A 72,089-nucleotide genomic window follows, 5' to 3' on the forward strand; every position below is an offset into this window, starting at 1 on the left:
GCCTCTTGCTCACCTGTGTCACCACGCACCTCCCGCTCTTTATGAGGGCAGGAAGAGCGTTTATGGCCAACATCACCACACTCAAAGCACTTCATGCTACCTGCACTTGCGTAAACAGTATATAAACCATTTTCATATCTCACTTTAAAGGACACCTCCAGTGTCTGCGAAGGATCGTTCAGGTACATTAAGGCCTGCCTTCGCAGTGACTGAACATGCTGCAGTCTGGCGTCTTTGCAGCCAAGACGAACAACCCTGAACCCGCTAGCAAACTTGCCAAAGCGGGTCAGTTCCTTTTCAAGCAGTTCATTCGGGATGAACGGCGGGACACCGGACACGGTGACCCGCGTAGATGGCACAAACAGTGGCGAAACAGCCACAAACAAATCATCCAGAATGATCCCCCTTTCAACCAACAGGTGAACCAAGCGCTCCTCACGGAGAAAAGCCACCACAGCCTTGTTCATCCGAGAGCCATAAGTTATGTTCTCGTGGCCCACCTGTTCACCAACAGCTAGCAGAACCTGCTCCACGGTGTACTGTTGGGGCGCTACCACCCTGGCCCCATGTCTGATAGACAGGGGAGGCGAACCCTCCCTGGGGAGGGACGCCATAACTCAAGGAAAAAAACGGCCAATTAGCTAAAATTCTTCACTCCACACAACACAATGAAATAAACGTGCCTTACCTGTTAACCACCCATAAAGCCCAAAGTTTCCCGGAAAAAAGAAACAGTCCAAACGTCCCAAACTCACTCAGCAGCTCCACGCACTCACCACACACATTCACACACCCATTCACTCACACTCCCAGCATGCAGTGCAGGAAGGAGAGGAACAGAGAGGGAGAGAGGAACAGAGAGAGGGAGAGAGAGGGAGAGAGAGAGAGGAACAGAGAGAGAGAGAGGGAGAGAGAGAGAGGAACAGAGAGGGAGAGAGGAACAGAGAGGGGGAGAGAGGGAGAGAGAGAGAGGAACAGAGAGGGAGAGAGGAACAGAGAGGGAGAGAGAGGGAGAGAGATAGGAACAGAGAGGGAGAGAGGAACAGAGAGAGAGAGAGAGGGAGAGAGAGAGAGGAACAGAGAGGGAGAGAGGAACAGAGAGGGAGAGAGAGGAGCAGAGAGGGAGAGAAAGGAGCAGAGAGAGAGAGAGGAACAGAGAGAGAGAGAGGAACAGAGAGAGAGAGGAACAGAGAGAGAGCGGAACAGAGAGAGAGAGAGGAGCAGAGAGGGAGAGAGAGGAGCAGAGAGAGAGAGAGAGGAGCAGAGAGGGAGAGAGAGGAACAGAGAGAGAGCGGAACAGAGAGAGAGAGGAACAGAGGGAGAGAGAGGAGCAGAGAGAGAGAGAGGAACAGAGGGAGAGAGAGGATGAGGACAGAACAGAGATGGAACAAGAGCAGGTGAGACACACATGTTAGTCACATGGTTGTTTGCCTAAACTCATCAGAACATGTATCTCGTACCTAGTGTTTCTTTTTAGGTTTGTTATTTTTCAAATTCTATATTTATTAAGTTATGCAGGCTTGTTTGCACAACAAGGCTAAATAATTATATAAACTTTTCTGAATCTAAATAGTGGACTTTGGTAGAATTAAAATAAAGTGTAGTGCAGGTCTATGATGATTTTTAGTGCTACTATCATCTAGTTCTGATTCTGGTTCTGTCTTGGTTAAATCCTAAGTAATCCTGATTTTGAACTGTTGTAGTCCTGTTTTAATTCCGGATCAGTTCTGGGTCTGGTTGATTTGGGGTTTAGTCCTCGTGTCTTGATACAGCCCCGACTTTGTTCTGCCTTGCTGCTTAATTAAAAAACTAGTTTAAGGTGTCCTGCATATGTGATATATAATCTTCCCTATGTGAAGTCATTCTGTTTTGAACAAAACTCAAAACAGAGCCTATTAATCTTTCAGTCATTTCAACCCCCCCCCCCCCCCCCCCCCCAATCCCACATGCATACTACCCTTTAGGGCTAAGCCCCGGGTGTATCAAGTGTCTGCCTCCGCCTCTGTCAGAAACAAAGGTGAGCAACAATACTTAATATTTGCTTTTAAGATAACTGTCATTTATAGAGCCATCTTGTATTTGTTAAACAAAATCAACTGTTTGTTCGTTTGTTCTGCCACTTAAAGGACATTTCAGAAGTAACTGACTAGTTGAATGTTATTCTAGTGACTCCTGGTCATTTGCAATGATGGACATATTTTTCATGTTCTTCCATCTATTGAGTAAATTCAGTATCTGTCAGTCCTGCTATTTATAGTTTAATGATGTAAGATCAGATGTCGGTTATGGTATTACATAAGCATTCATCACATATCAGTCATATGCTGAACAGTACAATGTTACTGACACAAGAGAGGGACAGCTATGGCTATTCAACGTCATTACACGACACATTCAAGCTCCATAAAGTAAATAAAATGACTAAATTGTCTTTTTTGTGGCTTATTGTCTTCAAACCAGCAGACAAAGCCGATGGAATTCAGAAGAAGTCAGGGAAGAAATCTTTGGGGCCGTGTACTGAAAAGGTTTTGTTTTCTTGTTATCATAAGACATTTGGAGTGACGGCTTCTACAACTGCTGAAGTAAAGTACAGTCTGAGAAATCACAGTGTTGATATTCAACACAAAGAGAAAAGCTCACCTGTTTGAATCTATTTACAATTACAAGTTTGATATTCTGTGACACTAGACGTCCAGTGAGGAGATTTAATAAAAGTAAAAAGAGCAAAGAAACTGTCAGCCTGCAAAGCCACAGGTGTGCTTCCAAGCTAGAAGCTCTACTCACATTCACTGCCAGCTAAACACCTTGAAGAAACTTGCTAACAGGGGACAGGTACACCTGCCCAAACTGACATGACCCCACAACACAAAGTGAACCAACTCATTTAGTTAGACAACAGGGGGCCAAATGCACCTAGTGTCTAAACAACCTCACATTTCGTCACCTGATGTTAAAAGAATGGACGGAAGTGTTATGGTCCTGGGTCGGTGACCCAGTGTTTTTGGTTTTTGTACTTTTACTTTTGATTTCAGCATGGTTTGTGACCGTTTGTGTTTTGGTTTCTATCCTAGTGTTTCTAGCTCCCTAGTTTCATGGTACTTCCTGAGTTCTGAAGTTTAGGTTTTGTTATTTGGCTTCCCGGTGTTAATTCTGTGCTCCCTCTGTTCTGTGTCTTCGCATATGTTTTGAGTTTCCTGTTTTATTGTGAAAGTCTGTCTTATGCCAGTGTGTCCAGTTTGTGTTTCCCCTGTCTCGTCTTGTCAATCAGAATCAGCTGTGTCTCCCTGCTGTGTGTCGTTTCCTCATTCCCTTCTGTGTATTTATAGTGTGTGTTCCCTCATGTTTGTTGCTAGTCCGTCTGTGTTTCTTCCCTGCGTTTTCTCCCAGAGTCGTCTGTTCAGGTTCGTTTTGTTAGTCACTCCCAGTCTAGGTCAGCTTTAGGTTTTGTTTTTGTTCGCCATGTTTCTGTTTGTGCACCAGTGTGTTAATAAAAGCTCGCTCACATCCAAGCCAGTGCCAGCATCTGGGTCCTCTCTCAACCCTCCACACGTCTGCCCCCGCAGCCGTGACAGGAAGTTAAATGACTACATACATAAAAACCTAAAAACCACTTATTCCCAGATACTGAGTATTAATTGTACTGAGCTTATACCAACAGTTGTAGATGACTAAGCTACCTGAGACATTGCATTCAGTTATTGTTTACATCCTAATTATTTCACCTGGCTGGTTTCACCTCAGATATTCTACTTTTGCTTTTGGTCGATCAAAGCGTCTCCGCTGTTTCTGCTTCTATTTGGATGCCAAGAAGAAGAAGAATGCTTCAAAGAAGTGGCATTCATGGTCTCAGTGAACAGTGTGCCAATCATGGTCACACACTGCGTGTGGTTTTAAAAGCAACGATCAAAATACTGATCAAAAACTCTGAAATATGTATTGTTGTTTGGACATGTCTGTTCTGTTACCTATTGATGGGCTGCTTGACTGTGATTTGGAAGTGGATGCAAAAATCACATGGAGCGTGCTGTAGTTTCTTTTTTAATATGATGGACTGAACACAGGAGGTGTCTGCTTTTGACTATGCAAAGATTAATCTGATCCCATTTTTACCTGATTTAACTGAAGTTTGTTCAACTGTAATTGTCAGGATAGGTTTATTCCAACTGTCATAGAGCAAATGAATGAAACAGTCAAATGTTCTTTGATTAGATACACAATGTGAAGTTCATAATTCTCTTACAAATAACACTGTAAAACAGAGCAGCTGTGCTTATTTATGAGGCATGAATGTTTGTAAACAACTTTATTTTTTGAATGTGTTCATATTTAGACAGTTTTTTTGTAGGCTGAAACTGTAACGGTGAACCTGAGGTGATGGTCAACAGAAAGTAAATATATATAAATATAATACAATTCTGAAGTAATGTCTTCACCCTGTGCAGTGTGTGGATGCTGTGCACACAATCATCTGTAATAAACGTTCACCGCTAGCTAACATGGCTGACTCTGTCTCCATGGTTACATCAAATCGTACATTATTAGCTATGTAAACAGCTTCCAAAGATACCGCCATAGCTCTCTGCAGCTGCAACACTTTCACTGTTTGCAAACATTTCATATTCTTGATATGAAGAAAAAATATGTTTTTAAGGACATACTAGGCGTTTGCTATGGTGGTATGGTGATTCAAACCTCACTTTGTCCTTTAAGAAGAGGAAGCTGCTCATGACGCACGCACACACACGTGCACGCACACACACGCACACGCACGCACACACACACACGCACTTTGCCTCACCCTGACAATGCAGTGTCTGATATAAAGTGGAAAATGAAGCATTAAGACTCGGGGTCTGCAGTTCACAGTATACGGTCCTGAATGACTCCTTCCACATTCATATAATTCATTCAGACTGTTACTGTTTAATTTTTTACCTTGTTACCTCGTTATGTCATGAAGGTTCACCTGCTGGAGGTTTGATGGATCAGTTGTGCTGTGAACATAAGTAGCTTTGTTCACAGTTTCAATTATAAAAGAAAAAGCAAAATAGAAAAAACCTGTGACATTGTGATGTCATTTCTTTCCAACTCACAAGAAATTCTTCAGGCTCACTGTTTATGACGGGTTGGGCCAGGTTAGGGTCACCATCTCTGTTTGAGGATAATTAATAAGCAAAAAACACTAAACATTATACATTAATTATTAATAAGTTATACATGATTAACAGCATTATTAATAGCATATTTTTCTTCAGATTTTCTAACAATTAGAAAAATTAGACTCTCATATTGTTACAGTCCTAGTGCCAGTATGATTCTTCGTAGCTCCTGCTTTGAAATACTGAACTTTAAAATTGACCTCATGAAAGATAATAAGTATATAATCTGAATCTCCTTTCTCAAATGTGCTGTGAATAAATGCTGCAGGTAACTCACTGTGGGGAAGCTGTTATTAAAGTGAAAACATGTGACACATGTAACACTGAGGATGAGGACACAAAGGGAGGACACACAGAGGCTGTGTTAAAGTCAAAAATCCAAATCTTTAGTCAAAGACAGGCAGCAGTTACAAACATGAAGGCTCAGTCTGTTAAACAGTGTACTGGGGCACACGTAAAGAGAATTCAAAGAGTAATACAATAACGATGTGGGCGAGTATGTTCAAGGAATTCTCATCAATTACAAAAGAAGACAAAACTGCATGCAAAGTGAGCAGATAACACAAAGAGCAGAGGTTACAAAAATAATCAGAAATAACTTCAAACTTACTGAGAGCAAGGCCTCTTTCAAATATCAGTCTCATACATGATCAGTGTTAATGGTAATTGAAAAGCTGCCTCTACCCAAACCATTTACATATTTCATAGAGTCAACAATTCCTAACATTTGTTTTCTTAGAGTGTGGCAGGTAAAGATGAAAACACATGCAGAATAAGAAGTGAGTTTGGTTTGTTAGCAACAAATGATGAGAAAAAACAAGAAACACAATCATGCTCATGATATTCATGAATAATGAGGAGGCAGCAACATGGTCGTGGGTTTTTTCAGTCTGGTCCTGAGGAAGGCGGGGCCATCTCTGGTGATGTTACCATGAATGGCAGGACCAGCGTCTGCCACGTGTTGGTGAAACATCACAGTACACTGGTGTAGTTTCCTTTCCAGGAAGAAACAGAGTCTAAGGTGACTGGCAGGAAGTAACCAGGTCGTTAGAAAGTGGATGGTATGTGTTTAGAGTGACTGTGTTATGGTTACTACAGTTAGGCAGCTATACTTACCAAAAGCAGAAGCAGACACACCAACAGGGGTGATCATTGAATGCTGCTCTGTTCTTTTGTCGCATGTCTCAGTCTTTTGTTGAAGTTGGCTGGTTGGACACTCTAACAGCGATGTCACATGCAGAGGTTAAGAACATTACTACTTTTAAACATTAGAGCTCAAGTCTACATACTTTAGATCTAAATAGTTCTTAATTTCAGCAATCCACTGACAGACAGGAGATCAGAGGACAGATTGGTGTTTTAGTCAGCCAGTGAGATGTTGCATGGTGAAGCATCTCCTGATTCTGAATGAATACAGTATGATGTCATTTTAAATTAATGTGTCAAAGTAATTTATCAAATGTATGTTGTTTTTTAATTAAAGAAAAGCAACTCTGAATGAACTAAACATTGAACAAAAAATAAAATATATAGTAACATTCTACATTTTCAAATACAAATTTCATGAAGTTAATTTTTGATGAACAGAAAAAAATATTCATTATAAAAAATAATATATATTATTAATAGTCATAGTGGTTTATATTCTGGAACAATGACCAAATTCATAATCATCATGCCAGTATTGTGGATGGTATTACTGCTTGGCTCATACTGACAAACTTCAGGAGAGCTGATGATGACAAACAGCTCCAAACACTACAGTAAAGTCAGGTTTCTTTTCTTGTTTGTGTGACCTCAGCATGCTGGCAGACTGCTAAAGATTTTTAAAAGTGATAACTATAGGGAAGAAATTTCTCTTTTGCATCCTTTTCACCAAACATTTTATATCACAGCTGTCTCCGTCCTATAGTGTTCTGTAACTACAACTAAGCTTGGATTTGGCTGCAGGCATCCCTGTACAGCCTTCTCAGCAGCACACATGTGGGTATACTGGCTCAGTCATACTTCGTCCTGAGCTTTGCTTCCTCACAAGACCAAAGGTGTCACAGTCCTAAGGACCCCACAGTTGTATAATTTTTCAGACAGTCCTTTTCCTTTGCAAGGAGAGAAAAAGTAGACACAGTTCTTCTGACTGTTAATGTTTTGTTATAATGGTATTTTCTCTTATCCGGTGAAAATGATAATATTATACTGCATAATATTACACGAGGCATGCAGTGAGGGCAACTCAGATTGATAATTAGGCTGCTCCGATTCAGTCTCAAAAGTGTCTGATGCTTGCTGCAGGCCTGGCTGCTTTTCCTATGGATCACCCCCAGACACAGTCCTGCATTTACTCTTCAGTTTACAGCCACTGCATGCACATACACAAAGATGGAGAGAGAGAGAGAGAGACAGGCCAGCAGGACTGCAGTTGGTAAAGGTCAAATTTCCTGGTCAATATAAGGAAAGTTTAGACACAAATAAGCACAGAACAATCCCCAACTGTCCGCCCACTCTCTGAAGCTCATATAACTTCAAGCTGTAAATATCGACAATCCCAACTCTTTAACTCTTTTCAGGATGGATTGGCAGAGAAGGGAGGGCAGGGGGATTCACGTACTTGTGCTCTGAAAGTCAGAAAACAGTTTTCCTACATATTCCCTCCCACCCACCACTGAATTGTCATACATTTTGATTCTTTTTTGGGCAAAGAAAACTTTAAACAATAAAAAAATCCCACAATCTGGGTCCCGTGTATGTTCTGAGCTTTTATTTCTGTTTAAAGAGTTTTTTCTCCCCACTTCCATTAAGCATCAAGAACCTTGAGATGATTTGTGTCTGACCTGCTGCTACAGATAAAAAAAATCAACTGACCATTTCAACTTTATGACCTAAACTCTGATGTCAGACTTTGAATGGTAATGGGCATCATTCCATGGACCCTGATCAACGTAAGCCAGGCTTCGATGAGCCCTATAGGCAAGCCTGGCTATTGTAGCAGCACAATGTTGTGTCACACAAATGTTCCTTCCGTCAACGTTCCAAAAAAGCTTGGGTGCCAGCTACCCTAGCACTTCTTTTTTAAAGAAGGAAAGTAACAGAAAAGTAACAGAAAAATCAAAGAAAATACTCAAAGTATTACAGAAAGAAATACTATGATAACCAAAGATCAGTTTATTTACAGTCAGTGTCAACAGGGAACCATTTACTTGAGGCAGGGAAAGTCCAATAGTGACAGTTTGGGCTCCAATTAGTGAAGGGACGTACTGTACAGAGGCTTCGGGGCACGTGTCGAGAAATCCAGGAAGGCTTTTGTGAAGCACGTGCTGGGCTCACTTTATTAAGGGCGAGTGATGTCACTGATGACGTCTGAAGCCTCGCTGTTTCAGAAAGTCGTTCAACTGTTCTCATGGCCTATTAGGTTTAAGCACTGAGTGAAATATAGTTTCATTTCTTTAATCAGTCAATCCACACTTCCTGTTGGAGAGCCACACTCCCTCTGTAGAGAGAGAGAAGGCAAATGCAGTACTGCTGAATTAGAAAGTTGGATATAACTACAGTTTTACACAATACTTGTGCAAACTGAACGAAGAGTTTCACAAATGTAGCTGTGTTTGAACTGTTTCCTGGTGAGATGAGTTAGGGCAGCTAACTAGTCTTGCAGCCATGTTGGATGTTATTGTGTTTGCACGGTGACCTCGATTTCCCATGCTGGCAGGTGAGCATTACATTTATGCTGTTGTTTTTAACCAAGTTGCCTTAATGAACTAAAATTAAACTTTTAAATATAAATGGTAGCCTCGCTTTGATGCTCAGTGCATTGCACCCTGTGATAACAATAATATGTAGTACGTAGTTTAATGCATTGCATTATGATGTTGTTTACTTCAGTGTGTAAAACTAAGCACAGGTAAAATATATGTTAAAAGTGTATATTGTTGATGTTTTATGTTAATAATTGATGGTTAAATAAAAGCTAAAGAGACAGCATGAGCCGTGTTCTCCCTCTGGTACTTTGGGAGGTGTTGAGCCAGCTCTGAACCTGATCACCTCCTTCAAGGTGATCTGAATGAAAGCACAGGTCAGCTTGTCTGTTAGCTACAGCTGTCTACAAACCAGAGGAAAGTTCAACTGGGGGAACAAACTAAAGACATTTTAAATTATTTACTTAGACTTTCTGAATAACACCATAAACCAATAACATTTCCTAAAACTCTTGTTTGCACTGTAGTACTTTTAGAAATGGTTAGTCCATTATTTATAAAGTATAAAAATGCTTGTTATGTTATGTTATGCGTTATGAGCTTATTAACCAAGACTGAACATTTACATCTATGTTAATAAATAATATACTGTGGACAAATAATGCTTTATAAATGACAAATTAAATATTAACCACTACTATAACGATGCTTATTAGTGTGCAGTTCTTATGAAATTTATTCAAAGCTTGTTTTGATTTCTGAAAGAGGCAAAAAGGCATGACAACCCTTTATCATTAAATAAGCATCAAATAGCATTAAATATGGATCTTTTGTTAAAAACACATGAACTGTGTTCTTGGCATGGTGATACTGGTTGTGATAACCTGTAGCACACATTACATTGTTTCCATGTTGACTCTGTTTGATCCAATTCAGGCACCAAAACGTATTATTATAATAACCCATCCACCCATCTGTTTTCTCCTGCTAATCCATAGTTCGGCCATGGTAGCAGTGGGTCAACCAGAGTAACTCTTCAGGAGGATTCCCAGGTGCTCCCATTCCAGATCACAAGTTTTGGCTGTACCTCAGGTATTTTTCCTACATGAGTGTGTTCACAAAAGGGAGGAACCAAGAAGGTATGCATAATGGATGCCAGACTATCTAAGCCGGCTCTTTTGGACACAAAGAAACAGCAGCGTGGGCTCCCTTGTCTATTTCTAAGGCTGAGCCCAGTCACCCTATGCGGAGAAGTCATTTTGGGTTTCTACTCAGAGCTCAGGACCACAGGTAAGATGCTGAGACATAAAGTGAATGGCAAACTGAAAGCTTTGGTTTTTGATTAGCACTCTATTAAACCTGCATGCTAGAAGTAGAGCTAAATAGTATGTAAGATGTTAAAATACAACAACGAATTGTTCTGGCCAACAAAACACTCAGTACTTGATATTCAGACCCTGAATCCATAAAAAGCTGATGTTTTTTGCAGCAGCACAAATAAGTGCATGTGTGCAAACAGCTCCTGCTTTATCCTACCAAGCTCTAAAGCCCCAAGCAGCATCAGAAGCCCAGGTGGATGTATTCGTTATGCGAAGCTCTTCAAATCAAGGCCACAGGTCACCTACTAACAAAGAGCACTAGAGTTGCTCTGCCTCACTTGGAAGCTGCTGGTTGTTAGTGTCATAAGGCAGAATGTGCATGTTGTGATTGCCACGTTTTAACTAGGTGTGTTTTTAATTATTTTGCATGAGTTGCTGTGTTTTATCTTTTTTTTAATAGTAAGTGTTTTATTCTTCCAGTTTTATCTCATGCTTTTATTGTGACATTTGTTTGACTTGTTCCTGGGAGGCACTCCATCTTAGACACTAAATAGTCTCGCAGTCATGAGGTGGTGAATAGCAGCATGGCGACTGTGATGCAGAGCAGCACATAATGGACAAAAGAACTCGGTGATGATGATGATGACCGTGATGACCACCAAGAGCACCACGGCTGTAAGAGCTTTGGGCGGCGTAGCCGGAGACGAAAAAAGAAAGGACACTGTCGGCGGAGTGTGAAGAGGTGACAGGAGAGCATCAAGAAGAGAACAGAGAACGGTGGCGGGCGAGTTAGGAGCTCTGCCCATTCAGTTCCAAGTTCCAAGTTCGGAGCCAGTCCTCGGATGAACGAACATTGGTAAATACAAGGAAGTGACTGCCGCTGTCCTCCTTTCATGGGCAGCAGAGTGAAGAAGTGGAGAGAACATGTGAGGACGCTGCTGGACTTTGTATTTTAATGGACTTTAATTGGACTTTCAGCAGTTTTAACTGATCGGCTGTCACTATTGTACGGAGCCCTGCAAGGGACATTGGAGAAAAAACATTGAAGATGTCCTTTTGCAAGATCCTGCAAATGTTTTAAGTCCATGCCCCTCCAGGTCAGTACTGAAACCTTAGAAACAACCACAGCGATGGAGGACACACAGCCATGTGAGAGATTCATAGATTTTTACTTTGAGCTTGGCCTAAACTATAAAGATATTAAAACAGTGCTAGACACAGTTTTCAAATAAGAGAGAGACATCTCAAGAGAGTTCTTAGCACAAGGGGACACGCTCGTCACAAAACGTACTCTGACCTGCAGTCTTTGACCTGCAATTCATTGACCACCAATTGCAGTTCTCTGGGCATCTTCACGGGTACCGAAGGATGTTTGCTGAATGCAGGGAACATGGACTACAAGTGAGGAAAGAGGATGTGCGCTTGGTGTTGAAGGAGCTGGATAACTGAGGAGTGGCACTGAGGAAAGCAACACGTCTCAGGCGAAGGAACGAGTTTTCAAAAGGGTCGAATTTCATCTGGCACCTGAACTCCATATGGCATCTGTTTCAATGGGAGTATTGATGGTTTCTCAAGAAAAATAATCTGGCTTTATGCCTACACAACAAATAGTAATAGTAAAATGGCCATGGTAGAGGCTTTCAGCGTTTCCTTGTGCCCGTGGCTCCAAACGGCACCCTTGAGAGTTACTTGGAGTGAGCAAGTACCACCAACCAAAGAACTGAACACTGGTGGCAGTTTCTGGACAAAAACCTCCTTCAGTTTTGTTGCATGGGACTTATCCAGGTGAGTTAATAAATTGTGTTTTCTTGCGTGTGTGGATGCATTCGTGTGTGAGTGAGAGATAAAGGGAATGGAGGAGGTGACAGAGTGGGAGTAGACAAAGTATAGTGAGAGATAAGAGCAGGGCCAGGTTGAGGAACGGAGAGACCTGCAGGAAGAAAGAGACAAGAGCAGAGGTGGATCAGGGAGTGTATGAAATGAAAATTGTGTAAATACTATAATTTAGCCTACTACTTTTTTAGGCAGGCATGTATGCACATTTCTTAAATTTGTGTTCTTTTTAACAGGATGAGTTGGATGACACTGCACAGGTTTGGAATACACCATCAGGCCATCAAAAAACATCAATATCCCCAGTGGAACTGTTTAAAAACAAGTGTGTTTTTCAACTGACCACACCATGTGATCCAGATGTAGGGATGGGTATTGATAAGATTTTCACGATTCCGATTCCATTTTCGATTCTTTATCGATTCTCTTATCGATTCTTATTTTTTAAAAAGGAGAACACTAAGGTCGATTAGCTTAGAACTTTGTTTTATATCTTCTCTTTGAACAAGATAGAAATTTAGGAGTAACATGGCCTTACAAACCCAACAGTGAGATCTTAAGAGATCCACAGCCTACGGCTCTTCAATGGGGTGTCATAGGGTCCCCGGGGAAAAAAATGTAAATGTAAAATAATAAAATAAATATTCTTCTGTAGCAATAACAAAGTATAACATAAATTATTCTGTAGCAATTACACAAGAATATCCAGTAATGTCCCTGCCTACAATTAAACACATTCACTTACCGAAAATCGGGGGCATCTGCTGTGGCAAATGGGTGCAAGCCTTTGACCACAAACTTAGTCACTGCTCGGTGACATTCGTCTATCCTGACCTGAAAGGAGACGCTACCGGTAGACTGCAGCGACAACTGCCAGCATCTGAGCCAGCCAGACTCTGTCTCTCTCATCATGGTCACCTAAATGCACAGTAATGGCAGGTTTTGTAATAAGGCAGATCGCGCTAACATAATATGCACTGTTAGTTGATTATTTACCTGCCGCATTAACGGGAGAGGACGTGCAAACGTTACCGCTGCTGCTGGGTTGAGATTCACGAGTCCGGAGAATTAAAAACACGACATTCATTTAAGGTCATCGCGTGTTTTGTGAGCAAATGCTTTTGCATATTCGTAGTGTTTCCTCCCTTAAATGAAATATCTACTTTGCAAGTATTGCAAGTTGCCCTGTTGTCATCCGTTCTCGTAAAGTATAACCAAACTTTTGAGCGTTTGAGCCACTTAGGCGCCATGTTTCCTGCCAGGTAAATGACGCTCCACAACGTGGTGACGTCATTCGGGGCGACTGGAATCGATAAGGGAATCGTTTGCAAAAATGGCAAACAATTCCAAGGAATTGAAACAGTGGGAACCGGTTCTCAACAAGAACTGGGTTTCGATACCCATCCCTAGCCAGATGTATATGAATCCTTACAATATCCTTATGAGCCCCATCTGACTCCACCAACAGACCCATATCAGGCTGTGAGCTGTGTACATGCATCTAAGAGAGACCATCATGCATTCAGTGTAAAACACATGCACTGCAGCAGAGATCATTTCTCAAAATTGACTTGTGCTATATGTGAGAAAGCAAATATTTATTTATTTATTTATGAGAATAAATATATCTTAATTACATTATATCTTAATATCTTAATCCCCTTTGGGGATAAATAATAAAGTCTTTCTGATTCTGATTCTGATTCTGATTATACATAAAATATTGAATATTGTGTTCCAGGAGGGTCAGTGAACTAAAGTATGAAGGGAGTCTCTGCTTTTTAATGATATTCTGAGTGTTCTTTAGCACAAAAACACTGTGATGTTCTGTCAAATGTTATCATGTCTTATGTCTATTACTTTGAATTACTCTCTCTGGCTTGATACATGGATCAAACCATAAGACAAAAGTCTGAATTATGTTTTTTTTGATTGAGGAAATCTCACAGGAAAAATGCTCACACCAAAACATTTAATTAGGAGTTTTAATGTACAGTATTTACTCAGATAATGATGATAATCAACATTTTTGAACAGTGAGTTGGCATTTATTGACACCAGCTGACTGGAATATTTAGTTTTCTATGGTGGCCAGGGGCATTTTTAGCCCATTTTGGGGGTGCTTTAGCACTCCCAAAATGACTCAAAAAACCCCCGAAGATTTCTTACTTTTTTTGACAATATTTGCTGTTTGTGTGACAGACTACTAAAAATATAAAAACCATACAGTACTTGGTTGAGACGTAATATTTTAACAACGAAAGTATAGATATCCCCCCCCAAAATGGTTTGTTCCAGCTCGCCTCTCCCCTACTCTGGCTCTAGCGCCCTTTCTGCCAGAGCGATGGTGGCTGAAACGCAGCCGAGCGGAGGTGTGAGTGCCTGGCTTCAAACAGGACATGTTAGCTGCATTTAACCTTCAGTTACTCTTTATATAGTTAGGTAGGAGTCAGACCATGTTTCTTTTTAGCTGAAGAACATTACACCCAGGTAACCTGCAGTGTTGAAAACGTTAGTGACATCTGACCGTCCTGTTGCGGCCATTGAAATGTATACAGCCTATTTAAAATCTAAAACTTAAAATTGTCCATAGCCTACTGTTGTTACCACTGTCCTGTTTGAAATGGAATGAGAGAAGCTGCTTATTTTGTTATATGTGCCGATATTAAACCCAAGGTACTAACTAGCTAACTGACTGGATGCCCATTAACCTTATAACTCCTGTTGTGTGTGTGTGTGTGTGTGTGTGTGTGTGTGTGTGTGTGTGTGTGTACAGAGAGACAGTCAGGTTCATAATGGATATAAGGAAGTTTTTTCAAAAGAAGGAGCCACATTCAGGTAAAAGTGTAAGATCAAATGATCCGTCAATAAAGGATAATGTTGGATCAGTGTTTCATTATTTATATCTTTTATTAGATGTACATGTGGTTTGGTTATTTGCCTTTTGGTTGAAAGTACACTGAGAGAGGATTTTTTTATTAGTGATCTTAATAGTATTTTTTTTCATATTAATGTAATTTTTTCATCTAGTTGAATACAATCTATTTGTGTATGATTGTAACTCCAAAGAGGGAGCGAGGAAAGAGAGAACGTGAGAAGGAAGTACAAGGTCAGGAAGAACCAGGTAAGAAAACAGACAGGGAACAGTGACAGGCAAAACAGAAACTGTTAAACTGACAAAGAGAAAAAACCTGATTTTACTCATACAATCTGGAAGTTGTGTCCTCCCTATATTAAAGCTGCTATACAGAATCTGCTAAACAAACTGGGTTGAAACATTTTTGACAACATTCCAACATAACATTATAATTGATTGGGGAGATTAAAATTAATGATATATTTTTGTTGTTCAGCCACAACTCTACTAAAACCTCAGCCAGTAATAGGTAGGCCAACTTTTGGGCCATCTAGTTGTCTGTATGACTGCTGCAGTACATGCGTCACATTTGCGCACTATCAGAAAGTGCCAAACGGTGCCCTGGTGGAGTGAGGAGCTGTAAAGAGAAGCAGATGCTCTGTTTATACTCTAAAAATGTTTTAAGCTAGTTTGTTTCAAAAGATTCTGTACTGCAGCTTTAAATGTTTTCCAAAAGCACACATACACTTAATTATCAGTGTTTCTCAAACTTTTTACAGTGTGTAACACCTGAGAAAATGTCAAGCTCTCCCAAGTACCACTATGAAAGCATGAAACTCACAAATCTTACAACACAACATTCCAATCTGTTACTAAAATGAAAAGTCACATAGGTTAAAAGAAAAGAAAAAATCTGCAGAGCTTTACTGCAGTAGTATCTGCAGTAAAGATTTTTTCATACATTGTATACACTGTACCATAGGCAAAGTTGCCTCCATTTTTATAAATTTTTTATTAATATTTTGTACATTTGTACATTTCAAGGACTCTTCTATTTTTGGAGTGTATTTTTTATGTATCTGTATTATATTATACATACACTTTAAAAGTGAATCTCTGTCCAAAAAATGCACTCAGTTTACTTTTTACTCACTATGAGCATCATTCATTATTCTCCCGCAGTAATTAAGGTTAGGATATGTATTTTTTTTATTCCAATTCCAATGCTGCATTCTTCTTTTGCGGCATTTAAATAACCTTTATCAGATTTGATGGTTTTGTTACAGACTTCTCAAAAAAGTGTTTTGCTTTTCTTTCACAAATGTGGGGATTAAATTGTGTTAAAATGTCCAAAACAGTGATGTCATGTTTTGAGACGAGGACCCAGGCACAGAGAGACTTGATGAATTTAAGAATCTTATGGTTTAATAAAGAAATTTGCAGACTTGCACAGAGATGGTAAAATTCTGATGACTGATAACGGAGATGAAGACAACAGACGATGAGGACAGGGAGGAACAGGGGTTTAAATGCACCAAGGAGACGGTCAAAGAGAACTCGGCACAACTGGAGACATTTAAGGATGCAGGGACTGACAGAGACAGGGAAGAAGTCTCATCGTGACGTTTATCTTGCCTGGCTGGGCAGCTCTCTGGGTGCTCAGCACCTCCAAAGCTCTGATCCTAGAATCACCCCTGATGGTGGCTAGAATAGAAGTTAAAATTGAAGAGAAATTCTATTCTTCTTTGCTACTTCTTCTCCATGGCTAGCTAGCACTAGGCGTGGAGAAGTGCAGAGGCAGGGAGAGCAGTCCCAAAACTGACCTTTATGGTAAAATAGCTGCTAAAAACCACAACCAAGGAAAAGCAAGAAGCAGAAGAGATTTTTTTGGTACCAAGATACACAAGGAATGGACATTAGACCTGTGGAAATCTGTGCTTTGGTCTGATGAGTCCAAATTTGAGATCTTTGGTTCCACCCAATGTGTCTTTGTGCGAAGCACAAAAGGTGAACGGATAGTCTCTGAATAATAATAATAATAACTTTATTTATAAAGCGCTTTCAAACAAAGTGCTGTACAGCTATTTGAAACTAAAAAGATAAATAACAGCGATACATAGCAATACAAATAAAAAACACAATACACGTTAAAACAGTAACAATTTAAAAACCAGAAGGCACAGAATTAAGACATGTAGGATCGGGTGAGCAAGTGGGTCTTCAGCTTAGTTTAAAAAACCTCCACAGAGCATGCCTGCCTAATATCTTGAGGGAGGTTGTTCCACAAAAATGGGGCACGAAAAGAAAAAGCACGCTCTCCAATTGTCTTTTTTTTGGCTCTAGGAACCTTTAGAAGGCCAGAGTCCTGAGATCGGAGAGCACGGGATGGAACATAAAGGTGTAAAAGGTCAGAGAGGTATGAAGGTGCCAATCCGTTTAAAGCCTTGTAGGTGAGCAGCAGGACCTTAAAATCTGCTCGAACCTGACAAAGTAGCCAATGAAGAGATCTCAGTACAGGGGTAATGTGCTTGAATTTCCCAGTTCTTGTTAAAATGCGAGCAGCTGCATTTTGCACCATCTGTAGACCTCTAAAACTTTTCTTTGGTAGCCCAGAAAGAAGAGCATTGCAATAATCAATACGTGAGGACACAAATGCATGGACAAGAACCTCTGCAGTGTCGCTTGAGAAAACGTGTCTGATTTTGGCTATGTTCCTCAAATGATAAAAGGCGGTCTTTGTTATCTCTTTTACATGAGACTCGAAGGAGAGCACCATGTCGAACCACACGCCCAAGTGTTTTTACCTTGTCCCTGCAATTTATGACACTGTCATCAATTTTCTTGTGGTCCAATGACCATCAACTCTGTCTTATCAGTATTTAGGCGCAAGACATTATCCGATAACCAGCCCCTAATTGCAGATAGACAAGATTCTAGTTTAGAGACTTCAGCACAGTTTCCAATGGTTAGAGGAACATAAAGCTGCAGGTCATCAGCGTAACAATGAAAGGTTATATTAAAAGAACGTAAAAGAACACCAAGAGGCAGCAGGTACATAGAAAACAGCAATGGTCCAAGTACAGAGCCCTGAGGGACCCCATGCCCCACTGCACAGGTCTCGGAGAGATCATTTTTAAAACTAACAGTCTGAGACCTCCCAGACAGGTAAGATCTCAGCCACGATAAAACATTTCCTGTAACTCCAATAAAATGTTCAAGCCTATCCAATAAAATGCAGTGATCCACAGTGTCAAACGCAGCACTTTGATCCAGCAGTAATAAAACTGAAGTGCGATCGTTGTCTGCATTTACCAGCAGATCATTTATCACTTTGACGAAAGCTGTTTCTGTGGAGTGATTTGGTCTAAAAGCAGACTGAAATGGTTCAACAGATTATTTGTTGACAGATGCTCAGTGAGCTGCTTAAAAAAATACTTTTTCAAAGACCTTAGACAAAAAAGACAGATGTGTTAAGAGAAACAGAATGTAGGGTCCTAATACTGACCACAGTTCCTTTATAGCCCAGGCTGGTACAGGATCCAAAGAACAGGTTGTACATCGAGCTGCTTTTACAACCTTAGTTAATCCAGACAGAGAAATAACCTTGAAGTCAGAGAACAGTTTATCAGCACCAGCAGGCAAAGCAGCCGAGTAGTCTAATGAACAGCTTGAGGAGGGAGTAATCTGATTCCTAAGTGTTTCAGCCCTGTCTCTGAAAAACATAAGAAAGTCATGAGCCGTCAAATTAGAACAGCAGAGAGTTGACTTACTCTCTGTTGCGACACTGCGTTGATGACTCATGATGAGATTTGAGAAATAATTTGCTATCGCCGACATCACAGATTGAAAAAAAGACAGTGAGTCCAAGCCTGGAGAAATACTTCTAGTCTGGAAGATCGCCAGTGATGCTCTGCTTTTCTATAATTTTGTCTCAAATTCGAGAGCTCCTCATTTAGCCAGGGCATAGGGTTCCTTTTTTGACATTTTAACTTCTTTATAGGAGCAACAGACTCCAGTAGTTAGAGAAGTGTATTATTAAGGTTCGCAGTCAAGGTGTCCACACATAACTCCTGGGTAAAAATGGGGTCCAACACATCAGGTAAATGTAATTTAACTTCAAGCAATGCTTCGGGGCTAATATGACAAGATGATCTGAGGGGCAATTTCCCCTCTCAGAAGCTGGAGATTTAGGGATTCAAATATGTGGTCTAAAATAGGTAAAACACAGTTTTCAGTCACCGACACATTCAGCCCGTAACCCAACACAAGGTCTAGGGTGTGGCCCTTAAGTGTTGGCCCAGACACAAATTGTGTGAAGTCTGAGGAATCAATTACATTTAAGAAATCTTTGACCAGGGGTTTATCCTCACAACACAGATGAATATTAAATTCCCCCACTATAAGAATCCTTAGTCTGAAAATTCCGAAATAAACAAGTCATTATATTTAGGTGGACGGTAGATGACTATAATTAGAACCGCAGGACAGCTTAAAGTCAGGAGCTGGGACTCAAATGAGGTAAAAACACCAGGACTTTGTATCTGTTTGCATTTAAAACAGTCTTTGATGATAGAGGCTACCCCGCCTCCCCTCCCAGACAACCTGGGGGAGCTGAAGAAGCTGGAATCAGAGGGGCAAAGTTCCAGCAAGGGTGCCACTTCACCAGCGCGCAGCCATGTCTCAGTTAGGAACATGACATCCAGCTTATGAGTACCAAAAAAGTCCCGAAGTACATGAGTTTTATTTGATACAGATCTTGCATTTAAGAGAGCTAATTTAACTCTCTGTCCATCCGTGGTAGCAGGCAGTAATTGTAGGTTGTTTATATTCGCTTCACCTCCCCTCGTATCCCGTCAGCATGGCGACCAATGAAACTGCGTCGGGTGAGCGTGCGCCGGTAACCGTCGGAAAAAACAGGAAAAAGGCAGCGCTGTTTGAGGCCAAAATAAAGTCCTAAACAGCCAGGGTCGCCGATGGTAAGGGCCCGCCACATCCAAGTTCTGACCTGAACACACTTCCCAGAGCGCATGCCACGTATACGTCCACTTCTTTTTTTTTTTTTTTTAATTGTTTATTTTATTTTTACTTGTTGTATGCGGGACAGACTTTACTGGGGGAAAGAAAGGGGAGAAAGAAAGAGGGAAAGAAAAACAGCTGGGAAGAAGGACGGCGAAAAAGGGCAAAAAAACAAAAACCAACAGAATAAGCAGACAAAAAAAAAAATATATATATATATATATATTGACCACCTGGATCACCTGTTGAGAAAGAAAAAAGAAAACAAGCAGAAGAAAACAAGAGTAATAGAATAAACAACATCACAATGATATATGGGAATATGGCAGTAAATATTAAATGTTAAACATTGTTGTGCAGCACGTAAGATTGACAGCGCACAGTGTGCTTTGAGGTAGGAGCCAAAAAGGGTGTAGTTTGTGTGTGTGATCACCCGTGTGTACACCTGTGGACATGGACGCGCTTGATTTTTTTAAAAGGTTCCTTCATGTAATGATCTGCTAGAGGGTGTGGGGGGCCACTGCCCCGTCCTCCAGGGCATGAAGCAGGTGTGGAGGAGATCAAAACTCCAGACATCCAGAGGCCCCCAGAACACAAGAGACCAAGGAAGACCAACAGAGGGGCAGCCGCGCCACTATCCCAGAAAGAGCTGAGGAGAGTCCCAGATGAGGGGTCACTCAGCAGCCGCGGAGCAGAGGCCAGGGGGGGTTGCAGTGACGTGCCCGTGAGCTTCGCCGGCAGCCGGCTGCGCCAGAGTGACCGAGCCCCGGGCCGAGAGGCCGAGGGCACCCCACCTCCGAAGTGGCCCAAGCGAGCCCCAGGCTCCAGGCCCCGATAAGCAGCCGCCAAGGAGTGAGCCGGTGTGTATCCGGACGCCCACCCCCGAACACAAAGAACCACCAATGCACCGATGTCTGGGGGCGTCCGCCACCGGCAGGGGAAGTGGTGGGGGGACATAGGCCTCCAAACCTTGGAGGACCTGAGATGTCCCCAGAGAGGTGGCGTCTGATACCCAACCTGACATATAGACACAGACATACAGGCACACACAGATACAAACATCCACTCCCACCCTCATGCTCTCAATTGCAATTACTCCACACTCAACCAACGTGGAGACAGACATAAAGAGACACTGTACACACAATCACACTCCCCAAGCGTACTCTAAGAACCGGGTCTAGGTACCCTTGCCCCTGGAGGGGGAAACTGCACCCAGACCCAGGTGGTGTTACCCTTTTCCCTGCGGTGGAGAGAAGCAGACCGCCCCGACTCCGCAGCAGCAGGGAGGCCCCACACACCAGACCCCAGTCGGACGGCCAACTCTTCCTCCTAGCCCCCCCGCTCCAGCAGGCCGCAGAGAACGGGGGTGTGAGAAGACTCCAAACCTCCCTCCACCCGCTCATATGTAGTGTTGATGTATGTGTGTTCTAAGGTGCATTTAAAACCCAGGAGGGCATGGAGCTACCTGCCAGAGCAGCAGGTAAGCGCATAGCCCCTCCTGCTAGCCCTCAATGTCTACGTGTATTTAAAATTGAGAGGTGGGCAACGACGCCAGGGGTGAGGTTGTACACCCTGATGGTAATTTGGATTCCGTGTAGCGTGCCCACCCCCAAGATCCTATATGTATGTGTAATGAGAGTGTGAGTAATGTGAATGTCTAAGTCGTGGGATAAAATTGAGGCACAGGCAGCCAGAAGGGGACAGAGGGGGGGGGGATGCCTCCTCTGCACCCTGGTGACACACCCCTACCCCAAGGCCCTGCATGTGTGGGTGATTGTGGTGGAGCGGGAAGAGGGAGGCAGCTGGAGATGGGGAGGGAAGGAAGGGAGGGGCAACTGACCCCTCCCTGGGGCCAGCTCCCCCGCTGACCCCAGTAGGCACCCCCATACTCCGCAATCCGCCAGGGAAAGGGGGCCCAGGCCCATCCGGACCGGGGCCCAGTGCAGCAGCGCCGCCCGGCCCCACAGAGCCCGGGACAGTCCACCCGACCCCACCACAGAGAAAACTGCACCCACCCCATCATCCACTCATCTTCCAGACTACACAAGACAATAGACGCCCAGGCTGAGATCTTCCTCCACCTCCCCTGTATCTCCCCCTCCTGCAGAGAGAATTCCTGAGGAGAGGAAAGCTCCTGCAAGATGTGACATCCTCCCCCACCAGTTGAAGAGCCCCCCAGGTGGCTCGATGCACCGGCAGCACCCTGCGCCAGGGCTGGGCCCCCATACACCCACCCGCCCACAACCCCGGCAACACACCAACCAGGACCCAAACCCCTGAGGCCCGGCCAGGGCCCCAGCCCAGAGACGGAGCGCCCCCAGAACCTCACGCCCGTCCCGGATCCACCCAGGGGCAGCCAGGCTACCAGGTCAGTAACCCACGTCCGTCAGCACAGACCCTCCCCTAGCCCCGCTGCACGCAGCCACGAGGAAACCGTCACCTAAGAGCCGACAGAGCCCTTAATTGGCCATGACCGCTACCCCGGGTTGAGCCCCCCAAGGAAGATGCTCCTGGGGAACCCCCCGACGCCCTAAGCCTGTCCCTACCCCCACACCAATCACAACAGTGAAGGTGGGACCAAACTATGACCCCCCACCCCCACTAGGTGATGGAGCTGATCAAAGGAGCCCAGAGCAATTGATCTGATGTGGTGGCAGAGGCTGTATCAAGACTAATGTAATCTAATAGATAATTTCTATATTGGTTAGAATTAAGATTATTTTTATTTTTCCAGTTCATGAGGACTGTTTTCTTGGCTATGCATAGGGCAGTGAAAACCATATGGGCTATATTCTTTTCCGTAGTGACATTATCTAAGCTGCCCAACAAACATACTAAAGGAGAAGTTGGAATGTTACATTTCAGACACTTTGATAAGTCTTCACATATCTCGCGCCAAAACTTCTGAACTGGTGGACAGAACCAAAGAGCGTGGATATAATTGTCCGGTGAATTGGTTTGGCAGTGTGAGCAGTTGTCGGTAGATGTAAAGCCCATTTTGAACATCCGATGACCTGTATAGTGCACTCTATGTAGTATTTTGTATTGAATTAATTGAAGACTGGGATTTCTAATTAGATGAAAGGTTTTTAAGCAAATCTGAGACCAGAAGTTTTGGTCTAAGTTAACTGATAAATCCGCTTCCCATTTTGCAATAGGAAGTGATATTGATTCATCTGTTTTAGAAAGCATTCTGTATATTTTGGATAGTAATTTGGGGGTTTTAAGAGTAAGAAATTGAACCACACTTGGTGGTGTTTGTAGTTCAACTTGACCCGGTTTAAATCTCTTTTTTACTATGGATTTAATTTGTTGATATTCTTTTCTTGTTGATCCCATATTGTGTAACTAGTCTGTCAAATGGAATAAATTCTGTTCCTTCTAGTATATGTTCTAAATATTTGATTCCTTTACCACTCCAATCTGAAAAGTTTATCATATTATTGTTTTGTAATATGTCAGGGTTGTTCCAGATAGGTGTACGTTTGCATGGAATTAATGAAGACTCTGTCAACTTCAGAAACTCCCACCATGCTGTCAGAGAGGAGCTAATGTTGACGCTTTTGAAGCATTCATGTCGTTGGATGTTTGAGCTGATAAATGGTAGATCTGAAATCTCTAGATTATTGCAAAGTGCTTGTTCTACATCTAGCCAAGATTCATCTAAGAGGGTATGTTTTAGCCATCCTGAGATAAACTGAAGCCTGTTGGGTAAGAAGTAGTGCTGAAAGTTAGGTAGTTCTAATCCTCCTTTATCCTTGGTCTTTTGTAGTGTTTTTAAGCTTATATGTGGGGGCTTATTTTTCCAAAGGAATTTGGACATATATGAATCTAGAGATCTGAACCAATCTTGTGGCGGTTTAGTTGGGATCATTGAGAATAAATAATTTATTTTTGGTAATACCATCATTTTTATAGCGGCAACCCTTCCCATGAGTGATATGGGTAGACATTTCCACCTAGCCAGATCACCTTCTACTTTCTTTAAAAGTGGGATATGGTTTAATTTAGTTAGATCTGCAAGCTTGGGACAAACATTAATACCTAAATATTTTATATTTCCCGATTGCAGTGGAGTAGAAGAGGAATTATGAAAGGAGCAATTAATCGGAAGGACTGTAGATTTTGACCAGTTAATTGAGTAATCTGATATTCTTGCAAAAGAGTTTATCAGTTCAATCACCCCAGAGATATTGGTTTGTGAATTTTGGAGAAAGAGTAACACATCATCCGCATAAAGGCTTATTTTATGTTCCACGTTCTTGCATTTTATGCCCTTAATTACTGAATTCTGTCTAATTGCTGCTGCTAGTGGTTCGATAAAAATTGCAAACAGTGAAGGGGAGAGTGGGCATCCCTGCCTGGTGCCCCTCAGGAGACAGAAGCTGGAGGATGTCTGGTCATTTGTTCTGACACAAGCTGTTGGGGAATTATATAATATTTTTTAACCAGTTGATGAAAGAAGATCCAAAACCAAATTTGTGTAAAGTTGCAAATAGAAATTTCCAGTTAACTCTGTCAAATGCTTTTTCTGCATCTAAAGAAAATATTGTAGTTTCAAGGTTTTTACTGTATGAGTAGTCTATCAAATTAAGTAATCTACGTGTATTAGTTGATGAGTGCCTACCTTTTATGAAACCAGTTTGGTCAGGATGAATTAAGAGGGGGGTTATTTTCTCTAGTCTCTTCGAGAGAGCTTTGCAGATTATTTTGAGGTCTACATTTATAAGGGATATTGGACGATAGCTTGAGGGATATACAGGGTCTTTGCCTGGTTTTAGCAGGAGATTAATGTTTGCAGAATTCATATTTGATGGAAGTCTGCCATTTTCTTTGATTTCCAACAACGTTCTGTAAAAAATTGGGGCTAAAATCGTCCAGAATTCTTTGTAGAATTCTGCAGGAAAGCCGTCTGGGCCTGGAGCCTTATTATTGGGCATATTTATCAGGGCTTCCTGGAGTTCACCTGATGTCAGTGGCGAATCCAGTGCCATTGCTTGAGAGTCTAATAATTTTGGGAGAGTTATGTTGTCTAAAAATTGATCAATTTCCTTTTTAGATGGGTTTATTTGTGGTGAATACAACGTTTTATAGAAATCCCTGAAAATGTTGTTTATTTGTTTCGGTTCATATACTGTGTTCCCAGATGAATCTTGAACAGCCCATATAGTTGTTTTTTCTTTATTTATTTTTAGCTGGTTTGCTAGAAATTGACCGGATTTATTACTATGTTCATAATTTTGTAAGCGTAGTCATTGTACTAAGAATTTTGTTTTTTTATCAATTATCTCATTTAATTCTAGTTTTGTTTTGCGTATTTTGTTCAGTGTTTCCTGATCTTGGTGGGACGCGTAGGCTTCTTCTAGTGATTTGATGGTTTTTTCTAATTCCTGAATATTTTTGTTTTCTTTTTTCTTTTTATGTGATGAGAAAGAAATTATTTTACCTCTCATCACAGCTTTCCCTGCTTCCCATAAAACAGAAGCTGATGTTCCGGGAGTGTCATTAAAGTCTAAATATGAAGTCCACTCTTTTTTAAAATATTTAATAAAGTCTTCATCTTTAAGCAGTGATGTATTAAATCTCCAGTTTTTACTTGGCGTAGTATTATTCTTGTGCATTAGTGTTAAAGATACAGGAGCATGATCGCTGACAGCTATAGGGTGAATCTCAGTGTCTGAAATGTCCCTCAGCAGTGAGCTGCTGACCAAAAAATAATCCAGACGAGAGTAGGAGTGATGAACATGTGAGAAAAAAGTATATTCCTTACTGGTGGGGTGAAGGGAGCGCCATGCATCGCAAAGACCAAAGTCGCTCATATACTGTTTGATTATATTTGTGGACTGCAAATTACGCTGAGTTCCTGTTGTGTTGAGCCTATCCATTTCTTCATTTAGTCCAAGGTTGAGGTCGCCTCCAAGAACAAGTGTGCCATCTAAGTGTTCAGAGAGTGCACTGAAAAAACCGTGAAAGAATGAGGGATCATCAACATTTGGACCATATACACTTACAATACATAGCTTTTTATCAAGTATAGATAGTTTAATGATTAAGAATCTGCCCTCTGGATCTATAACTGTATCGAGTACTGTGAAATTAATATTTTTTTATGGATTAAAATTGCTACTCCCCTTTGTCTAGAATTATAACAAGCTGAGAACACATTAGGAAACTCAGGTGTTTTAAGTTCATTCGAACCTCTAAGAGGTCTGTGGGTCTCTTGTAAAAGGACAACATCTGCCTGTAGTTTTTTGAGTTGGTTAAATATTTTTAACCTCTTTTCTCTGGAGCCAGCTCCATTTACATTCCATGTAACGAATCTTAGTGCACCCATAGATGTCTGTTTATAACTAGGGGTGTGCGCTGTGTGTGTCGCTTAGACAGGTGGAGAGAATACATCACGTGTTCATAAATAAAGAGAGGGAGAGAGAGAAAAAATGTGTGGCGAGATGCTCCCTGAGTCTGACTATGTGTGTGCATATTTACTGATATGAGTACGCTTGGCTTAAGTGTGTGTATCCTATACGACTGTGTGCGCTGTCTGACTGATGTAAATGTGCTGCCGTTGAGCGCATGACTGTGTGTGATCGTGCTGTGCATATGTGTCGAAATAAGGGATGTTGTTTGTGGATGAGTGTGGAAGCAGGTGATCGAAGCAGTGAAAGAAAGAAAGAAGAAAGAAAGAAACCAAGGACAAGGGTGAGCAGCATAAAAACAAGAGGGAAAAGGAGAGAAGAAAAAACGAGAAGAAAGGAAAAAAACCCGGAAACATTCCGATCAAACCATTGACGGTGAGTGACGGTGTTAATTCTGCTATGATATCACACCTAAGATGTGATTTGATACTGGTAAGTTAAACAGATGTTAATGCAAGTTAGTGTGAGTGGGTGGGGAAAGGGTGTAGCGGATTCTTATCTGGTGTGAAGTTAATACAGCCACGGAGTGATGTCGGGGTCGCGGTGGAGCTGTCCGTCCACGTACAGCCGGTCCACAGCGATGACAGCGCGGGAGCCCTTCTGGATGAAGCCGCGTCGGATTGGGAAGAGGACCCTGCGTCGTTCCAGGATCTCTTTGGGGAACTGGTCGTTCACGCTGAAGTCCGTTCCTTTTAATTCCCTGCCGCGGCTTTTCACATGTTCCTTTTGTTTGAAGTGGCCGAATTTGGCCACGATAGGACGTGGTCTCCCAGCCGCAGCCCGAATGGGGACGATGTTCTTCACCGTGTCCTCCGGCAGCTTCAGGTGGGTTTTGATGAAGCTTTTTACCGTGGTTTCCGTGTCCTCTCCAGCGGCTTCTGGAATACCAGAAAATACTAGATTATCACGCATGCTACGAGCTTGTAGATCAATAACTGTTTCTTTTATTTTTTTATTTTCTCTATTGAGCTGGGTAACATTTTCTGTGAGACATTTCACCGACTCCCTTAGCGTGGCATTTTCAGTAGCGAGCGTTTCCACTTGCTGCTGGCTGAACTCCAGGGATTCTCGCAAGGATTTAAATTCCCGGTGAAGAATCTCCACCAAGGACAGCCTTGCGTCGAAACTGGATAATCGCTTGTCGATTGACTCCAGTATGTCGGCAATATCTTTGCCGGCTGGCGATGTTGTGCCGGGGGAATCTGCCGGGTGAAGTCTTTTCGACGATGGCGTCTCAGGTTTGGCCGGGGAAGCTGCACTCTGGGCCTTCTTCATCACGAGATCCTGGAAGCACTGATCAATGTAATCTTGGAGAGCCTCTAAACTCTCCCCGTTGTTCTCCAGGGTGTTGGAGATTATTTAGACAAATATTGTTAGTTATAAGACAATTGATAAGTGTATTTGGTAATACTGAAGCTTAAAGGAATTTGTTCAAATCTAAACTACCATTTGCTTTAATTTTCCGCCAAAATCTCCGGCGTCTGACGTCAGTTACAACATGAGTCGCTTACCTTGTCCGTCACTTCCGTCACTTACCTCTCCTCCCTCGGAGGTGTCCACTTCTCCAGCGCTTCCGTTTAGAAGGATTCCAGGGTGGATCACAGCGATGCAGTTCCTCCGGTACCGACGCCATAGGCGACGGGAGTCCTCCACATCGCTCCCTGACGCTGGGGAGCTTAAGCAGTCACAGATATTAAGCAGCATCTGTCGCTCATACACCAACAGGGAGTGGGTTTTTAAAACTAGCAGGGACACCACTAAGAACACAAAGCATAAACAGTGCAGAACCGAGAGACGGCGTGCCATGACACCCTGCGCCATCTTCTCATATGTTGCTTTGTTTCTGAAAAGTAGATGGTTCCCACCATGAAGCGTGGAGGAGCAGGTGTGATGGTGTGGGGGTGCTTTGCTGGTGACACTGTTGGGGATTTATTCAAAACTGAACCAGCATGGCAAACACAACATCCTCAGTATCATCCGAATCACCAGCCTCAGAAATTGCCATCCGATCGCGTTTAGTTTAGAAGTGGGCTGATGAGATGAGAACAGGGCGCTGTTGGAATGCTACTCCGCAAGTAACCCCCGTGGAAGGAGGACATGAAGAGGATGTGAAAAAACCTATGTAATTTTCAATACCCAGCATCAAGACTGAGGATGAAACAACTCAGTGTTCCAACATTCAGAAGAAGGAACTGATGTGTCTGTGAAGGTTCTCATTCATCCAGGTCATCGTAGTCCAAGGAGCTTAGAAAGAAAAGCGTCTGGACTTCTTTAAGTTTCCTTATAGACGTTTCACCTCTCATCTCAGAAGCTTCTTCAGTTCTAAGAGCAACTGGCAGAGAGTCCCAGATTGACCTCAGTAAATCACATGATAAAGTGGGGCTAGGTTGTCTTCAACTGTCTTCACACCCTGGCTCATGTGATTAGGTAGAGGATCAATAGGGGGTCCATGACACTCTTGGGGACACTCCCATAGGGCGTAAATCTGGGACTCTCCACCTATTGCTCTTAGAACTGAAGAAGCTTCTTGGGTGAGAGGTGAAACGTCTTCAAGGAAACTTAAAGAAGTCCAGACGCTTTTCTCTCCAAGCTCCTGAGACAAGGAACTGATGTCATAACTGGAGATCAATGAGATGCAACACAAGTGCCATGGTAAGGGGACATCAGGTAGAGTGCGTGTGTACTCTGAGTGTGAGAGGAATGGACCTGAAAGACAGGATCATGGCAAAGCTGGAAACCAGGACCCTCCATAGCCAGTTACCAAGATTAAGTGAAGTACCCTCTGAAGGTCTACTAGAAGATGTGAATGCAGCATTACAGACAACCCTACTGTGGCCATTGCTGAAACCAACGGACTGATCTACACTAGAACTATACAAGATCAACAGGACCTAAGAACCTTTATCAGGAACTCAATGGGGATGTGGTGTACAACACTAGAGGCCAACTTCAAGCCTATAGCACAAGTTACCATCAAGCCTGGGATTAACCAAGGAGAGATGCTTTGTCTCCACTATGTTTTGCAAAGGCCTGAACCCCCTCAGTGAGATTATTGACAAGATTGGCTACAGATACCAACTACAGAATGGAGCAATTGTCCACCACCATCAAGATGTATCCCAGGACTGAATGAGACATTGATTCACTGGTGTCCACCACAAGCATATACAGCGCTTTGGACTATAGAAGTGTAGTGGGATGCAGCAAAGAGAGGGAAGGTAATCAGAACTGAGGGGACTGACTTCTGCACTACCAGAAGTCAACATTGCAGGCATCAAGGACACCTGGAAATCTCCCAATCAATACCTATGCTCTGCCAATGATCAGATACCTCGCTGGGATAAATAGCTGGCCAAAAGGAGGCGATAGAAGCCCCTTACATCAGGACAAGGAAGCTCATCACGGCCGCAAAGGCCGATGCGGAAAAGTGGACCCAAAAGCAGATACAGGTGAAGGTACAATAGACAGATTTCTAATCAGAATTTATTAGCAAACACCAGGTTACATCTTAAGTTTGTGGAAGGAGAGAGGCATGAATCAAAACGTGATTAAGGAGTGGAGTGACGATGGAGGTCACTGAAACAGAAGGAGAGAGATATCAGAGGAGTTCTGCATGAGGCATCGGGAGGTAATGCACTGTATAACTTGCAGGGTTTACTTGCTCGCAGGTGGAGTGCAATGTGAAGGGGAGGTGGAACGGTCCGGGTGAGGACCCAGGAAGGGAGAGCGGGTTCCTACGGTGATGTGTGATGTCACACAGGTAATATTTCACACACTTTCCTTCTCATTCATGCTGACTGAATGTGAACGGTGTGAAACAGCAGTGAGCAGGAAGGGAGTGCGTGGATTCCCTTCCCTCTTATCCCCGGAGCCCTGGGCCCCCACCCAGCTCACTGTATATATATTGCACTGTGGTGTTCCCAGCTGAAAATAAACTGTGAACTTTTTCAAGAGCTGTGTCTGCGCTCGAGTCTGTTCTGTCCTGTAAAATACCCAAAGTTATGCAATACTTACAAAACAAATTCACTGCCTAAGGTTACTCATATATTACTTAAATTTGCTTAGAGTATAATTATTTATTTGCTTCCTGTAAAACACTGCTCCCTTGCTGCTCCCTTATTCTACTGTACCTATCATTAAGTATTTGTAGTTATGATAAATATGATTACACTGTAATTTTTAATAAAATCCATTTCAGTTCCAGTTAACTACAGTGCAAATGCAGCCATATTATAAAGTGTAACTTCATAATCATAATTATGAAGTTAAGGATCTCAGTCTTACATCAGACAATAAAAAGAGTCAAAGCCATCAATGACTAGATAAATTTGCTTTCGGTTAGGTTTAGATGCCAAAACTGCTCGTTAAGATTATGAATAGTTTGGTTCAAATGTGTTTCATCCTTTGCAAGGATTCAAATAACATGTCCTCACACAGAGCACTTAATCTACAAAGGTTCTTTTACTTTGAAAATTGTCAGGATTTTCTCAGCTAAGAAACTCAGCTTGATAGAAAACTGTGGCACAGCGAGCAGTTCTGTTGGCCACGCTGGAGCCTGAATGTGAAACAGTCACCTACACTGCATTTCTAGAGTTAAGCACTTTTTAAATTCCTGTTGATTTCATAAACTGCAATTTTCAGTTATAGTTAAGACCTTCTGCTGGATGCTGCCTCCTGTGGGTTTCACAGCGCTGAAGGAAACCTCGTGCCTCTACGACGCTGGCAGCTTTGACTCAACAGAAGCATTTTATATCCTTGGAATTAAATGGGATAACTGATTAGTAAAGAAACCTTCATTGCAAAAAATGATCAGCTGTGATGCTGCACAGAATATGCAATACTGTAATTTGATATTTTCTGTTATAGAAACTAATGACAATAATATTCATAAATTATAACGACTAATTATTTATAAATGTAATTGAAACATTTTTGTTATTTTGTGCAGCAAGTTAACTGTTTACTAAAGATTAATGAAGCAATAACTTTGTACTTTATAACAAAGTGTCACCAAAGAAACGAGGCACCAAAGCTGTGTCCACACAGGAAGCAGTTCACAGCAATCAAAGACTAGAGAAAGTCAATGACATTCTGTGGCTTTAAATAACTACTGGACAAATAAATGCTGGTGACGCAAAGTGGGCAGGTCCCATGATTAACATATGACATGCCAGTAAATCCATTGGAGGTTACCTTGGCAACTGGAACTTCAAATACCCAGAGGCTTTAAGGGGTGGCTACAGCGCCTTTGCACCTTTTGTTTTTTTAAAGATCCATTTTAGTAATATTACAAAAAGATGTAAAAAATATTACCAGATATTCAGAACTGGTCTCTGTAAGGTACCAACCACAAGACTACCCCCTGTCAAAGGTACAGCAGCATTATCTTAATAATGTCCTCACTGACGAGCTGTACTGCTAAAGGTACAATGGAGCACTTTATGTTCGTAGAGTGTAGTCATTTCAGCTGTGAATCTGTGCTTGGTTTCTGGGTGTCTGGGGAAACAATGTAACTAACACATATAGTAGGAGTCTGTAGAGAGCCAAAAACAAGTGTTTGCCCTGTGGCCCCTCAGGAGAATAATCCTCAGTACATCGCAACAACACAAAAACTGCTGGGCATGACCCATCAATGTGCTCGCTGTTTGTTTTTTTAACTACATAAACTCCACATTGCATACTTCCACACTGACATGAAACAGAAAGGCAGTAGAAAGAGAACCGTCATCCTTACCTCTGTAGACAATGGAAGTATATAATAAAAAGGGAATAAATAATAAAGTGTGCTAAACCTGACTGACATAATTCATCTGCACTCTGGCATTATTTAAATGTATGGCTCCAAGATACAAATCTCTAACTATTCGAGCTAAAACTCAGACACAAAGACCTTGATTTCAAAAACACACTGCATGACTTTGCTGTAATGCGAGTCACCTGTCTAATGAAGTAGACGTGCATGTGCAGACCTGTGATTTGTTGAGCACGGCAGGAAAGGCGAGGCTCCATCTTGTCATTGAAAACCGCTTTATGGGATTAATTGGCTGCTGATGGCTTATGGATTTTTTCTTTTTCCTCTTTCTGTCTTTGTGTCACAGTTGTGCTGTACATGTTGCTGTGCTGATATTTGGCCTTGTGGTGCTTCAAGCTCAATTCAGTGGCTTTTGTAAGGCTGGCTGCTTTGAAAAGGGGAGACCTTCCTCTCTCTCTCTGCCTCTCGCTCTGTATCAGAGCAAAAGGATTTTCAGTCCAGCCTGATTCTTTGGGATGAATGCTGTGGACAAAACATATCAATATATTTAGTGAGGAACTTGAGGAAATTCACTTCAGTGAAGGTGAATATAAACACCTTTTTTTTTTTTACTTTTCTAAATGTTAATTTATGGAAGAAGTGTGTTTTTGTATGTAAAGGAGAATACAAACATGAGCAAAACATAGTGGGACATTCTTATTCAGAACACATGTAGCGCCTGTTCATGCCAAAATACATTTGTTCATAAAAATGCATAATCTCTTAGCACTATGTTAACAAAGAAGAATGAGCAGCACAGTTACAGCTCATGTCTAGTCCCAGAGTGCTCTTAATATAAGCATTTAATAATAAAACATTTCTGCCCATGTCCACAGTAATGTCCACCTCAGCTATGACGGACCGTCTAAAAACCTTTTGATAAAAACAAACAAACAAAAACATGTGGACCTCTAAACCCTGCCAGCCTGCCTGTGAGCACACGGCTTCAATGAAGAAGCTTTGCAGCTATTGGCAGAGATCTCTACACTGTGTGTGTGTGTGTGTAAAGAGTCATTAAGTTCACCACAAAGTCTACATGTATGACAGAAAGACGTGCTGTTAGGTTGAAGCCTCAAACACAGAGCAGCAGTGTTGTGATTATTTAAATGCACTTTCCAGTAGAAATGCAGGAGAAATGATATTCTCCATGTCAGGTGGTCAAATATTAATAAGCTGAATGGTGTTGCTGTGCTGGTGCTGGGTGTGTATCTGAGACTGGATTACTTAGATTACTCTGCACAGTCCTGGGTGTGTATTGTGGCTGTAGTCTTATTCCCGCACACACTGATAACCCTGATCTCTGATATTCAGTGTCTCTCGGCTTATCCCTGTAAAAGGACCATCTGTGGCTGAACAATGAGCCCACAGCAAGTGGGGGCCACTAGGGGGCACTACACCGCCACGAAACAGAGCCAGTGGCCCCCCCCCAGCTCCTCAGGCTCTTTTGTCTGCTATACATTAACGAACCATCTCTTTCGCAGATAAAACCGTGTATGATTATTTTACCCCCCCATTCGCCCTCAAAGGCGCCGCTGATCACTGTGGAATCCTTGAGAGATTTTAATTTCCATTGACTCTGGAGATTCGCCAGTGTCAGAGGAAGTAGCAGAAATGTAAATGTAATTGCTCTGTTGCTCCATTGAAATGAAGACACTGCTGAAATTAAGCATTTGTGTGGCTGCTTCTTTTTTTTAATCTACCACAGTCGACTTTGTTCAAATGTGGAAAGAGGAATCAAACAAGAACAAAAGAGAACAAACAGAATCATCACACACAGGCGCGTTGCAAGGATCGCACTGCCTAATTTCTCAATAGTCACTGAGAGATTTGGTGTGCAGCTTGTGGCCTTTCAGTGCAGCTACAGTAAACACAGAAATAGAAGAAGAACATGAAAGCTTCTTGGATGTTTGTCCGCATTTCATTTCTGGCACGGCTTTGAAAAAGAATGGCACAACATTACTGCTGTGTGTGTGTGTGTGTGTGAAAGAGAGCTGGACACCTACAGGGAACCTTATATGATCTGACCATTATCTCTGGTTAAAAACACGGGCTCGTTTTCTCCCCCACAAATGATTTTAAGCCTTCCTAATTGAAAATGTCAGCGCCTGTTGCAGCGTGTTAAGAGAGCAGTGTGGAATTAAGAGCATCTTAAATGGACCCCGAGGAACTCGGTTTCATTCCTCCTCACTTCATCCTTCTGTTTTTTCATACTGTCACTTTGGAACTGTTTTTCCGAGCTATTCTGCAGGTCTGATGTGAGGGTCCGAGTCACACTTTGGTCACTGATCAGTTTCTGAATGTTCATGAATCAGAATACTTTATTAATCCCTAAAGAAATGATGTGGGATACAGAAGCTCCAAGACAGTAACAGTAACAGACCAAACTAATATGTTACAAATTTAACAAATAGCACCAATGTATAAAAATCACTCAATTATAAATATCAAGAATATTACAGAGGTGGACATTTGACTCTAACCTGTGAACTTTGTCACTTGCTATTCTACTGTACAGCGTGTGAAAAAAGGATATTATTATTATTATTTTCATAAAGAAAATAAAGAAAAACACACACCGTGTGTGCTCACTGCTGTTTCACACCGTTCACATTCAGTCAGCATGAATGAGAAGTGTGTGAAATATTAGCTGTGTGACATCACACATCACCGTAGGAACACGGGCGTTTGGCTCACACCACCTGAAGCGTCCCCTTAACATGTTTAACAAAGACGGCTAATAGGAAATGTTGGCAGACTTCAATCCACACAGCAGCCTCGTCGTCCTCTGTGTGTGTGCGTATCAGTGATTCCTCACATCCTCGTTGTATGCTTTCATCAGTCCCAGGGGCCCATTCATTTCCTCTCTTCCTCCTCTTCTTCTCCAGCATCATCACAGTCACCCCTCACTTCATTTCTCATTTTTTTCTCCCACAGTTTAGTGGCTGCTGGTGGAAGTGTTGGCTGAGGGCCGTGAAGCACACAGTACATCAATTAATCCAGCAGTACTAGGTTCCAGGATGTGTGTGTGTGTGTGTGTGTGTGTGTGTGTGTGTGTGTGTGTGTGTGTGTGTGTGTGTGTGTGTGTGTGTGTGTGAAACGCTCAAATCTAATTATTCTCTACCTCTCCTCGTAGCAGGGATGTGGCTTAGACAGACTGCTTCTGGCTCAAGGTTTTCATTGCTGCAATACCTCTCTCTCTCTATCTCTTGCTCTCTCCCTGCATCCTACCTTACCCCACCTTCTTCCTGGTTCATCTATCCTCCTGCCCCCTGTTTTATCTTTCCCTCTCTCCTCTATCACTCTCTCACAGATGCCACATCACACCACACACTTGCACTTTCCCTCTCTCTCTCTCTCTCTCTCTCCCATCTGCCTGCTTTCTCACTCGCTCCACCAGCTTGTCGCCGGCTGTCTGTTCATTTGCCACGGCAGAGCAACAACTGGCTTCTTTCAGTGCTGGAGAGCAGCAGGAAAAGTGGAAGGAGAAGAAGAAGTAGAGGAGGGAAAGGAGAAGAAGAGGAGCTCTTTTGTGAAGCGTCCTTCGCTCGTCCCTCTCTGGCAGCAGCAGCCGCAGCATCCGTACTGCTGCCTCCATCAGCAGCGGCGCAGCGGCCACCGCTCTCGCTGCTGGATGCTCCGTCTCCTGCCGGGATCTGCCTCCACCTTCTCCTCAGGGAGCTCTTCCTGGAACTGGGAGGGGGAGGGAGATCACCACCTCCCAGTTTGCCACGGACCCTCAGCGAGGCAAGGAGAATTGTAGGAGAGCTGAGGAGAGGCACCACCCTGAGTGACAGGAGGAAGCAGGGTAAGAGGCCAGAGTGGCACACACAGAGCTCGCACTTCTATACTTTGCTGTCTCCATTTGCACATCCTGTGAAGCGCAGAAAAAAAACCTGGCTTCTACATCACCTCCATCAGCCTGCTCTCATCATCTTCACCAGACTGTGGGCACTTTAGAAGAACCACAAGATGTGTGAATGTGTGTGTGTGTAAGCAAGGTCCTGAAAGTTGAGTGGAGACAGGAGGGAGTAACTGCAGTTCCTGTGCAAAGAGAAAGAAAGCAACTGTTTGGGGCAGCATCCTCCTGATGTGTGCTGCTGCTCTTCCTGACGCTCACAAACAAAGACTGACACAATCATGCTCACAGTAATCTGATGAGACTCCAGGGAGCTTCCACTCTACAATCAATGATACTTGGGCCGGCCGACCTCTCTGAGAGTGTGTGTGTGTGTGTGTGTGTGTGTGTGTGTGTGTGTGTGTGTGTGTGTGTGTGTGCAGTCTGGCCTGGCTGAGTCGAGCTTAAGTGAAGAATAGAGGAGGAGATGCTAGGTTAGCCTCTGCTTTCTTCCTTCTTTGTCTCGTTCCTCCTCAGTCTTCCTCCTGCCAGCTTGGGGCCGCTGACTCTGATCATCAGTTTGTTTCTTCGTTCTGCTTCAGCTCATCTGCACGTTGGGATTTTTCATCCTCGTCACTGTGTTTTCTGATTGCAAGTCCAGTCACATCAGTCTGTTCCTCCTGTTAAATATGATTTTTCAGTTCTCAGGAACAATGAACATTTAGTGCCAGCGTGACAGAGACACAGACTGACAACCTTTTACCAAAGCAGCCACAGACTGATTGTGGAAAAAAAATCAATGGAATGATTTTGGATCAGCTTAGCTGGAGCGTGCTCTTTGTATTCAGCCGGCTAGTTTAATTAGAATAGAATGGAATAAATTTGCTTGAACTTTTCATCCATTATTCATGCATCACCCACCGACATTTAAATACATTGCTTTAATTTCAAAATAAAGAAATAAATCTGCCAAACTAACATTTAGGAACCGATTTATAGTCAATTTTAAAGTTAACAAGTTGCAACAAGTAAACTCTGTAAACGTGACAAAATGCTTGCTCTTCCAGTAAATAGCCCGCTCCAGTAAGCTAGACTGCTGCAGAAACACAGTAGTATTTCATAAAATCAAACAAATGAGTTGCCTGCATGCGCTGCCCCCTCCCTCCCTCCCGTTGTATAATCCATGTGTTGATTTCTCTGCCTGTCCCGTGGGGGTGGGGAGGGGATGCTAATGGAGCGTACAGGGCTATTGTCACACCGCAGCAGCTCCTGGCCTGACCTGCCTAACCCTCCGTCTCCCCTGTGTGTGCACCCCAGCCCCCCTGTCACCCTCCAACCCCTCCTTCCCAGGTCTCACGGGGAAGAGCTGGATGAGCACCGGGAACCAAAACTCCCCATTGCTTCGGACTTTCGGGAGATCTGGGCGGTGCTGCCGGGCTGTAGTCCAGGTGAGAGACGGTCGCCGTTTCTCACGCTCCCCCCTGTCGCTTGCAGAGATGGTTGCACAGAGCCGTGAGAGACTGAATCGATGTAACGTGAGCTTTTTCACACCCTTTTTTCTCTGTTTTCTGTGTCTCCCTCTGACACCCACTTGCTGGCTTGGATTGAAAATGCCACCATTGTCAATTTTCTCCTTTGCAGAGGAGCCATTGATGGAGCCTAGCCTCACACTGCAGCGAGGCGTCTTCAATCAATGCACTGGCCACTCTCTGTGTATGTGTATGTTTCTGTTTGCCACCGGAGCCTGAAGGGGGGCTGCTGATGGCAGCGGCGATGGCCATGGTGGTGATGGTGGTGGTGATGATGATACGATGGCAGTGGCGCTGCTCACGTGCTTTCTGGCTTAGCTCCCCTGTTTACTGAAAGACTCTCTTCGGTGACGGGTATTCTTGGGTGGATAATACAGATCACGTTGTTATTGCTTAAGAATACGCGTAGTCGAGGAGAGTCCTCTCTTCGCCCAATACCCCTCAGCCCCCCCGCACTCACCCACCTCACCTCCCCCCGACAAAACACCACCCAACCACGGAGGTCTGTCAGGTTGGGTGAAGCCACACCTCCACGCTCCACCTTCCTATAAAGAAAACCCATCTCTTCTTTGATTTCCGCTGCATCCCGCTGTCTTGCCTTCCCGCCCACTTCCTGTGTGCTGAGCCACGGTGTGAGGTCGACAGTGTCCTCGTGTCTGTCCCACCATACATCTGTCGGTGTGTCTCTGTCTGCGAGGCATGGTGTGTGGATGTAGTCTTTCAGTGTGTGTGTTGTTCTTTGAGGGAAACACTGGATTATTAGACGTGTGCATGCGTACGTGTTCCTGCAAACCCAGCCTGGAAAAAGCAGTGGCAGCAGACAAATGCCTGTCTGAAGCCTTCCCATCAGGAAGGACACATTCTCTCACGCGAGCAACAGGTTTCTGTGCTGAGCGCTGGATCTGCATTAATACTCCCGCCTGGCACTCTGTGTGCCGACAACATGAAATAAGCAAAGATAAGGTGCTAGATTTAAACATAGAAACTAAAGCACGGCTCATCAGGTGTAATATCTTTACATCTTTCATTTCCTTGGTCTGCACTGGACTGGCTGTACCTTAGACTCCAGGGCTGTGTGTGACAGGTGGGATAGGCCCCGCACACTCACACTGGGTATGCAGAAGAAAGGGCTTTTTGGTCCTTGAAGGTTTGGAAATTAGTCAATTAATAAAAAAGATCATTATTACAATTGGAGATAGATGATTTGACCACGCCTCCAAACACGCCCCTAGCTCTACGAGCTTTTCGTTCTTGTTTTCTTGCCCCACCCTCCCTCTCCTTTTTCAGTTCTTTCACTTCTTCTCTTCTCATTAGTAAACAGGGATCCCTCCAACACCTTCCCCAAACCACAGCTCAGTTCACATTTAATCCTTTATCTACTCAAAACGCTGTCAAACCTAAAATAAGGACGTGGGCCCAGCTCGTGAATGCACTCATCGAAGAGCAGGATGAAGACCAAGGCTCAATTCTGTCTAACACCGAAGATGCCAACAACACCAAGAACATACTGAGAGTGTGTGGTGATGGCTTCAGACTGCTTCTCTTGTTTGAGCGTCAGTCCTCGTGTGCACACACTGCAGGCACAGCGCTCTGTGCTCCGGCACAGCTAAACAAAAACTACCATAAAAGCTGTGTGATTAAGTTTGGCTTCATTAGAGTGTGACATCTAAAGGAGCAACAGCGTGGGCCTGTAATATTTACTGAGGGGCCAGTGGACATCCACCAGCTGCGGTTACAGAGTGGAACCTCCTTTTCTTCAGCTCCATGTAGTGCATTTATTCTGTGACTGAGCTGTGCTGAGCTGCCTCTTGTGTTCCCCCTTTTTTATGCAAATGGCTGCTCAAATGGCATTTATCGCAGTGAGGTTTACGCCACATGTAACACTGCTGCTGCAGCTGAGCCTCACACACACTCACACTCATGCACGCACACACTCATAGCTGAGAAAACAAAATGTCCACCACGAGCAGTCGACAGCTCAATTTATGCATTGTGGAAAGCGGCGTCTAGATAAACAATTACCCCTGGCTCAAATGGTCTATAACCAGCTTTTTCTGCGTTGCCAGCCGGGCCAATACATCATGAATATGGATTCCATCTCCATGTCTGATGGCACATTCTGAACCTTAACAGCCGTGTAAAATCCATTTAAACACCTAATAGGATCAGCTCGAGTCATACAGCCATGTCCTCACATGTATCGCCTCCCGTGATTGTGTGCCGCAGATTTCCGTATCGCCGGCCTTTTCCAAGCCTTTAAGAAGCAGTTTCTGTGCCGGCTTTGCTGCCACGTCAAATATTAAAGTTAGCCGCAGAGTCACTTAGACATGCTTGTGATTGTAATTATACAAATCATCCCAGTCATTACCACTGCAGATTATTCCAATAATGCAATTAATGCTTAACACTTGGCTTAGCTGATAATTACTGCTCCTTTGCTCGTGGAAACAAACAGAGCAACATGCTTAAATGTGTGTAGGAGGACGTAAACCGGAGCATTTGTGGGGTAATGACAAATCCAAAAAAGAGCCTCCTCCCCTGCTCTGCATGTCCACTGTGCCGTAGCGTGGACTCGGTCCTCTCGCTGTTTGCTACCTGCAACTGTGTTTGTTGCTGCTGCGGGGCTTCAGCTGGCTGCCACCGCTGCTGTCATCTCATGTTGCATTGTGTAAACACCTTACATCTAGCTCCACTGCTACACCGTTAGTCTGTGATGATTCCTTTGTTTGCATTAAAAAGCAAACACATGCATCGAGGCAGTCAACTGTCGCATTTCCTGACTGATTTTGGACTCTTCAGTGGTGTGTGATGAGCACACCGTGATGTGGTATAAAGTGTTGTGTTAGTCACTGTGCGTGCCAGCCTGTGTTTGGACTGTTTCAAAAGAGCTGCTCTGCTGTAAAACCCACTGTTGACATGTCCTGTCAAATGCAACGCTCAATTTCTTTGAGGCGTGGATGAATGAGGCATTGTGTGCTGAGAGTGACGCCTATCTAAAGTGCATGTGTGCTCCTGTGCTCGTGCACTAATGCTGTTGTGTACTGACGGCATGCTGCTGCAGCTGCTGATGACTACGGTGATCCCTTTAAGCTAACCACTCTTTTCAACACATGTGAGTTTGTCCTGTAAGTGTGCCTTATTTCTGTCAATAAATTGTGGCTGTAAATACAAATAAATCCCTCTCTTCAAATTGAAATGTGAAACGAAGCATTAATTAACAACTTGTGTATACACACACACACACACATTGATGTGGAAAGAGGCCTTTACTGTGTGCTTGAGGCCTGTTTCATATCATAACACAAAATAAAAAATACACGAGGTGAGAACTGCATTAGTGTTAAATATTCGGGTTTAACATAACTTAAACACTTTTTGTCCCCACACTCTGTTGGCCTTTTCACCTCAGAGAGTAAAAACAAAACTATCTCCTCTGTTCTGCTCTTTGGCAGTTAAGTCCAAAGAAGCTGAAATATCCAGTGTATTTAAAAAAGGCAGACCGAGCTATGAAACTTTCATTTGTAAATAATAGATATTTTTTACTAAATTGCAAGGTTTCTTCAAACTACACACACACAAGCAGTAACGGCTAAAAAATGTGACTGACGAGCAGATTTTAAAATCATTTCCTCTTTTTCAAAAAGAGCCATTTTTATCCCTCTTATTTTCACTTCTTTACATTAACTAATAGAATTTTCATCAGTTCAAAAAAACAAAGAAAAGCAAGAAAAAAAAATATAAATACACTCCTGAAAATTGTGTTGTGACCTTACAAGAGCCACCAAAGGATTTGCTGCCCTGGGTTTGCGTCAATCGTGCATCTCTGCACCCTGAGGGAAAGACCTGCAGGCTCTACTTAGTGCTGCAGAAATGCCACGGGTTCAGCACCAGCACGCATCATAATTTTGGTATTCTACTAAAGACTGAAAATTTTAAATAACAATAAAAAAGATCTTCTTTTTCATAATATATTAAAACTGTTCGGACAGCCTTGAGGACAAAACGGGGCTTTCAAGCACTTTTAATTTTAATAAGCTTCACAAAGAAAAAAACCCACAGATTAAATGCAGGGAACATTTAACTGCAGTTAATTAATCGTTATTTATTGTTAAAAGACAATGAAATATTTTTAATTGATGCCACTGAAGTTTAAAAACTTTATGAATGGTAAATAAATATGATTACAGCAGAGGAACAGATTCATGTGGTGCTTTTATGAAACTGAAACAAATCCTTCTAATACTTGTTGCGGAGGCAGACGGGATGATGAGGGTTATTGTTTTTATTTGGATAGGCCGAGCCACCGAAACGCAACAGAGGACTGTGGCTTTGATTACCCTGCGTGTTGAACGATGATGCTGTAATGCATTCAGAGCGCCTTTAACAAGCGTCTACGTGTTTGTGGTTCGTTTTCACCAGTCCCACCTTTGCTTCGCACCTTGAATTATTCGGAACGTGCTCAGCAATGCAACTTTGTTACAGAACAACAACTGGTCATCACTGAAAAACACATATAAAAATGTAAGTAAATATAGTGAATATAAAAATGGAAATATAATGTAATCGTCTCTTATCAACTATAATAAATATTACATTTATTCTTTTTTTTTAAACCACCAAAATAGTGACATAAATAAAATTAAGTCATATCTACTACTAAATAAAATCTGCTAATAATTATTATGAATCGGGGTGACATTATTTGTTTAGGGTAAAACATCAAATAACATGATAACAACACACTCACTTTGTTATTGATGGTTATGATTGGGTTTTTTTGCATGTTGGGTTAATTGGTGATTATAAATTGGCTGTAGGTGTGAATGCACGCTTGAATGGTTGGTGTAGCCAGACTATCCCCCTGTGACAGCTGGGATCGTCTTCAGGCCCCTGTGAACATGAATGAATTGGATAAGCAGAAGAAAAATATAATATAATGAAAATATTGAGCCTACAAAGTCCATTGAGGTGAATCAGTATAAAGTGACTCATTACTCTCATCATCCAAATAATAGAACTACATCATATTTTAGCGTGAGACCTCTCTAACCCACAACTACTAAAAAATTAGAGAACCTGACGCCATTGTTATTCACACCAGATTACTGATCTACTGTCAGTGGTTATTTGCATCCTCTTATCACTAAGCAACAGATTACCATATTACATCGTATTTAATTTAGCCTGCAAATACCCCAAGCATCTTAGTGCCTTTTATCTCTTGTAATCCTGTTAAAACCACAGTAATTGGAATCACAGAAATAACCCCACTAGACCAAAAACACTCAGTGTAGCCAAGGAAAATTTCACTGTTTTTACTGGACAGCAGTGATTCCAAAAAACAAAATCTATTTAACAATATCTGCTGTTTTCTTTTTACATCTGCAGGCGTCGATCCTTTCATTGAATCAGTTTTCAAATAGGACATTTAGTGTAAAAGGTAAAAAGAAATCCAGTCGAGTCTTCACACTGTACTGAAAAAAAAAGTGTGTACTGGAAGTTCAAACATGGCTCTTTTTGTATGTTGCAGTGTATTATTAGGAAGGAGTTTACAGCCCTGTGAAAGCTGCACAGCTATTGGTTGGGGATGTTTTCAGGCCACTCATTACTTATTAAACACACTATTAGTGAAAATTGACAGTAATGATGGGAAAGATAGGACCCAGGCTCATTTGGCAGAACCGCCACAGGAAATATTCAGCTTTTGTACCAATTAATTATGCATCATCTTTACTTTGCTCTCTGTAGACCGAAACTGGGTGTAATGTAGCAGAACACACTGCAGTAGGTGAAAAGGAAAAACCCTCATTATAAACAAATAGAAAGAATACAAGACTAAATTTTATTTTGTAAGATCAAGTGCATTTAAACAAAATACTTTAAAGCCAAATGGATTTGAATTTTAAAAGAGGTTGTGTTATAGACAAAGGTCAGTATTCCCTCACGTTACTCCTATTTCATGAAATCATTAAATTTGAAAATAACAAACAACGAAATAAACGATAAAAATGTTTTGGTATTTTCCAGTTGCCCTCTAAGCTGATGCTTTTACCTTAAAGAAGCAGAGAAAGCTGTGCACTTTCATTATGTTTAGTTTAATACACAAAGTATAATACAGCAACTGCTCTAATCTTAAATCACACTCGGTTCTATATTTTTATTCTTTTCAGCAAATCCCGTATGCGGTGCCAAACCACCACTGATTATACTCCACTAACAAGCACTGTGTGGGCATCGCAGCCCGATATAGCTTACTCCTGCGTGGTACAGTGTCCCATTGTTTTCCAGAAATCATTAAAAACACATCAGTGAGCCACACTGGTGTGCTCGGTGACATGTTTCTTCATTATCACAGCACACACACATATGATATTTATTTAAACTCAGTCACACACACACACTGTCCTGATGCTACACTAGACCACAGGGTCTGGGTTCAAATGCTGTGGAAGGCAGTCGCAGACAGATGTTGGCGTTATCCACTTCCTGTGTAAACACTGAGCTAATCCATCCATGGAGGTGTGTGCTGTTTCTTTTCCTCTTTTTTAAACGTCTGTTTTCATCTTTGACAATCGCTGGTTTTTTAACAAAGCGACACACAAATCTTGTCTTGTACAAATTATTCTTACATGCTGTTAATTTGTTTTTAGGGAAATAGAAAATGCTCGTGTGGATTATAAACTGACTTACATAATACAGCATAATGAATATATTTGCACAACTTTCTCTGCTTATGTTTTATGTTTTTTTTTTAATATCTGTATGTTATGATTTAAGCATGAATCATCTTCAGTTGTTTTGTTTTTTTCAAATCTGACTCATCACAAGTATTTATTTCCTCTTTTGTAATGGACAAAATATTATGTTTGTAAATGACTTAGCTGTTTTTCAACCAGTGCAAAACTGCTGTGATAAACTTCAATCTGTTCATTTATAAGCACATTTAAAAAACAACACAGGTTGACCAAAGCGCAAAGTAAAACAAACAAACACAAAAAGAACAAAACAAAACTCGGTCACAATTAAAAGCTCGGGAGTAAAGATGTGTTGTTACATCTTATTTACCAAAAGGCTGATATCAGCTGACAGTGACGTTCAGCCCTTATTAAAATCCATGCTGCTCAGAAGCCTCACACTGGATCTGTGCACTTAGTTAATTATGTAAATACCGTCTTTGGCCATTCAAAGGGTTCCACTGACTTCAGTCAAACTACACGGATGTGAAACTCCTTTGCTGTCAGTGGCCTGTATGCTAATACGCTCACAATCCACGCTGATCATGTTCACAAAGATAATAAAAGAAAAATATTTGCAGACTTTTACACCTCACTGAAAGATAATTTCACTAAGACAATGATGATAACTGTAATTTGTTTAATGTAGTGCAGCAAGGTATAGTGACAAAACCTGAAATTACATTTGTTTTCCAATTTTTTCATTATGTGTTTAGAATGATGTTTTATGGTTCTGCAAACCATTTTGTAGGGCGGTTGTTATTTATTCCCTCTTTTCGATTTTAAAGTCTTTAACTCTATATGTTGGTATATTTAAACCTTTTTTCACTTGCATAAAATCAATATGATAAAACAGACAGACTCATGTCAGGAAAGCATCAGTAGCTTTTAATATCATACGTGTTGTAATGTTTTGTTTTTTCTTTTTTTCAAAAATCAACAGTAATTAGAAGCACACGTCCTTATTTTAACATTTAATACCTGTAAATGCTGTTCCACCCTATAAGTAAAAACATTAGCACCCCCCAAAACCAAACTCATGATTGCAGATTTTTAAAACCACAGGAAAACGTGCAATTGTTTTCATTTCATTTAGCCATTTCAGAAAATTCAGAAATGTTCAGAATCTCAGAAAATTGGAGGAGCAGAAAGCAGCATCATGAGCAGGCTCAGGACAGTCATTGTATGCAGCAGCAGGACTGGGACAGTGAGAAACAGCTTAAAGCGTCTCCTGAGCTGCTCTATTCCCCTTACTGAATCACGATAACAATTCTGGCTCTCCTCCTCCTCCTCGTGTCCCCCTCTGCCCAAACCACCCACCAACAGGCAGGATAATGTGGTTTCCGCCAACAAACCCTGTCTGCAGTATTAATCAATTGGAAATGTGCTGCATTTCCTCTCTTCCTGAGACAAAAGCACATTGATGTTTGTCTTTGCTTCTTTTTCCCTTCTTTCGCTAGCTGTAGCATAACATTGACTCTAATGAAGTACCTAGTGGAGCTACACAAAATATCTTGCAGTTAATAACTATGTTTTTGATTTTTCATTGAAGGATGGCCTCCCACCTCCCCCGACATGTCTATAATGTGTCTTTGACTATTTTTTACATTTATTTCTGACGTCCAATAAGGGATGAGTGCTAGACTACCAGTATTGTAGCCCTAATAACAGTAAGTGGCTCTGCTATCAAATATGCTGGCACTCATTTAAACAAGGGCCACTATGAAATGTGTCCACATCAGTGGCTCCAAGATAGAGAACTAAGCAATCTATTTAAAAAGCAATCTATTTCTCGCTGTTGTGGAGATTGCACAGATTGACTGGGGGAGTCTGAACCTCAATGGAAGGCCCACTCGATCCACCCTCCACTCCACTTTTATCTCACAGCTCTTCTCCAACTCTCTGCTCTGGGCTGCTTATAAAGAAAAGGGGAGAAGGGGGAGCTTTTCCTGTAATGCATCCATTAAAAAAACAACCCAAAATGAGCTCAGCACTGATGAGAGCTTCTTATAAAGCCGCTGTGCTCAGGTTTCATAGCCAACACCACGACTATAAACTCTTAGCCAGAGAACAGAATTCTTTTTTTAAGATTAACATGGCCACAGCATGAGAAGAAAATCATTTCAATTGTTGCCTCAACAATATATGAAATTAAATAAATCTATAACGCATACGAAGAAAATCAAAATTGAAGATTTTCTTCAACTTTTAGTTTTTAGTTATGAATATTTCCTTTTTTTCATTTTTGTCCCCTGCTAGAAAAGCTTTACAAAATTTTCACATCCAGAATAATCTTTATTTATCTTATATTGGGCTTCATTTGATCATCTGTCTGAAACAAGGCATCTTATCTTCAGCCCTACACCAAAGTCTCTCTGACTCTGATTAGCCACATGAGCCATTCATGCTTTCATTTTGCTATTTTATTTGCTCTTGTTGCTGATGGACCAGCAAAAATGCTGGTGAGAGACTTCAATTGTATCGTATCTACTTGTCATTTATTCAAATATAGTTTCTGCATAAATAAAACAACTCTGGATTATTTTGAGCAGAGAAACAGAAAAAATGAGACATATGCTGTAGATGTCGGCAAAGACTTGGAGCACTCAAGTCTATTAAAAACGTGCTTGTTTGAATGAGGCATGCTGTATGAAGCACTTTAGGTGCTTTCTATCTAACATTCATCCTCCAATGGCTGCATCAGAGACCCACTTGGGTTTCGTATCTTGTCTGAGGATATTTGGCATCCAGACTGGAGCCATCCAGGATCGAACCACCATCCTTTGATTAGTAGATGACCTGTTTTTACCTCCTGGGTTGCAATCATCTGAGAAATTGATAAAGGTAAATTGAAAAAACCAACAACTTTTAAAACAGTGAAGAATTGGTAAATGGTGTAGCCATTAATAATTTTGTATGTATTCCATTATTATTCATGCATTTCCTTTGAAATGAACTAAATTTTCAAAGCAATATTCTAGCCTTACTGAACAATCCAAGTTTTACTCCCATACTTTTATCTGGCAACTTAAAAACAGGTGATTTTTTTTTTATTTCACCCAATGTGATCCAATAGTTTTTTCAATGTATTTTAGCTTTATTAAGATGGAAAACCGGGAAGAGAATTTCTCTTCACTGCCAACACTAGCTAGCTTCCCCTACCAGTCACAACTGCCAAATGTCAGAGGTTTCCAGCCAGATGCTTAGCAGCATGGACTCTTCACCTTTCCCTTCTGTACTTTCCTGCTCATTGTGTCAGATGTTTAGTTACTCCTCCGCATCTTTTAACAATAACCATACCTGTAATAAGTGTAGCCTGTTTGCAGCTGTGGAGGAGACCCGCTTCGCACCCTTGAAAAACCCATAGCTTTCCAGGCCCCTGTAGCTGGTGCAGCTGAAGGTAGCATCTGGGAAACAGGATAGCTGGGTGACAGTGAGGAGAAAGTACTGACACATGGTTACCTCAATCGGAGGTCACTAAAATCAATATTGAATCGGTGTGTAACTTTGCCAAAACAATGTGGGACTCTGTAGTTTTCTCTGGTCCCCTCCCCAATCAGACCAGGAGTGACATGTTTAGCCGCATGTTCTCCTTAAATTGCTGGCTGTCTGAGTGGTGTCCAAAAAACGATGTGGGCTTCATAGATAATTGGCAAACCTTCTGGAGGAAACCTGGTCTTGTTAGGAGAGACTGCATCCATCCCACTTTGGATGGAGCAGCTCTCATTTCTAGAAATATGGACAAATTTATTAAACCCCCCAAAATATGACTATCCAGAGTTGGGACAAGGAAGCAGAGTTGCAGTCTTACACGCCTCTCTGCAGCTTCTCTCCTCCTGCTACCCCCCCAAAAACCCATCTCCATTGAGACTGTGTCAGCTCCCACAAAGACAAAAAACAAACTAAAAACCAGCAATAAACAACTTAAACATAAAAAATTACAAAGAAAGAACAACCCATATGGAAAAGAAATAGTAAAAACATATAAAAGACTTGCATAAGATGTGGCCTACTTCATATAGTGAATCATATAAGGCTTATATGATTTACTCATGAAAGTGGCCACTTTCTCATTACTTTCATATATTGTTTTAGTAAGTATCCAAAACATACAAGTTTCATTTATATAATTTTTCAAGGGATCTTATATCTGTTTTCACTCTTGTATGCTTTTCATACAAGTTTCACACAGATACAAAATTTATAAGATTTATATATATCTTTTCCATATGGGAATACAGTATCCACATCTGAACCAAAGAGTAAAACAGTGAAATGTGGATTATTAAATATTAAGTCTCTTTCTTCTGTAATATGGTTACAGCATGATGATTATTTCAGTTTAAATTAATCAACACCCTTGAGTTATACTAATGGTCAGAATCGTCAAAGCACAGCCCGAGGTGGGATGGCAGCAATCTCCCACTCCAGCTTGTTAGTCAACCTGACACTGAAAAAATGACTCATAATTATCTCACAGATGTAATTTTATCTACAGCTACTTTTAGTACCATTGATGTTAAGCTAGACTCTTCTTCTCCAATTGATCTTTCTGAGGTAACTTCAATAATTACTTCCTCCAAACCATCAACGTGTCTTTTAGACCCCATTCCTACAAAACTGCTCAAAGAAGTCCTGCCATTAATTAATTCTTCAATCTTAAATATGATCAATCTATCTCTAATAATCAGCTATGTACCACAGGCCTTCAAGCTGGCTGTAGTTAAACCTTTACTTAAAAAGCATCTCTAGACCCAGCAGTCTTAGCTAATTATAGGCCAATCTCCAACCTTCCTTTCATATCAAACATCCTTGAAAGAGTAGTTGTCAAACAGCTAACAGATCATCTGCAGAGGAATGGCTTATTTGAAGAGTTTCAGTCAGGTTTCAGAGCTCATCACAGCACAGAAACAGCTTTAGTGAAGGTTACAAATGATCTTCTTATGGCCTCTGACAGTGGACTCATCTCTGTGCTTGTCCTGCTAGACCTCAGTGCAGCGTTCGATACTGTTGATCATAATATCCTATTAGAGCAATTAGAGCACGCTGTAGGTATTACAGGTACTGTGCTGCAGTGGTTTGTATCATATCTATCTAATAGACTCCAGTTTGTTCATGTAAATGGAGAGTCCTCTTCACACACTAAGGTCAATTATGGTGTTCCACAGGGTTCAGTGCTAGGACCAATTCTGTTCACATTATACATGCTTCCCTTAGGCAGCATCATTAGAAGACATAGCATACATTTTCACTGCTATGCAGATGACACCCAGCTCTATCTATCCATGAAGCCAGATAACACACACCAATTAGTTAAACTGCAGGAATGTCTTAAAGACATAAAGACTTGGATGGCCGCTAACTTTCTGCTTCTTAATTCAGATCAAACTGAGGTTATTGTACTCGGCCCTGAAAATCTTAGAAATATGGTATCTAACCAGATTCTTACTCTGGATGGCATTACCTTGGCCTCCAGTAACACTGTGAGGAACCTTGGAGTCATTTTTGACCAGGACATGTCCTTCAATGAACATATTAAACAATTATGTAAGACTGCTTTCTTCCATTTGTGCAACATCTCTAAAATTAGAAATATCCTGTCTCAGAGTGGCGCTGAAAAATTAGTTCATGCATTTATTACTTCCAGGCTGGACTACTGTAATTCTTTATTATCAGGATGTCCTAAAAACTCCCTGAAAAGCCTTCAGTTAATCCAAAATGCTGCAGCAAGAGTCCTGACAGGGACTAGAAAGAGAGAGCAGATTTCTCCTGTATTGGCTTCCCTTCACTGGCTTCCTGTTAAATCCAGAATTCAAAATCCTGCTCCTCACATACAAGGTCTTAAATAATCAGGCCCCATCTTATCTTAATGACCTTGTAGTACCATATCACCCTATTAGAGCACTTCGCTCTCACACTGCAGGCTTACTTGTTGTTCCTAGAGTATTTAAAAGTAGAATGGGAGGCAGAGCCTTCAGTTTTCAGGCCCCTCTTCTGTGGAACCAGCTTCCAGTTTGGATTCAGGAGACAGACACTATCTCTACTTTTAAGATTAGGCTTCAAACTTTCCTCTTTGCTAAAGCATATAGTTAGGGCTGGACCAGGTGACCCTGAATCCTCCCTTAGTTATGGTGTGATAGGCGTAAGGTGTTGGCGGATCCCTTTGATGCATTGAGTGTCTTCTTCAGTCACCTTTTTAACTTACTATGTTTATACGCCTCTCAGCATTTAATCATCAGCTATTGTTAATATCTGGCTGGTTAATATCCAGTGATGGGAATAACGGCGTTACTAACGGCGTTACTTTTTTCAGTAACGAGTAATGTAACTAATTACTATTCCTATCGTTACAACGCCGTTACAGTTACTAACAAGAAAATGCGGTCCGTTACTATTTTTCAAAATACAGATGGTTGAAGCTGTCTTTAGCTTACCGCACCTTATTTCAGTTGCATGGAAGGAGCTGTAAGTAATCTGGGCGCTACAGCTTTAAGCAGCTCTGCACGCGGACGGCAATCACTTTCTGGCAGACGATCACTTTTTGGCAAAACACCTGGAGCTAAAGGCGGCAAAACAATCGCATGAGTGCTGCTGTTTGACTGAGGAAGAATAAAGTAGTCGGGGTAAGGAATCACATGACCTCTTCAAGATGACAAAGCAAAAAGGTGATATATACCAGTTTTTAAATTGTGTTGCTAGGCCACGTAAAACCAGAGTCATGATAAACAATATATACGCGGCGTTTTTTCCTCAATAGTTTCATCACATTTAACGTCTAAGGACAGCGCTAGCAAGCACTCTCTGCTTATGACCAAAAAAACAAAAAAACAAAAAAACAAAATCAGCCCGTTTGTGTTGGTGGAAAAATGCACCATGTCGACCAATCAAAAAATGATATGGCAACATGACATTTGGTTGTTTAGGAAGAGGGGGAAGTTTTAGGAGTGAGGGTAAGAGAGAGAGAGAGAGAGAGAGAAAAAAAGAGAAAGACAGCAGAAAAAGAGAGATAGCGAGTTTTGAGATGTGAGAGATTTGTGACGTTTAGCGTGTTTAGAGTGTGTAGTTAGTGTGTAGTGTTGTGGATAGTTTTGTGTTGTCTGTCAGAACAATGCTGTCTCCAGCAGTCACCTCATTTTTTTTCGAGTGGCACAAATAATTTGTGTGGCATCTTATTGAATGCAGAACAGCTGATTGTTCTGTAAATAGTTTGAAATGGGTATTTAAAAAATCAAGGTAAAAGGTAAATGGCTGCAAATAACTTTGTTGTTTGCAAAACTTGTGCATATGATTTTTAAAATTGACAATTTATATTTGCATTTAACGTTATGAAATATGATTCATTAAACATGTTTGTGGTTGTTACAGTAAAAAATATAACTTTCTACTCGGATTTTATGTTTTGTGTCTGATTTTAGATCAGTTGTGTTAATACATTATGTCAAAAAGAAAACATAACTGTAAATTCAGACACGTGAGGTTGTGCTGAAAAGAATGATACCAAACAAGACAAAGTAAATAGCTTTTAAAGGTGAAATGTAGAGGAAACATCAAAAGTAGTTAAAAATGGCCAATTATACCCTGGACCCCAGAGGGTTCAACATTTTTTTTAAAGTAACGCAATAGTAATTAATTACTTTTAGAATCTTGTAACTCAGTTACAAACTCAGTTACTTTTTTGAAGAAGTAACTAGTAACTATAATTAATTAGTTTTTCAAAGTAACTTGCCGAACACTGTTAATATCCACAGCATGTCTTTATCCTGTCTTCCTTCTCTCTCCCCAACCAATCACAGCAGATGGCCCCGCCCCTCCCTGAGCCTGGTTCTACCGGAGGTTTCTTCCTGTTAAAAGGGAGTTTTTCCTTCCCACTGTCGCGAAAGTGTTTGCTCATAGGGGGTCATATGATCATATGATTGTTGGGATTTTCTTTCTTTCTCTGTATTATTGTTGGAGTTCCTGACAGAGCAGGAAAACATGGCGTTAGGTGACTTCTGGAATTGTCTTTTTTTCTCCAGAATAATTTTCTCTTTCTTCAAAGTGTATTTTCAGTACAGTGCACCCTCCAAAGAAAATTAAAAAAATAAAATGAGCTAATCACCGAGTTACTGATGAGCTTATCCAGAGAATATTATATCTTTGTTTTAATAATGGTGATTAGTTTGACTAGAAGCCTTTCATACTGCATGCTGCTAAAGCCAATCTCAATCCAATTATTTCTGTTAAGACTGATGCATTCAAGTCAGCACAGTTAATCACTGATGCACTGATGCAGGGAATATGTTTTCACAGCTCTATACAGCGGTTTTGTGCACGTGAACCTGTGATAGAACAAAAAATATATGTTTGATTTAAATAACCAGTTTAGTCCAGGAGGTCAAAGATGAGTGTGATGGTTTTTCTGACCTCGGGTAAGGACAGAGATGTCTATACTTGCATGTACTTCTTTGTGAGTGATTTAGACTGGATGGGTTTTTTCAGACTGTCTAATGGTGTGTGCTCTGGCTGTGTGCTCACTGTTGCAGTCAGTTCAACACTTTACAGTCAAATCTTTCTGCTGATATGCTTTGTAAAATTCTAAGTCATTACAAGAGAGCATTTCTGTAAAGTGAGGATGAAACGAAGTGGAGAGAAGCAAGTAGGAAGATTCATCAAACTGCTTCAGTCTTTACCTGTCATGGTCCTGGGTCGTTGACCCAGCGTTTTGTGTTTCATTTTGGTTTCATCTTGTGTTTGGTGTTTATTCTGATTTTGTATTAATTCTTTGGGTTTGGTTGTCGTGTTTATTATCCCTACCTGTGTCTCCCCTCTGTGCTCTGTTCGGGTCCCTGCGTTTTGTGTTGTAAAACAGTCTGTGTGTTTCCGGTTTTACTTTGTAAGTCCATGTCTGCATGTTTGAGTTTCCCTCTGTGTCTTTCGGTTCTTAGAGTCCTCTGCCTTATGGTTTATGTCTCTGTGTTTCTTAGTTGCTGTCTCCACCGTGTCAAGTTCGCGTCTCTGTGTCATACTTCCTGTTTTACTTTGAAGGTCCGTGTCTTATGTGAATGTGTCCTGCTTTGCTTGTCTCATCAGTCCTGATTTCTCCCAGCTGTGCCCTCCTTCTGTGTCTCATTCCCCTCGTTACTTCCCAGTGTATTTAAACCCTGTGTTTCTCTGAATCAGTGTCGCGTCGTCCCTCATGCTGTGTGGATCTCCCTGTGTGTTAGTTGTTATTTCCCAGTTTAGTTTAGTTTGCGTTGAATACTTGTTTTCCGTGCCAGCCATTAAAGCTGTGGTTTTGAGTTCATCCCTTGTGTCTGAGTCCTGCATTTTGGGTCCAACTCCTGCCAGCCACACAGCGATCCATGACATTACCACCTCATCCACCGTTTATGCGCGTAAATACAGAAACTAACAGTCAGGGCATTTTACATAAATCTTTATTTTTAACTGTGTCTCAGCATTTGTGGATGTACTCAGTTGTCACGAAGCAGCTTCAGCTGACACCTGGAATGTGGAACACAACACCATGTTGGTCATCAGGTTGGATCAGATTACTTCAAGTACAAATGACAAACGCTAAAAGATGTTTCAACACATGAAATAAAACAACTGAATGTGTAAGAATGAATGAATGTGGCTTCTAGTGAATGCACTTTATACTGTAAGTATCAATCCGTTTGGTACAGGCCAAGCTGGCTTTTCATACAGGAGGATTAAATTAACTGAGGCAACACCACCAAACAACACCAGTTGCCTGGGAATACCAAAATAAAACCACTAAAGCAGTTAAAGGTCATATTTGACACCCAGACTGCACTGCATGGACTCGAGAACACTTCTGTTTGCTGATGAATGCAGGGTTTATAAAGGTAAGGTATATACATAGAAGGAAGATTTGAATTAAAGCTGGAAGTCTGCATATGCACTGAACAAACAAATTAATTTTAAACAGAGTTCAAAAGTTCACTGAAAGACACGATGAGCACAAGAGCAACTATCTTTTTGTAATGTAGTAAGTAATAGCTGACAAATAATGTCAAATTTACAAGTAGAAAAATAATTGTTTTAAGATTTTTTTTTCTTCTTCAAATAAATTAGGGAAGTCTGTGTATGTGGTTAATGTTTAGAATAATGCATCTTTCAACAATGTATGCAGTGCACGAGCTGATTCTCTGTTTCTGACAGTACTTAGATCTGTAACCTGCCCTATCTTCCAGCTGAGGAAAGAGCAGTAGTTAGAGTAGATCAACAACGGCTCCAAAAACCTTCCTGAGGACATAATCCCAGGACATCCTACTGGAACGAGACATGGGTCTATCATGCCCATTTCATGCTTTCTCTCTCCAACGCATGAAATGGACACGCATGCAGAAGTTGCAGCACGGAGAGATGATATATTTAAAGCCAAGAAGTCACTAGTGAGCAAGGAAGGTATGAAGTACATTCCAGTGTCCTTCTATAGCAGAAATGATGAAGTTAGGCGGTTACTTATATATTTCCATGTAAATGTATTAGTAACGTCTGTTTAAATACTTTCCCGCGATTATTTCCATGGTGTCTTAAATAAAATTTCTCCCTTTGCTGGTAGTGCAGCTTACTGCAACTTCTGCATCCTTTTCATGATTTGCTTCTCCAAAGCGTTAAATCGGCACATTGGACCAGCATGCCTATTAAATATTTCACCGAGATACTGGGTTGGACCCAGAATCTGAATCTTCAGTCTTCTAGTTCCAAATCCAAATCCTGGAAACTCGATCAAAAAGAGTGGATGAAGGATCTTTGATATGTGATATTATGACTCTGGAAATGTGTCCATTAACAAATTATATTCTTTGAAAAACTGATTATACTGGGGAAAGTACAGATTTAATGTTTAAAGCAAAGAAACTCAAAATGGTCTGTACAGAGAGAACATCAGTGATCTAAGAAATATCTCACGTCTCCCCCCTTCAGAATCAAATTTTCCAGTGATTTCTGCAGAATCTCTTCCCTCTCATGCCTCAGGACTGTGCTGTGTAAAAAAATCTCACTCTCAGAGGACTGTCATTTTCTTTCCACATGTAAATGTCAGTCTCTTTTGACAGCCTCCCCACAGTTTTGGAAACGATTAAAACCGTACCTGAAACTCTGATCATCAGTGATGAGCCTGGGATAAAGCAGAAGCTGATGTTTGATCTGTGATGGCAGTACATGTGGTCACAGTGGGATTTCCACTCTGAAAACATACATGTGTGAACGTGCACGAGAAGATGAAGACTCTAAACAGGAGATTTCTTTTTTCTTTTTTTTTCTTTAAGAGCCATTTACCAGAACTGTCTGTTCTCACATCATAGATGCCGCTGGCAAAGTTATACAGGACACTGTCCGGTTCCAGAGTCAGGGAAGTATGTTGGCTTGCTTAGTATTTCGAATACAGTCACTGAACAGCTATAGACATACACAACACATTGTGCTGGACTTGTGTATATGCTTTTGTCTAAGCAGTTTCACTAAAAGCTGTGAGGCAGTCAGTCCTTGAGTGTGTAGTTTAGCAATCTGACCACAGACATATGTCTACGTGCTCTGTAGCATTTACATAAACCAAGACAGATCTGTTAGCATCAGCAGACCTGTTTATTACAGTATGAAGCAGAGCACAAACACCCTCTCAGTGATAAACACATGCTCATTCATATACAGTCGACCCTATACTCACAGACCATCTGTTGCACCTCATGAGAAAAATCTGAAGTTTTTATGGTGTGTAGATAAAGAAATTCTTGTTTTTCCTCCAAGCAAAGCTTTCAAAGTAATGATTTCTGTCAAAAGTATTTCGTAAACAGACTGTCCTCACACAGGAGGTCTCAGGTTTCTAACGTGTGATAATACTTATAAGAGAATCTGACCCACACCACCATCTTTTCCTAAACATAAGAGAACAGTGAACAACAACAAAGGTTAGTGACTCCTATGTGTGAGTCAAACCCCAACATTGTGTCTGAAAATCCTTTTTTTTTTTTTGTCAAAATCACTCAGAGCGGAGTTTGTTCTTTTAAACTGCACTACACTTATGCCTGCTTGCAATTTATGTCTATGTAATGAAACCTGTAGATTCAAATTTCAGAAGTTTATTGTTAATCAACTTGCCTGATTCCACTCAAGAACAGTCAGGTGGTGAAGTTTAATCACTGCCACTGGACAGTCAAGCTTGAGCTCTAAAAGCAGTGTATGTCCTTTCCTCTTGTTTCTTTGTGTTGGACACATGAACACAACAATGCACGCACATTGGATTTCTTTACTTAGTGATTTCATGAACATTATGCACTTCTTGCTCATTCCAGTGTCCAAAATACCACACGTGGACTTAAATACCCCTTGATTACTGAATATGGCCCCATCTCTACACTTCTGAATCCCCACCTTGACATGTCGATTGCATTCATGTGCCTTTATGACCCCAGGGACTCTTTTGCAAGGAGAAATTGCTCCTGGTACAGCAACTCAAGATTAATCAGTCCTGAGCAGAAACCGCCAAAGAGCAGGAGCTTCAAAAGTGAGCTATCTGACATTTATAAGAGACATTTCTGCCGAGGTGGACAGCCAACACAGAGCAGCCACCTCATGGACCAGCCATGTGCAAAGAGGTGGGATCTTTCAAACAGTGATACCAAAGGAACTGATAATACCCACCTGTGAGGAAATTAAACAGCATGTATAGTCTGGACACGAACCATCGAGAAGATGTTTTATTATTTTCCTGTCTTCAAGTGTTTTGTTTTTCTTCTATTTTGTGTGTTGAGATCTTAGTGCAGTCTAAACGTGAATAGGTTTAGGAATCAACATAGATTGGTCAGGAAAGTCATGGATTGTGTCAAATATAAAGATTACTGGTTTTACGTGTCATATCACAGTAACCTGTGATGTATTTGTGCTTCCATGTAATTAAATACAAGCAGAGGAGCTATGAAGATAAATTTGCTGATAGGTATAGAGCTTTGGAACTGCAATGCATTCTGGGTAGTCACCACCATGTCAGAAACCAATAAGTAATAAGGAGGAGAACACACTAGGAAAAGCTGAAAAAAAAAACCCCAAACAGAGAAGATCAGATGCATGATACGAGGCAGGGAGAAACAATGAGGCGTAGCAGTGTTCTTTGGGGGAGGGGCTTGTTACATGTTCTCGAAATCTATTTGTGATGAGCAACAAGACATTAAACAAGTTAAAAATAACAAATGGCTTCAAGCTCACGTTCATACACATGGCACTCAATTAAGTCATTCTCAGTCAATAACCAAGGCTCTGTCATAATGCTGACATTTGCAACATTGGGAAAACTTACAAGGGAACCAACTACTAAATGCTCGATTACTATTTTGCCCCTATATGGCGGTCAAGAGTGGGGGCCCTGGCAGACTGATCCCCGGCTATTGGTGCTGACTACTGGGACATGGAACCTCACTTTTATTCTGACTAAATAAAGTCAGGCTCACCTCAGTGCACCGCTTGGCCTCTGGAACCGGCCACCTGGAGAGGGGTTGGACTGTGTTCTAGTCTGGAGTTGACCTTGGCAGCAGCCAGGGGTGGGTATTCATGTATCCCCTCGGTTTGCTGCCTGTATCTTGGATTTATTTGCCAGTGGAAGAGAGGATTGTTTCCCTGTACCTTTGGATCAGAGAATAGGTCCTGACTGCAACAGTTCAGAGTACCCAGCCTTCGTGGGATGCTCAGTTGTGATCCAGCTGGCAACTCTGATGTCCTACTGGGAGACTTCAGTGCTCACATGGGCGTGGGACACTGCCATTATGGGCAATGGCCATAGCGGCATCATTGGATCTGCAGCTGTAGGTTATGGTGAAGAGAGAAGCTGAGCAGTCAACTGATCATTACCTGGTGGTGAGTTGGATGAGATGGCATGGGAGGACACTGGACAGACCTGGCACACCTAAACATATTGTGAGGGTGCGCCGGAAATGCCTGGCAGACACCCCTGTCTGTGAGACCTTCACCTCCCGTCTCTGGCAGAGTTTCTACAGTATTCTAAGGGTGGCTGTAGCGCCTAAAAGCTCCTCTTAAATATTTGAAACATTTTTTTTATCTGACCACATTAAAAAAAAAAAAAGATATCAGTCAGTAACATTAAAAAAGAACTGATCTAAATTAATTTAACTGTCTCTCTTTGTGAGGACAGCGATTCCATTCCCAAGGTTTAACCATCACATCTAGGTGCCAAACGTTTACCCTAACTCACATCTAATTTTAACCCTAAGATCAGCTCTTCACCCTCAAATGGGCCTTTTGAATGGCTAAAAACGTGTAACTTTTACAAAATTTTATTACTCTAATGTACTCAAAGCAGTAACTTATGCACCGCACTCGTAATCAAAATGACAAATAAACATATATCTTAGAGGAAAGCTCATTCAAATCAACAAAGTTCTGAGAGTTGGAGAATTAGTGCCAAGTACTTTGAAGCTGTGGTCTAATGCTTTATACCATGAACATGAGAAGTATCAGCAATTTCCCAGTTCCACAGAATTTCTTGGCTGTATATACATGAACACTGTGAATGACTGTCCTCATTGTCAGCAGACTTTTGGGAGGCCCAGGTCAAACTGCCTCTAGCTCAGTCTTTTTTTGCTCTGAGATCAGATACAATGTGCAGATACACAAGGTAAAACAAGACACAGGAGCAATAAGCTAGCTAATCACACTCTGACTCATTGTAATACCTACAGCATCCTCTAATCTCTGCAGAGACTGATGAGCTCTGAAATGTTTCAAATAACCTATTCCTCGGTGTGGGGTGGGGGCGTGTTCTGCAGTGCCCCTGCAGAGGAGGTGGATACACCTGCACGGCAATCACCGATCGCCAGCTTAAAGTCTGATGCTGAAAAGCATGCAAATGTGGACGGGTCTGCTGTGGTTCTGTTACACTCTGCAGATCATCAGTTAGCTGTTTTACAGCTACTCTTTCAAGAACATTTGAGATAAAAGGAAGGTTGGAGATGAGCTTTTAATGAGCTAAGACAGCAGGTCACCTAGTAATTAGAAGGTTGGATCCCTGGCTGAGCAAGAAGCTACACTCTGAGTTGCTATGTGTTTATCAGAGTGTGAATGTTGCACTTTTAACCAGTCACATGTAGCCCAAGTCTACATTTCAACTCTGTTTTGTTAATTGTAGTAATTAATTGAATTAATTCTTTACTTACTCTCAGACCATTGGGTCTGCAGTTCAAAGAAGAAAAACTAAAACTTTCTTATGCAAATTTTCACATTAATTTAATGGAATAATTGATGATAACCCATCAGATTCTTGATACAAATACAGGAGGAGCTTAAGGAGAGGACAATCATCAGCTTCTAATTCTGAATCGGTATTTCGTTTGAATGACCAGAAGCATATCAGGAAGTAGGTGTACTGAATTTATCCCTTTAAAAAATTTTATAGCCATTATTACACCTTTTAATTTTTCACATACGACGGCTCCATCGTCTTTAACAAATTTACGAAGGGTCCAAAAAATTAAATCTGTCAAGGCTGTACGACGAAAAATCTTGTAAAAATCTTGTAAAAATCCAGATCAAATATGCGGCTCCTCTGCTGTCCATTAGTCTGAGACCTTTTAGGAAGCTCACTGTGCCTTGTTTTTGTCATTGTGTAACTATTTCGGAATTTCTGCTGTGCTGAAGTTCAAATTTCCAATTGGAACTAAAATGACTTATTTTCTTCCTTATCTATTTCTGTAGCTTGTAAACATCTTTCTCACAGGTTAAAGACAAACAGATGGTTGGTGTTGCAAGTGTTTTTTCAGTGCAGTATTAATTAAAGCTTATAGCAGCTGATGCAACAGATTCACACTGACCTGCAATTAAGGAGAACACTTGAGAGTTTGGAGAGCTGGGGATATAGCAGCCTAACAAAGTGCTGCCAACTGCCATTAAAAATCCATCCCTCTCACTGGGATTTGTACTCATTAAAAGTTGCTTTGTGACATTTTGATTTAGATGGTTTTTTTTCGCTCTTGTCTGTGTGCTTGTGTTTGTCTGGTGCTTGTGAAGTTCTCCTAAATGTGAGGTTGGAGTAAGTCGATGAGCAAAATGTAAACATGAGAGGAGGAGTTTACCAGGTTATACGATCTTTATGAACATAATAGCATGTTAAGTTAATAATAATCCGTCCTCTTTTTCGCTTGTCCAGAAGTGTGCAACAAGTAACACGGGAAAAAATACGGGTCAGTTGTCCATCACCAGACAAACAACCACAAATCACAATATCAAATTCAAAGGAACAGAAGACATACAGTTTCCAACCAGGAGACCCACATCTACAACCTGGAGCTTTGAGGTGACAGGGAAGGAAGCTCACACGGGGAAGGAAGAAGCAAAGAAAAATCCATACAGCACCTGCAATGCAGAAATATAAAAAAATGTACAGATACGTGAGGGCGTGTGTGTGTGAGAGAGAACAAGAGAGAGAGAGAGAGAGTCTGTGTATGTGTCTTTGTCATGAAATCTTCTTGAAAATGAGGGTGTGAAGCTTCAATATCGCCCCCTGGAGCTACAGGCAGACAGAGATATATCCAGGAGTTCCCCAAAGAGTACCAAAGACCTAAGGCCTCACATCTGGGCAACAACTGCTTGTCCATTCCAGGTGGGGTCACTGCATGTAGTGAACCGTAATGACTAGTTTAGTGTAATTAAAAAGGAGGGGCAGGTCGCCGCACAGCCAGCAAAGCCGCATGATCACATGACTGACTCACAATTCTTTATAAAACTCTGCTGGAAACCCATCAGGACCAGAGGCTTCACTGTTTGGGAGATGCTGTAGGTTCATGAAATTCAGACAATGAAAGAGGTGAACTCAGAGCCTCAGGCTGTTCTTTTAGTTTTGGTAGATTTATATTGTTAAATTCTTCAGTGGCTGCTTTATATGAATTAATCTGTGATGCGTCTACAGCTTCATCATAAAACTCTCTAAAAAGAATTTTTTATTTGTTGTGGGTCATGACTAATGTTTCCAGTTGAATCCTTAATAAAATGAATAGCAAACAAAACGTTTTGCCACGTTTGAAGTTCTCCAAAAGCCGCCTTTATATCAGAAATTCTTATTAAAGATTTAATTGAACTCCAGTTTCAGTTTTCTCAGTGTGTTAATTATATGTTCATCTGGTGAGGCAGCATACACAACTTCTAATGGTGGAATTTTTTGTTTTAGTTCTAATACAAGCATTTTTTCATTATCTTTTTTCTTATGTGAACAGTAAGACATTATTTTGTCCTAAATTATCAACTTTCCTGTTTCCCAAAGAATACATGGTGAAATTAGTGGGGCGCCATGTTCCCTCAGTGAGCTGTCATACTCGTGAGTTTGAGGAAGTGAACACCCCTACTTGTAATTTAAAACAACTTTTTTTCAAGTTCTATTAACATCTAACTGTCCCAGCTGCTGTATAAAGTATAATCATCATAATTCTTTCTTGTAAATTACGTTTGTGTTTCAATCCTCTGACAGTTTTTAATTTCATTTATCATCATGGTCTCTTACTATTCGCTTGTTGTTCATTTATCTCAGTAGTCACCACTAACAGCTCCCTGTTAATGTGTTCTCCTGCACCACCCTAAAATAAAAATCACTCTTAGTTTCATAGTTTTTTGGTGTTTAACTGAAGAAAACAATCATTACACCAAGTAAAAAAGACATCCACACATGCACCATACTTTGTTCCTTCTTCTATGATCAAACCAGCAATTACAGTATCACCAAGCTATTGCATAAAAAAGAGCAAACTGGGCCCACTTCCATTTGAATATATGGAAGTGGCTCCAGTTTGCACTGAGCTGAGAACATTGTGTAATACCACTGACATCACGTGCAATGAACAGATTTAATGCCTGTATTTTGATATTTTCGGTATGGGAGCATTTATTGGGGACTTTACATTTCTTTCTACATTTCTTTACATTAGGACCATGCCACTTAATCCAGTAGGCCAAGCTGTTTTTTTTTAATCTTTTAATCTCTCTAAAAATTTGACTTAGTCAGGGTCAAGCTGTTCCCAAATGTAACTCACACTGAATTCTGTGTTTCAGTCTCCTATAAAAAGCAATCAATCCGAAGATCAAATCATCCTGTAAATAAGTTGTTTTCCCTGCCCCATCCTTGTGGACAAGTTCCTGCCATCCCCGTCTTAGGTTATCTTTCATTATTATTATTTTGTATACTTTTCTAATCCCCAGTAGGGAAATTACTCTCTCCATTTAACCCATTCACTCAGTGTGTAGGGACAGTACCTTACTCAGGGTACCAAACGGCTACCTCAGGGCAAACACTCGCTATCCCCCCCCCCCCCCCCCCCCCCTTATTATACTCTCTATTTTCCTGCTTATACTTATATTTACACCTAACAACAATTCATTCATGTTGTATAATTTGGAAAAATTGTGATTTCTTTTTATATAACATTATCAACACAAAACTTTTCTTAATACATTTCTACAGTTCTAATTTCATCCAAATTTCTAACAGTCCACTGAATCATCATTCCACTAATTGCACCTTACACTGTAAATTCCAGTACCTTACATAAATTAGTTAACTTGGCGAGGAACAATACAAGATTTTTAATAGTTTGTGTTAATTATACAGTAAAATTTTTAATGAGTGTTTACTGACTGTTAAGTGAAGACAGTTGTTTTACCAGTGGGAGGAAGTAATGCACTAAAGTATGCCTAGTCAGATGAAAAGAAGATGCTTAGTTATTTGGAGAGATGTGGATTTTGACCTTTTCTGAAGACCTTTTTTTTCCAAAAACAGTAGGGTGAGTAATCGAACTAGGAATAAGTGGGATTCCCTCTGTTTCTCAGCTGATAAATAACGTTTATTAAAGTATTAAACCCCACTCCAGGAGACTGATTCCAGAGTTCAAGCCATGTATCGAGGTGATCCCGACTATATGTTCCTGTCAGTCCTGTCAGCCGAATGCTGGCCCTTCTCCCACCAGAGAGGTGAAATTTTATGTCCCAGCCACTAGCATCAGTCCACCATGGCCACCACTGCCTGACACATACTGCACGTGACCCCTATGATGCTTTGTAGGTAAGTTGAAGTTTTTGCCAGTGGAAGAAAGGGTTGTTTCCCTGCACCTTCAGGCCAGGAAATGTGTCCTGACTGTCATCTGCACTTATGCACCAAGTGACAGTTCAGACTACCCAGCCTCCTTGGAGTCGCTGAGTGGGGTGCTCAAGTGTTCTCCATCTGGTGACTTAGTGGTCCTACTGGGAGACTTATGTGGGCAATGACAGTGATACCTGGAGGGGCCTGAATGGCAGGAACAGCCTGCCTGATCTGAACCTGAGTAGTGTTTGTTATTGGTTATGGGAGTCACAGTCTGTCCACAACAAAGCTGTGGATGCAAGGGAGTTGTTGCATGTCATGGTGATAACCGCTGAACTAGATGATAGACACCAGTGTGTATCCTGTAGGAGGTGCTGTGGGAGTATGCGGTGTCTGTTGAGGTGGTATGGGCATCTGACTAGGACACCTCCTGCGTGAGGGAGAGGGACATCTGTGATCCTCTGCTTAGGTTCTTGCCCGCATGATTACCCCTAACGGTCCCGGATAAGTGGAAGAAATTAATAATTGAATTGTCATTAGTTATTATTAATCTATGGCTCTCTTCCGCAGCGTGCCTTTGTCCTGTTTTTCTCCCATCACCTCTAACCAGTTCATCCATAATATACATCCCCGTACTTTGGACTTAACCTTTATATTTATTTTCATCTAGTTACCTTTAAAAATGACTCGATGAAAGGAGCTTTTTATTTATCTCTATGAAAGCTCTCAATTCACATTTTCAATTTAACTCCGTTTTATTTATTCAGAACCAAATCACAACAACAGTGCCTCAAAGTGCTTTATATTGTAAAGACCCAACAATAATACAAAAAAACACAGAAAATGTCAATGATCATATGACCCCCCAGTGAGCAAGCGCTTTGGGAAGGAAACAGTGGGAAGGAAAAATTCCCTTCTAACCTTGGACAGAGCCAGGCTCAGGGAGGGGCGGCAATCTGCCGTGACCGGTTGGGATTAGGGGAGGAAGACATGCTGTGGAAGAGAGCCAGAGATTAATAATAACTCATAATTAAAAACAGTAATACATATAGTGATTATTAATATAGCATACATTTCCTACTGCAAGAGGCAAATGGTTTATACCCTTTTTTGTTTTAACTAAGATTACCTAATTAAAATTTACAGTGCTAACAGTTTTTAACCTGCTGTTACAGGTCTCACATGCCTTTGCAAACTTAAACATTTTCAGTTTTAAAAGAAAAATAAAACAACGCTTTCAAGAAATGTTGTTTTAATTAAAAGAAACACAAATTAACAGAAATATAAATTATATTTTGTTACTAGAAGACCCTTCCCTTTTAGGTCAAACTGTCGTGGTTTGAGGCGTCACAGACAGACTTCATAAATTAAAGGTGATCTTCCATGAACAACAAAACAAAATTAAAATGACAGGGCTGGGTCAGGTGAGCCTGAATCCTGCCTTAGTTATACAACAGTAGGCCTGGGCTGATGGGTGTTTCCCATGATGCACTGACAGGCAAGAGACAGAAGACTCACAAAGTAAGTAACTAAACAGGGAACCAATGAACACAGTAATACTTTGAAGGCAGCAAAAACTACAAAGGAAATATATATTCTATGCACGTTGTTAGAGTATTTATTATTGTACTGCTGTCAATATAGTTTTTAAAGTACAGCTCAAACAACTTACCAATAGCCAATTTAGTAACTCCTTTTTAAGCTTTTAATTTATTCCTTATGCTGTTGTGAAAAAAACTTCGATGAAAAATGTGTCACTGTAAAAAAATGGACAATGAACTATGAGCTATCTAAAGAATACTTATGAACCTCAACTAAACAAGGTCTGAACTTAAACATACAATCAGAGTGTATACTTGACTATTGTAATGCCATTTTTAAAAAGAAATGAATATGTACAAGTCTTACGTTTTTTCTGTTCAGATGTAGGTGACCGAATCAAACATAAGAATGCCAATGATTTAACATGCCAGGATTAAATCCCCTTCCCACATTCAGCTGTGTCATTTAACTTAAACATTTAATATTTAATAATATAACAAATAATTACAAATTTGAACAGTGAAGAATGTTGTCAATTCAATTGTTAATATTTGCTATAGTAGATTCCTGCATATCAGATTTAGAAATGATAACATCCTCCTCTGTCACACCAACCTTGTGCATGTCCTCTATCATTACATCTATGAACCTCCTCTGAGGACTTCCTCTTTTCCTTCTGTCTGGCAGCTCCATCTTCAACACATCCAATAAATCCACTATCCCTCCTCTGCACATGTCCAATCCATCTGAGCCTCACCTATCTCAATTTGTCTCCAAAATGCTCAGCCTGAGATGTACCTCTGATACACTCATTTCTAATCCTGTCCATCCTGGTCACTCCCAAAGAAAATATTAACGTCTTCACCTCTGCCTCCTGTCAGTTCCACCATCTACAAACCATACATCATAGGAGGTGTAGCTGATACCCATCTGTCACAAATCACTCCAGCATTCATCTCCACCCACTCCACCCTACTTGCACTCTCTTCTGCTTTGATGATGGACTGAAGAGTGCCGTCTTCAGTGCAGTATGCCTTTTACCTACATCTGTAAATCTCTGTACACAGAAGGAGGCAACTCTGTTACACTGACTGAGATCAGCAGCAAAGTATCAGAGACAAATATGTGATAATGACTTGACTCTCTAATGTGCTCTAACTTGTGAAAAATGGTCACACTTTCACAGAGGGTTGTGGCTCCTCTTTATCACTTCACATTGCTGGCTTTGTAACTATCAGTGCCCATTACTTACTGCAAACTATGCATGTATGTTCTTCAGATTTGCTCTTTATAGAGGCATCATAGGCACACAGAGGGAATATTTCTTCGATTTGGAACAGGAGGTGGTTACCATTAATGATGGATGGAAAGTGAAACAAACGCATGCACATACAGGGCACTTGAATTCACATTCACTGGACCCATTAATAAGATGATTGGGATTCAAAAACTCCAGAAGCTTTCAAACAAGTTTCATCATGTTGCCACAAACATAATATGCTCTGCTCTACTCTCTATACACACACGACTGCACTCCTCGCCACCACAGCAACATCTTTGTGAAATTCGCAGACGACACCACTGTGGTGGGGCTCATTTCCAAGGGTGACGAGTCTATGTACAGAGACGAGGTGGAGCAGCTGACGTCATGGTGTAAGGCCAATAACCTCCTCCTCAACACTTCAAAAACCAAAGAACTCATAATAGACTTCAGAAGGAAAAAGGCAGAGATCCAACCACTATTCATTAATGGGGACTGCGTAGAAAGGGTGGCAAGGTTCCGCTTCCTGGGAGTCAATATAGAGGAGAACCTTTCCTGGAGTGTGAACACCTCCGAGCTGCTGAAAAAGGCCCAACAGAGATTGTACTTCCTGAGAATTCTCAGGAGGAATAACATCACACAAAGACTGCTGGTGTCCTTCTACAGAGCCACCATTGAGAGTGTTCTAACCTACCGTATTTGCATTTGATACACTAGCTGCACAGGAGCTCAGAGGAAAGCACTACGAGGGATCATTAACACTGCCCAAAAGATCACTGGCTGCCCACTCCCCACACTGGAAGTTCTACACAACATCCACTGTCTTAAAAAGGCCCAAAACATGATAAAAGACACCTCACATCCTGGTCACTCCCTGTTTGAACTGTTGCCCTCAGGCAGACGGTACAGAGCAATCAGTTCAAGGACTAATAGACTCAAACACAGCTTTTATCCAACCGCAATAACACATCTGAATACTGCAAAAAAATGTCCATCACGCCACTCTTGTGTTAATCCATTCGTGGTCTGAAGCATGTATGTGGGAATGTATGTGAATGTTTACTGATATGTCTTATTAGTATTTTAAGTATTTTGTTTATTTTATTTATTATTTTGTTTATTTTATTTATTGAAATTTTATTGTTTTATTTATATTTTGATATTGTTAGGGATGACGCAATGATCGGGGACCTTTCTTAATTTCGTTGTACCTGTGACAATGACAATAAAGTTTCTGATTCTGATTCTGAAATGCATGAATGAGTTGTAGTGGGATATTCATTTTTAGGTTTGTATCTGCTCTTTGTTTTCAAAGTTAAGGTTCTTTTCCTGGCGAAACACTGCTTTCACATGTTTTTTTCACACATATTTTACCTCTGTTGGGTTGTTCCTCTATGGAATCTTATGGACATAGAAATAACAAATAAAACTACCTTCAAGTCTTCAATAACTTACATGGTGATTTTTTCACAAGGATACTTAGATTAAACTCTTGTGAATCATCAGTAGTAAAAAAAAATCCAAATTGTCATATATAATCAGTTAAGATGGGATTTTCACGATAATTTAAACTCTAGGCCACCAATCGGCAGACTGCGGTCCAGATTTGGACACAGCTGCTGTTCTACACCTACAGAGACCATTGCTATTTTACTCTGGGCAGCTTTTCTCATATTTATAGTGTAATTACATGTTTATATATACTGCTTACATGTGTGGCTAAAGAAAAGAAGAAAAGGGGAAACTTACACTACAGTTTTTCATTACCTTTTTAAAATTAAGTGCTTAATTTGAAGACAGGCTTTCCAAAAGCACTTTATTTTATATTTGAATGTAAAATAACATTTATTTTATTAACTAACATGTGTTAGTGTCAAATTCAAATTATATTATAATACATGTGGAACTTTGTAATATTCCTGACAATTGTTAAAGGAATTTTTTTCTAACTGGACCTCCGTAAATTTTTTATTGACTAACCCTGAAAAAAAGTTAAGTAAAGTTTCTATCCATCTATCCATTTTCTTCCACTTATCCGGGCCGGGTCGCAGGGGCAGTAGACTAAGCAGGGAAGCCGAGATCGCCCTCTTCCCAGTCAACTCTTCCAGCTTGTCCAGGGGAACACCAAGGCGTTCCCAGGACAGCTGAGAGACATAATATCTTCAGTATGTCCTGGGTCTGCCCTGGGGCATCCTTCTGGTAGGATATTCCTGGAAAACCTCCCCCAAGAGGCATCCTAGATGCCTGAACCATCCTAACTTTTCGATGTGGAGAAGCAGCGGCTCTACTCCTGAGCACCTCCCGCATGGCTGAACTCCTCAGAGAGAGGCCAGCCACCATTCATTTCTGTTGTTTGTACCTACAATCTCGTTCTGTGAGTCACTACTCAAAGCTTGTGACCATCGGTGAGGGTAGTTATGTAGATCGACCAGTTAATCAAGAACTTAGCTTTTGCACTCTCTCTTCACCATGTCGATTGGTACATCATTCACATCACTGTATCCACAGTATCAATCCATCTGTCAATCTCTTGCTCCCTTCTCCCCTTACTCATGATCAAGACACCGAGATACATAAACTCCTCCATTTGGGACAGCAACTGAAGGGTTTTGCTTCAGCCACTGCTCAAGTCGCTTTTCACTTGGCCTGTCGGTATCTATCGGCTGCCTCTGTAGTCCCACAGACTAACCAAGCCTGATAGACACCGAGCCGCCTGTCAACAAAGCTATTAACTCTCAGAAACTTGTCCTCTCATTCAGCTGTGTCTTTGGAAGAGGTCTGGCAGACCCAATCAGAGTTTGCCCCAGTTTCTGAGTGCCTTTTGATGGTGAAGGAAACTGTACTTACTGACACCTTGACTTTGCAATTTCTCTGTAAGAAAGACCTACATTTTTAAGTGTTATGATGGTCTGTCTTTTTCTTGCCATTTTTATAAAAACACACTACTTTCTTCAGTACAATACTGTTCAACTGATGCTCACGAGGGTATGGTACCACAGTGTGTTCCAACACAGAGGGAGTTGTAAGAGAGCTAAGATCCAGTGTAACTTCCCACAAATCTTAGCTCAGTCATTCTCAACCACCCTAGGGGCCATATCCCATTTTGACCTCGGAAATCCCAGGACATGCTTGGCACAGATGTTCCTATATGCTATGCAAGCCACCTGGTTATGATGTTTCATGTATGCCCTCCCTGCTAGCATTGTGATAAGAAGATTTCCTGTCTTGATGTCAGTGGCTTCTATCTCCTGCTTTGGCCAGTTTATTATTCCAGCAGAGTATCTGATCTTGTTATTCATATTAAGCTGACTCCTCAGGATTTGCCTTAATCTCTGCAGGTATTTGGTTGTTGTAGCTTCCCTAGTGGCCTCTTCATGGTTCCCATTTGCCTGTGGGATCCCCAGTTACTTGTAGCTGTCCTCTATGTCTGCAATGTTGCCTTCTGGTATTGCAAACCCCTCAGTTCTGACTACTTGCCCTCTCTTTATTACCTTCTGACTACACTTCTCCAGTCTGAATGACTGATGTCATTGCTTTAGATCCTAGTGGCATGGATCAGTGAATCGATGTCTTGTTCACTCCTAGCAGACATAGATAGCTCTAACTCAAACCATGTAGAGGAGGTGGCTGATGTTTGTTCCATTCCATAGCTGGTATCCATAGTCAGTCTAGCTAAAGATCTGGATATGGGGTTTAGCCCTGCAGAAAATCAGTGGGGACAGAGCTTCTCCTTGGTAAATCATCAGCTTAATGGTTAATGGATCATCTTGAAATTGGTGTCTAGTGTTGTTTGCCATATCCCAGTTGAATTCCAGGTGAAGGCTCTTAGGGTCCTGTTGATCTTGTACAGTTTTAGGCATCCCAGGATCCATGTGCTAGGCACTGAGTCAGGACTTAGCCATTCTATGTATCTTATACATTATTAGGTGGTTCATTCGTGCTGCCAGATGCTCATGGCGCGCAGTTAGCTTCTTTAGCTAGTTGGTGTGGATTATATCAGAGTGGTGACATGTCAGGGTGTTGCTATCCAGCTCTTCATATTTGAGACTCTTTCCTTGGATATACCAGATGGTTACTGGCAAGGTTACCATAGTTAACTGAAACAAAAAAACCCTAAAACTTGATGTAAAAAGCACTCATGTAAGACCTCTTTCAATACTTGGGATACAGATTGGAATGCTTACCTGGGTGCTGGGCCAATAGCTAAGGTTCGACTACTAGAGCAAATTGGATGACTAATAAAACGCTCTGAGAACTTGGTTTCATGAACTTGTATTCACAAATGAATAATCACATATACATACAATGAAAACAATAGCATTACATTAAAGGAAAAATTGGGCCCAAATCATGGAAAATAATAAACAAAACACTCCCTCGGGGGATTTTGCTCGGTCTCTCTAGTGTCAGGCCAAACCTTGAAGTGTGAGTCCAGCAATAAGGCTTCTCCTTGCAGGATACGCAAAGGAGAAATGAGGTGCAATTCTGTCCTACCACTTAAGTAGACTTTGTACAGTTCAAGGCTCGTCCAAAGAATTTAGTTTTGTTTTCCGACCAATCATCTCAAGGACTCACGGAGGGGTACATCCGAAAAAACCTGACCTGTATAACAGAATCAGAGTAACATTCAGAAATCTCCACTTAGACATTCATACATATATTCTTTCCTATATTTTCTACATACATACTAGCAAAGTTGCAGTTTTCTGTCTCTCCAGTATACAGAAAGAAAGACAAAATATCCCCAAACATTGACAATGATTATTTCTTATTAAAGTAAACAACAAAATGGGCTCTCCTGGAGCTTCAAAATGTTGATGGTGCAGCGTCGTAGCACAACTGCAAAAAAAACCCACCCCCTTTTCTTTAAACTGCATTAACTTCACAATAAATACAACTAGAGGTTTGATATACAAACATACACTCTCTACAGCATACCTTCACATTTAACCTGCAGTCTTTACATACAGTGTTATAGGAAGCTAACAAAATCTAATATAAGGTTTGATCTTCACAATTGTACATTTACAACCACAGGCTAATAGCAATGGCCACGATAGCTGTTAGCATGTCATCGTTGATGGCTTAACATCACAATATTCTTACTCAGAACAAGTCAACTCACCCAGAAGAATCCCAGCAATAACAAAACTCTTCTCCAATTAAGAACAGTACCCAGACAGTTCATTCCCTCCGTACAATCCGGATAAAGAAAGGCAACCATGTTTCACACTTGGAAAACCAAAGTTTTTTTTTCCTCTCCCTTTTTCCCGATCTCAGTAGCACCCCCCCCCCCCCCCCCCCCCCCCCCCCCCCCCCCCCCCATATACTTCAAAGACCATCTGGACATCATAAACACCTGCTATTTAATTATTTCTCAACAAAACAATTTTACTTAATAAAGCTTAATAATGAACACAACTTTTCAACCTCACTCATAACATACTCAAACCATTAGTAACTCTCTAAGGTTACACTCACACTGTGAAAAAAAAGTAAAACTAACAAAGGTCTTTTTATTTTTCATTTTGTTTTTATAATACCTGCCCTTATTTTCCTAAATCTTGCCTTCACATATGCCTTCACATAGTAATTCAAAAGACTAAAACTAACACTGGTACTACTAAAAACTAAGCTAAAACTAAACATTTGCAAACAATAAAAACTGAAAAGAAATTCAACTCTGGAAATGAACTGAAACTAAACTGAATTAAAAAGTCAAAAATAAAATATTTTAAAATATTTTTTTAAAGATTCCTTAATAATCACCTCTTAATAAATACCAGAATGCAAAGAAAAAATAAAGATAAACTTATAAATAAGTAGACTTTATATATCAGTCTAAGGTTTTGTCCATTTTTAGTTAGTTGCATGCAATTTTGTTTCACTAATAAAGGTTCAGTAAGACAGATTTATAATCACTCACCTGCTCCTTTCCTGGGTGTTCAGCTGCTAATTTCTTCATCACATCACTATCACTTTCCCATGTTGTTGATCTCAATACTGACATCATTACTATAATCGAATCAT

General features: G+C 41.3%; 1 protein-coding gene across 1 annotated transcript; it reads left to right on the forward strand.

The window, feature by feature from the left end:
* Nucleotides 1–35,221: 35,221 nt before the first annotated feature.
* Nucleotides 35,222–40,621, forward strand: LOC134619183 (uncharacterized). The gene is made up of 3 exons (XM_063464955.1): nucleotides 35,222–35,888; nucleotides 37,236–37,366; nucleotides 37,560–40,621. Exons 1-3 carry the CDS (start codon nucleotides 35,222–35,224, stop codon nucleotides 37,569–37,571), a joined length of 810 nt encoding a protein of 269 aa, XP_063321025.1. The 3' UTR covers nucleotides 37,572–40,621.
* The last annotated feature ends 31,468 nt before the right edge of the window (nucleotides 40,622–72,089 follow it).

Source organism: Pelmatolapia mariae, linkage group LG20, assembly GCF_036321145.2.
Source record: "Pelmatolapia mariae isolate MD_Pm_ZW linkage group LG20, Pm_UMD_F_2, whole genome shotgun sequence".
Classification (NCBI taxonomy): Eukaryota; Metazoa; Chordata; class Actinopteri; order Cichliformes; family Cichlidae; genus Pelmatolapia; species Pelmatolapia mariae.

What these genes read in the sequence shown, in the direction of transcription:
- LOC134619183 (XM_063464955.1), top strand. Translation starts at nt 35,222, where the DNA reads ATGTGGCTTAGACAGACTGCTTCTGGCTCAAGGTTTTCATTGCTGCAA. An exon ending in GAGTGACAGGAGGAAGCAGG is followed by an intron (nt 35,889 to 37,235) that starts GTAAGAGGCCAG and finishes TGTGCACCCCAG; the next exon opens with CCCCCCTGTCACCCTCCAAC.